The 58740-nt window shown below is 45.3% G+C and overlaps 4 protein-coding genes across 5 annotated transcripts in view; 3 read left to right on the plus strand and 1 right to left on the minus strand.

Moving 5' to 3' along the window:
- Nucleotides 1–21098, plus strand: part of LOC120752099 (uncharacterized) — a 25719-nt gene extending 4621 nt beyond the window's left edge. The window contains exons 2-6 of the mRNA XM_058420367.1: nucleotides 3943–4049; nucleotides 4764–4945; nucleotides 15134–15261; nucleotides 19871–20003; nucleotides 21081–21098. Of these exons, the coding sequence (XP_058276350.1) occupies nucleotides 3943–4049; nucleotides 4764–4945; nucleotides 15134–15261; nucleotides 19871–20003; nucleotides 21081–21086 (556 nt within the window). The 3' untranslated portion in view covers nucleotides 21087–21098. The remainder of the gene's footprint in view (nucleotides 1–3942; nucleotides 4050–4763; nucleotides 4946–15133; nucleotides 15262–19870; nucleotides 20004–21080) is intronic.
- A 1280-nt stretch (nucleotides 21099–22378) lies between these two features.
- LOC120752437 (single-stranded DNA-binding protein, mitochondrial) lies at nucleotides 22379–27043 on the plus strand. The gene is made up of 4 exons (XM_040063468.1): nucleotides 22379–22473; nucleotides 23336–23396; nucleotides 24313–24453; nucleotides 26030–27043. Exons 1-4 carry the CDS (start codon nucleotides 22450–22452, stop codon nucleotides 26053–26055), a joined length of 252 nt encoding a protein of 83 aa, XP_039919402.1. The 5' UTR covers nucleotides 22379–22449; the 3' UTR covers nucleotides 26056–27043.
- A 14969-nt stretch (nucleotides 27044–42012) lies between these two features.
- Nucleotides 42013–53153, plus strand: LDHB (lactate dehydrogenase B). Of its 2 annotated transcripts, none has more exons than XM_040061120.2 (8): nucleotides 42013–42185; nucleotides 44044–44175; nucleotides 47024–47141; nucleotides 47636–47809; nucleotides 49607–49780; nucleotides 51033–51150; nucleotides 51975–52098; nucleotides 52807–53153. In XM_040061120.2, exons 2-8 carry the CDS (start codon nucleotides 44050–44052, stop codon nucleotides 52972–52974), a joined length of 1002 nt encoding a protein of 333 aa, XP_039917054.1. In that variant the 5' UTR covers nucleotides 42013–42185; nucleotides 44044–44049; the 3' UTR covers nucleotides 52975–53153. The 2 variants fall into 2 exon arrangements, with proteins under 2 accessions (XP_039917054.1, XP_039917056.1); XM_040061122.2 differs by lacking the exon at nucleotides 42013–42185 and adding an exon at nucleotides 42496–42683.
- LOC120752100 (proline-rich protein 2-like) lies at nucleotides 42776–43540 on the minus strand. Its single transcript, XM_040062760.1, has one exon. The coding sequence runs from the start codon at nucleotides 43538–43540 to the stop codon at nucleotides 42776–42778; it is 765 nt and encodes a 254-aa protein (XP_039918694.1).
- Nucleotides 53154–58740: the final 5587 nt, after the last annotated feature.

The following is a 58740-nucleotide window of genomic DNA, read 5'->3' on the forward strand; positions in this document are numbered from 1 at the left end:
GATCCACTCACAGGACTGAATTTCCACTTTAGAACTCAGCTACCAGACTGAATATTAAGAAGCAGTCCAGGAAAAAAGATAATTGTGGCGAGGGAAAGGTAGTACATGTAGAACAAATACAGGATTAGCAATAAGTGAGTACAAGTGGACAGAAATGATTGTTAGCATAAATTGTAAGGAATAGAACTCTTGACAATTGCTGGTCAACAGGCCTTAGCAAATAATTTTATGTATTGCTGCTAAATAATGTGCTGCTTTTATTTGTAATGGTGATATAAAGTGCAAATATTATCTATCAGATCCCATGACAGCCTATCTTCTACTCTATCAAGCTCAAGTTAAATCCAGTAAAATTGCTTTGTCTCCTTGCTAAGTCTGGATTCAGGAATGAATGTTCAACTACTGCTAACTGCAGAATGTCACAAACAAAGTTATCTGATTTGTTTTAAATTTGCAGCGTAATTCCCTTTTGTTCAGCTGCTGAGACATGTGAGCTTTGTATGGTAATCAATTTTTGTGCAAGTCAAGAAGTACAGGAGTGATACCAGGGAATAAAATGTGCTTGCAGTGGAAAACTACTTGAAAGGTTTCTCCCTGTGTGGAAGGACTACTGTGATAATGAGGAAGTTGTAGCTCTTTTAAGGCTGTGGTGGAGTACGTTTTTTTGAATTGTTCATGGCAATATTACTTTGGGTGGCTACCAGAAGCTGCTTCTACAATTAGAGTAAGAAATAATATTAAAAAAGGAAATATTTCATGTTAGTTTAAAATGTTTTTGAAAAGTCACTTTCTCTTGGTATAGAGAAGTCTGCTTCCTTAAGGGTGTGTCCTTGTTTGATGGGTACTTTTTAATGAGACCTTAATCTTGTCTATTGTCTGAAGATCACAGAAGCATAATCCAGGTTGGTAGGGACTTCAGGGGGCCTCCAGTTCAACCCCTTGCTCAAAGCAGGATCAGACCCAGTTGCTCAAAGCTCTATCCAGCAGGGTCTTAGAAACCTGAGGATGAAGTCTGCAACTTCCTTGGGGCCTGGTTGCACAGCCTCACTGCCTTACAAGTGCAAAGGAAGGGGTTTGTAGGTTTTTTTTTCCCCTAAAATCAAGCTAGAATCGAGTTTAATTTCTGTTGTATCTTGTTGCTCACCACTTTGAAGACCCTGGCTGTGCCTTCTCAGCAACGGCTTCAAAGACAGCAGTGAGTGGCTGTGAGGTACTGCTGAAGCTGTCTCTTCTTCAGGCTGAGCAATTCCCAGCTCCTTCAGCTTCTCACTGTAGGGAGGGCAGGGGCTCCATGTTCTGCTCCTCTTGGGGAACCTCAGCTGAACTCATTGCAATTTACCAATGCTTGTCTTGTACTGGGGTCCAAAAGTTGTCGCTGTTCTAAATGCTGTCTAATGAGTGCTCTATAATTAATTACTAGGACTTAGTTTATTTATGGAAATGTGGGTGATTATAAATGTGCTTATTAGTATTTAAGATTTTTAGGTATGACTGGATTTCAAAGCAAAATTTTTTTAGCAGTAGAAGTATTCTTCCACTTGCATACTGATGAAATTAACTCACATTAATTTTAGTGAAAGTATTTCATGATTTAAAAAAATACTGTGACAGATAACACCTTATCTTCATTACATATTTATTCAACTTGATTGGCTCTAATTTGCATCATTGAAGTGTTGGAAATGAATCAGAGTAGTTGGTTGTAATTTTAGAGGGAAGTTTTCTATAGAAGTTGAAGTCAGATAATGAATTTATTCTCACTGTGAAGAATGTTTACATAGATGGGTCTGGGGAGAACTGGAGGAATCTTACACAAAGTAAACTTGCACACACAGAAACAAAAACATCTGCTGCAAGACCACACACATCTTGTTTGGTTGAAGTGGCCTGGTGGGGTATCAGCGTGAGGCAAAGGGGAGCTCTGTCCTGCTGTCTTGTCAGGTTCCTCAAAGAGAATTTTTTCTGAGAACCTGACAGGATCTCTGCCTGTTTAATTTTTCCACATCTCAGTGTGAATTATAGTCAGTGTTCTGGATTATTTCAGAATCTTACCACACCTCACGGAATGCTACAGTTCAGCCCAAACCTAGTGAATGTGCTGTAAGGGGAGGAAGTAATACAGAAAGCGAAGGAGCAAACAGAAGGTTTTGGAAACGCTTGGTGCTGTTCCCTGTGTGAGCAGGAGTTCACTGTGATTGCAAGGCATGAGCAGTGTCCAAAGGAGCTTTTGCTTTTCTGAGCTCGGGCAGTGGGCTGGCTCTGAGGTGAGTGTCCAGGGTCCTGGGTGGGCTCTGTGGCCTCTGCTGAGCTCTTCCTGTGGCTGGAGGATCAACAACCAGCTCGGGTGTGCTGGGACCCGCCGCAGTCAGAATTTCCATTGTGCAGCGTGGAGCTGTCCAGGGTTGTCACAGCCTTTAAAAGTCACTTTTCTAGGGCTTGTTTGTTCTCTCTGGTTGGTGCAGCCTTAGTTTAAATTCACGTGAGCTCCAATTACTTAGTCTCTGCTGACATAAAAAAACTGGAGCTGCTGTGCCTTTGTCTCACCTGGCATTTCTCACTTAAAATATATTAAAAAAAGGATACTTCATATGGGAGGTGGTTTTTTTAAGCAGCTTTCTGAGTAAATATGCTTTTTACCTTTATAAAATGAAGAATCTCATCTGAACAAGTATTGGATGTTGACAAGGTGGCATAGCAATATAGCCCAAGTTGAATCTACTTTAAGTTTACAGTATGTAAGATACTGCAAGGAAGAAAAAGCTGTCAAAATATCTTCTCTTAATACTTGATAGAATCCTGCCCAGGGTCCCACCTACCTTAAGTTTATAGGACATAAGATATTGCAAGGAAGGAAAAGCTGTGCAGCTATCTTCTCTTAATACTCTGTGGTCAAAATATTCAACTCCAGTGATGCAACAATATTTCTGCGGAGGGTAGTTTGAAAGGATAATTATTTAATTTTGATAGCTAATAGCTTTTTATTGAAATTGTTGGCTTTGCACTAAAAGTAGTTCAGGGCCCCTATTTCAGTATTTGGAGAAAGCTGAGACAGCTGGAGACCCAGAAGGGAGGTAGTAACCTCTGTGTGCAGGATCACACAGGCTCTGTGGCGTTCAAAAGGTTTTTCCTTCATTTTTTCAACTGAAGGTGTGTTCCTTTTTAATGTTGTGCTCTTTTTTTTTGTGATTTTTTTTTTTTAACTGATAAGCTGTATCACTGCTTAATATTGCACAAATCCCATTATCCTCTGCACACTGCATTTTTTGGGGCAAACAAAAGATGGAATCTTTCTGTTTGCCTTTTGGAAAGATTGTCAGTTACATCTTTGAAACAAATGGGGTAAAAAAAATGTGTTTGTCCAAGAACTGCAGAAAAATTTAAGATGTCTTATAGACAAACTTGATATGTACATGTTTTAAGTAGCTCCTCATATGTCTAAATATGAAATGCTCAATCAGAGCAGTAGACGCAGTAGGATCCATTTCTGGGTCTGAGGGAGGATGACATAAGAAGTGCAAATCAGCGTTGATCAGCACTGAAAATATTTTGTGAACAGCTGTTAAGATTTGTCTCAGCAAAATCTTGGGCTGTGCTACTCATGCATTGCTCAGTTCCTTGTACATAAGTCAAGACACAGCCAGGAGCTGCAGCAGCCCTGATGCTGAAGTTACGATCATTCTTCACAAAGACCTCATAATACTCAAAGAGAAAAATACACTCATTGCTTCTTTCACTGCAGAGCCTGGCAGCTCTGATAACCCCGCATCTGAGGAAAGAGAGAGCACAGAGTACTGTGTTGCTGCACAGCAGTGTAGGTGGCACTCACGGGGAAAAGCTGCACAGTGCTTTAGGCTCTTGTCTGATGTACAGCTGGTGCCTGCGATGGCATGGAAAGGCAAAATTTATTTCTCCCAATTTATGGTGGGTTTTTGCTGTCTGCAGGAAGTGCTCTCTGAGCTTGAGGGAGCTGATGTTCAGTCTGAAGAAAAGGAGGCTCAAGGGGGACCTTATCACTTTTGTACAACTACCTGAAAGGAGGTTGGAGCCAGGTGGGGTTGGTCTTGTCTCCGAAGTAACAAATGATGGGGCAAGAGGAAATGGCCACAAGTTGCACCAGGGGAGGTTTAAACTGGACATCAGGAAAATTTTATTTGTGGAAAGGCTGTGCAGGGAAGTGGTTGAATCACTGTCCCTGGAAGTATTTAAAAGGTGTGGCATTTGAGGGGGTGGTTTAGTGGTGGGCTTGGCACTGCTGGATTAATGGTTGGACTCAATGATCTTAAAGGTCTTTTCCAACCCAAACAATTCTGTGTTTATCTTTGGAAAGTCTCATTGGTGGCTTTGTGCCTTAAAATGTGTATGGGTTTTCTGCTTCCTTTTGTGACCAGGCACATCCTCTGCAGTGGTGGCCGTGAAATGTTTTGAAAGAGCAGCAGCAGGACACTTTACTTATGTGGCCCCTTAATAGCTTAACAGTCTAAACATATGTCTAGTCTTCATCACTAAAATTTCATTTTAGGGAAGATAGTTTAAAGTAAACCTTAATGTTATTGCTAATTTACTTCTTAAAGACAGAATCTAAGAATCTTGAACATAATTTTTAAATTAAAGTATCTTCTTAACTGAACTCCTAAATTTATTTGGCCATACATTTTATCGCTTTTGTCTATTTCCATGTCAAATGACATTCATGCCTTTCTTTTTCTGTTGAAAAGGGTGTCTATGGGACTAAGGTTAATTTCAGCTCTCTTGTTTGTAGGCAGCTGGGGGAGGATATGAAGGTGAAGATACACATCCCAATGCAGAACTTTTCTTCTGGGACCTTCACAATAATCATGTCATGTGGGAATCTTTGAAGAAGCTGAAGGACATTGTTTATCCTAATGTGGAAGAATCACATTGGTTGTCAAGTCTGGAATCAACCCATTGGTTAGAACATATCAAGGTAACTTTTCCTTGATTGTTTGAAAAGTGTTTGTCCAAATCTGTCATATCATACTTGCTTTCTTTGCTGAGCTTTGACGTAGTCCTAGAACACATCAAACTACTTGAACTACAAAAACAACATCCCTGGGTGTTGGCTTTTTTAGCCAACTAATCTTAGAGTATGTTACGAGACTCATAGCTAAGCAACAGCAGGTGACATTGAATGTTTGTTGCCTGCTTCAAGAATCTTTAGTAGAGGAATGCTTTCTTTGATTTGCTTTACGTGAGCGAGAACTGATTTATTTTGGTTTCTTGCAATACAGGCCTGCAGATGACCGTCATTGTGAAATACTAGTAAATACTTCAGCTGTGTGTACGTGACTTATCTTGTGAATGATTGTTTTTTAAATTAATTCCTAATAAATTAATTCTTAAGTTTTGTAATTTTCATCTGGTAGCACAAATAAAATACTTAAGCTAGTAGTTCACCAGTGTTCCTGCTAGCTGGCCTTTGAATCTTTTGCCTCAAGTACAGCTGTGCAAAAGTAATTAGAGTATTATGTAATGACTCCTACTTAATAACATTTTAATCTTAATTTAATATTTGGAAAAATAAGTAGATTAGAAGGGTGTGCAAGCTCTTTTTTCCAACATCTGAGATAATTCAGTCATTTAGTTCAAAGAAAGGAGTCAAATGAAATAACACTAAATTTTTGGAGAGAGTATATCCTATGGTAAATCCTCTCTTTCTTTGAAAAAGAAGCTTATGTTCTTTGGTTTATCAAGGTTACTGTTTTCTGCCCTGTTTTTTAAGAATTTACCGTGAGATGAATTTGATCTTACTAAGGGATTAGGGAACCGATCTGTTTCTCTATTTTTATGCAAGAAATTGCCTTGGTCTCCTAGAAAATTATTCTCCAGCTACTTACACTGCTCTTTTCAGGTATTTTAATGGAAACAGCATTAATTCAGATACAAAGAAAGGAAGCTACGGTTCTGATTTGAGCAGAAATAAGCTGTGTCGTTTGTTTGGTGTGTCTTGCTCCTGGGCAGCTGGTGCTGATGGGAGCCATTCAGGTGCCAGACGAGGTGTCCTCGGGCCGGAGCTCGGCGCCGGTTCACTGCGGCGCCGGCTGGGACCGCACGGCGCAGCTCACCTCCCTGGCCGTGCTCGTGCTGGACAGCTACTACAGAACTGTTGAAGGCTTTGAAGTTCTGGTGCAAAAAGAATGGATAAGCTTAGGACACAAGTTTGCATCGGTAAGAATCAGAAGATAATCGCGAAGACTCTGCGGTATTACCTTTCTGAAAAGCTTGCAGCGTTAAACTGCTTGCTTTGCATAAGGGTTTGATAATTCCTTTCATTGTTTTTGAATTTAGATTTGAAACGTTTCCAGGTAAACTGAGCAGAACATTTGGGTTTGGACCTGTTTGATCAGTATTTTTCTTGCTGTTCTTTCTCTGCGAAATCGTATTTTGTCCTTTGCATCTTTTTAAAAGGATAGAGTTGCTAGGGTCACTGTGGTTATTGAGCAATGAAACTAAGGAAGTAGAAAAATGGTGTCCTCTCAAATTCTTCAGATAAAGCTGGGGCATGAGGTTCTCCTCACTCTTTCTTTGGACTGTTTTGACTGTCACAAGAAGCAGATGAATGAGTCTGGCCGGTGTCTTCTAAGTGAGATTTTGCTTGCTGAATCCCAAATATTTTACACTTGTAATGCTGGCTCTACTTCTGTTCAGTTGTCTTCTGGGCAGGAGATTAGAAGCTCAGAAGGTTAAGTAGCTACTTCCATAGCAAGTCCTTAATATTTCACAGGTGTGTGAATCACTTTCATGGAAAAAAATTCACAGAGTATTCTGAGGCAGGGGCTCTGTTCATCCTGTTTGTGTTGGAAAACTTTTCAGAGCCTTAACGGAAGTTTTTCTAAGTGTGGCAGATAACCATTTAACCAGGAAATCTGTATGAGGAACCTGGAGGAGCAGATCAGGTTTCCTGGGAGACTGTGCTGTTACTTACTATAAACATTACAACAATGTTGCTTGTTGGTGCTGGAATTCACTCTCATTAACAAGTTTCTACAACTTCAGTGTCAGTTACTTGCCTGGGTATTTTTTCCCTAATGGAATATTCTAAAGATATTAATATTGCTAAAATTTGGAAAATAGGCAATCTGGGAAAAATCAAGAATTGGAAGAATATACTTGTGTGTATCTTTCATGCCCATTTTACATTTGCAAATGTGTAAGAGCGTTGCGTTTATTTGGAAATCCATGTACAAGTACTCAGCATAAACCACCTCACCATCTGCATGTGCTTGTAGGCTGTGGCAGTTTTTGATCTGACATTTGAAAGATGCTTTGAGGCTTTTTATTGTCATATTTTATGTTCTACTTAAAAAAAGATTAAGAGTCAGGATGCAGATGAAATTAGATGGTATAACTAGATTTGTAGTCAAACACGTGTTATGGTTTAACACAGAGCTTAAAAAGAGATCTGTGTGTTCTTCATCATTATCAATAAATTCAAATAATCTATGTTTCTTTTTGTTAAACCATTCATTTTAGTTGGGTAATCAAAGGATTTTGTTCTCCCTCAACAGGTGTTTTTTTCCAAATATTGAGGCAGGACTTGGCATGCCTTCCAGATGATTTGCTCAGTCATTGGTTCAGGTCTGACAATGCAGCAGCAAGAAGAATGATTTAAGTAGTTGCTTTTTCTTAAACTGCTGTTTTCCCCACTTGCTCAGTCAAGTAGTAATCTTTGGAAATGGCTGAAGCCACTCTTTAGCCACCTGCTTTAATCTGAGAGCACTGGAAATTTTTACTTGATGGGTTATGTAGCTTATAGTGAAGGTCAGTCTTTCCTGGAGTGTTCTGTAGAAGTGGAGGAGTCACCGTCCCTGGAGAGATTTAAGACATGGGATGTGTTTCTTGGGGACATGGCTTAGTGGTGGACTGGTCAGTGCTGGGTTAACAGTTGGACTCCATGATCGCAAAGGTCTTTTCCAACCTTAACTATTCTATGATAAAAAAAATTATAATGCAAGCAGAAAATCTTTTGATCATTCAAACTGTCTTTTAGCTTGGTAAATATGTGTGTTCTATTTCATCTGTGGAAAGCAGGTTTTTGGGACATGTTTTATCCTTCTCTTACCCTTCCAGGGGAGAGGGAGACTGATGCCTTCTGATAATGGCCCAGCCATTAAAACCAGGTGAGGCAGTGTTTCTTACCTCTTTCACCACTCCTCAGTCCTCTAGGGGGGCATTTTAAGGTTGGCCTGGAGCTGTTGGATCTGCCCTGGACAGCAGGCAAGCATGGACTCTCTGCTTCTGCTGGGCTCTGGATCCCCTCCCCCCCACCTAGAACAGTGGTTCCACCTACCTAGAAGCCTGCAAGGAACGGAGTTCCTATTGAGGCTAGGTTGCCAATGGTGAGGCAGGAGGTAGTTGTTGGTAACGTTTTTTTGTAATCCTCCTATTTTTGGGATGTGTTGTTGTCCATTAAGGTTGTGGATGATGGAGCCTGAGCACAGGAATAGTATGGCTTTGAAGAATGCGTGAGTTGAAATATGGAGGAAGGCTAGTTGTGGGAGGTTGAGTCCGATGGTGACTATTATGAGGCCTAGTTGGCTTGAGGTGGAAAAGGCGATGATTTGTTTGATGTCGTTTTGGGTGAGCGCGCATGTAGCGGCAAATAGTGTGGCAAGAGCTCCTAGGCACAGGCATAGAGTGAGGGCGGTTTGGTTAGTGTTAAATATAGGGTGGGTTTGGATAAGGAGGAAGATTCCGGCCACTACTATCATGCTGGAGTGGAGTAGAGCGGAGATGGGGGTTGGGCCTTCTATGGCGGCTGGGAGCCATGGGTGGAGGCTGAATTGGGCAAATTTGCCTGTTGCTGCCAGAAGGAGTCCCAGGAGGGGGAGCGTGGGCATTTGGGAAGGGGAGGAGAGTTGTTGGATTTCTCAGGGGTTTGAGGTGTAGGCTAGTCATGCTATGCAGAGAATAGGTCTGACATCGCCAACTCGGTTGTAGAGGATGGCTTGGAGGGTGGCGGTATTAGCTTCTGCTCGGCCATGTCATCAGCTGATCAGAAGGAAGGATCTAATGCTCACTCCTTCTCAGCCGATGAGTAGCACGAAGGGGTTGTTGGCAACAATTGGAATTAGTATAGCCATAAGGAATAGGAGGAGGTAGGAGAAGAATTTTGTGATGTATGGATCTGAGGCTATGTATCATGTTGCAAACTGTAGGCTAGACCAGGATACGCATAGGGTGATGGGGAAGAATGTGAGGGAGTAGAAGTCTATCTTTAGGCTGATTGGGCTTTTGAAGGTGATGATGAATTTTCCTTCTCAGAGGGAAATGAGACTTTCCGTCCCTGTGTAGATGTGGCTTGATATCGGGATTAGGCTGATGAGGAAGGAGGTTTTTCCTGTATTTGTGATGGTGGCTGGGCTGTTTTTAAGGTTGGGTGATGGGAGTGGGAGGATCATGGGGGTGGAAAGGGTTATTAGGGTTAGTAGTAGGAGGGTGTTTAGGACTCATGGGAGGTCTGTTACTTTCACCTGGATTTGCACAGGGATGAGTGGCTCCTAAGGCCATTGGAGTACTGTTATCCTTTGAAAGTAAGGGGGCTGAGGATTTAGACTCAGATGCAAGAATTAGCAGTTCTTGTTGGTTAAACCTCCCCTTGGCAGGTAAGAAGGTTTTAACTTCTCTTTTTAGAATCACAGTCTAATGTTTTGGTTCAGCTCTACTTGCATATGGGGGTGCTAGAGATGAGTTCAGGCTTGAAGATGAGGAGAATCATGGGGATTATGTGTAGGGCTCTGAGGAGATGTTCTCGTGTGGAGGAGTTTTGGACTGATGTGATGTGGGATGGAAGAGTGCCTTGTTGTGTCATTGTTAGTATGTCTAAAGCGTATGAGGCGGTGAGGAGGATTGCGGCCCCTGTGAGGAGGATTGTGAGCGAAGATCAGTTGAACGAGGCGATGATGATGGTTAGCTCTGCTCTGAGGTTAGGTGTTGTGGGTAGTGCTATGTTTGTTAGGTTTGGTAGTAGTCATCAGGTGGCCATGAGAGGTAGGAGGGGTGTCATGCCTCGTGTTAGTAGGAGGATTCGGCTGTGGGTGCATTTGTAGTTGGTGCTGGCTAGGCCGAAGGGTATTGAGGAGGTCAGTCCGTGTGAGATGATTAGGATTATTGCCCCTGAGAAGGCTCATTGGGTTTGAATGATGGTTGCGGCAACAACCAGGCCTATGTGGCTGACTGATGAGTAGGCAATTAGGGATTTTAGGTCGATTTGACGTAGGCAAATGGTGCTGGTTATCAGTGCCCCTCATAGAGCGAGGGTAATAAAGGGGTAGTGGAGGTTGTTTGATGTTAGGTTTACGTGGATGGTTATTCATATAATGCCGTATCCTCCTAGCTTTAGTAGCAGGGGCGTGAGGAGCATGGATCCTGCGATAGGGGCTTCTACATGAGCTTTGGGGAGTCCTAGATGTAGTCCCTAGAGGGGAGCTTTAACTATGAAAGCTATTAGGAGGGTGAGGCTTGATGCGATGCCTGTTCAGGAGGAGGTGATTGTTGGGTGTGAAAGTTTGAGAATTGGGAAGTCGAGGGTGCCTGTTTGGTTATGTAGGTGGAGGGTGGCGATGAGCAGGGGCAGTGAGCTGGTGAGTGTGTAGAATAGGAGGCAAATGCCGGCATTTAGTCGTTTGGGCCAGTTCCCTCCTTGGGTGATGAGGATCAAGGTCGGGACGTGGGTGGCCTCAAATGTGATGTAGAAGAGTATTAGTTGTGAGGCTGAGAAGGCCAGGAGGATGAAGGGTTGAACTATTGTAGAATTTCCCCACAAGACTAGATGACTGCCAATGGCAAAAGTGAAAGAGTCTGCTCTCTGGCACCAGGTGGGATTTTAGAGCTTTGATTCTCAAGTCCTGCCTGCTTTGCTGGCGACCTTTCCCAATGACTGGCCAATGCCAGAGAGAGCTGGTGCCTCCCCCATCGGGGCTTTTTCCCCAGGGGGCAGGGCCCAGAGGCAGCACCCAATAAGGGAGAAGCAGCAGGGGAAGAGAGTTAGGTTCCATTTCAGTGTGGGGGAGATGGGCACTGCTGGGCAAGGCCAGATAGAAAAATACATTACAAATCCAATGCAATATAAACCCAATGAATACATGACAACATTTCCCCTTTTCTTATTAAATTAAGAAGGAGGAAGGCTCGGTTGGTGGGAGCTGCTCAGAGTTCGGACCTTGAGTTACCTTTAACGTTGCAAAAGAAAAATGACTTTTAGTGCAAGCTGTTTAGAAAAATGCTGTTAAGGAATAATGATAATTAGAAGGAGAAGGTTGGGTGCTTTCTCCTCCTTTTGGCGGCACTGGCCACTTGTGGGCCCTCTGCAGGTGGTTTTGCAGTTTTGGGGATGAAAGGTTGCACCCACTCAGCTGGCACCCACTTGGGATCTGGAGCAGTGGACACATAGGCGTACCCACGACCCCAGGTGACCTGATCATGAGGACGTTTTGTTTCTCTGGTGGCTGGATCCTTTACTATCATATCCGGTGACTTTTGCTGAAAGGCAGAACTGGTTAAAGCAGGATTATTTCGTTTAACATTTACATTTTCTAGTTTTTTTGAGAAATTCCCTTTGGACCTTTGAGACCTCCTGCCCCCATTGTCCCGAAAGTCCATAAGTTGCTTCTTTAAAGGGCATTGAGATAGCCAATGTCCAGCCTGATTGCACAGGAGACACGTTGTTCCTCTCTTGGGCGGTGGCTGTGGCACAGGTACAGGAAGCACGGTGTCTGCAGCGGCGGCTTGACTCTGGAACTGTGGTTTGGATGAGCTTTTATGAAGGGAATCTTCCTGGCACACACCTGGAGCATGTCACGTAAAGTTGGATCCACTTCTATAGACAGGCTGAGGATAGGTGCCTTGCACTGTTTGTCTGCATTGGCCAGAGCCATCTCCTCCAGGACCTGTTCCTGGGCTCTCTCATTCTTAACCTGTAACTCAATAGCTCGGGTTAACCGCTCCACAAATGTTCCTAAAGGTTCTGATGGGAGCTGCTTTATTTTACTGTAAGGCTGGAAAGACTCATCGGGCTGGGTTGCTAATTGAATTGGCAGATTCTTACTATCAACAGCCATTTCAGGATTTTGCCAGAGCTCTGGAAGCAAATCTTTTTGGAGGTCCAAGGGAACTGTAGTACTTCTTGCTAAATTTGCTTTCAAATGTTTGCAGAAATATTCTCTTTCATCTTTAATTTGGCCTGAGCTTTGCATAAGCCCTGAATTGCTTGATGAGGGAAGGGGTCCCAGTTACTGTGGACAGCACTCGCTCTTTTTGATTGTTGATATGTGAAAGGGGTGGCAGAAAAGCTGGGATTGCTTCTGGGTTCCCGACTCCCTGTGCTCCCTCCGGGGCGTGGGAACCGGGACTGTGGGCTGGGAACCCGTGGGAAGCAGGGGCAGGGAGGGGCTGGAGGCTTGAGTCACATGTGGCAGAGTCGGAGGGCAGAGGTTTGAGGGTAGGGGGCAGAGTCAGAGGAGAGGGCAGTGCCAGGGGCGGCACTGAAGGGAAGGAGGTGTCTGGGGAGAAGAAGGAATTGCAGGAAGGGGGGACAGACAAAGGGAGAGACTCCTCATAGCTTGGGAGCACATGGCTTCGGCCATTTGGGACAAAGGAATCCCCTCCATCTTGTGACCTCCCCCCCCACCTGGGGACCACTAAGATGGAAGGTTTGAGCACTCAGACTGCCTGCAAAGGTACAAGCTGGGGAAAAGTCACAAAGAACTGGCTTTTTTTTTTTCCTTTTTATTTTGCTTTTGCAATGCAAACTTAATTTTTAAGCTATAAAAAGCAAAATTTGCATCTTCTCTGTTATTAGAGGAGCCAGAGTAAATTTTTTTTTTTTGTTACAGCCTCCCAAAATTCTGGGGAGCTTATTTGCTCGAATGATAAATGTGGAAACTGAGAAAACAACCGCAGAGTTAATTTTTTCAGCTGTTTCTTTGAATAATGGGTCTCGCCATCATCCAAGGCATATGAAATATGGTAATAGACTCTTTTGTGAGACACAGACAGCCTAGCACCCATTTTTGGCTCAGATTTTGAGTTTCTGTGGCCTCTTTATTGTGACTGAGAAAGTGAAAGGAAAAAAAAGCTCGCTGGAGAGAAAAAAAAAAAGCCAAAACGGGAAACAGTTTCCTTTTCCACCGCCCCAGGCTGCCGAAAGAAGCGTGCTCTTAAAGCACTTGGAAGGTTCACTCTGAAAGCAAAACCCTTTTTCCCTGAGGAACACTGCCTCTGGAAAAGATTTTCCCTTAGAAAACCAAAAGTGGTACTCGCCAAAATTCCCACGCTCCTTTCCTTTCTTTCCCAATCACTCCTTTTGCCTGAGACTGACCCTTTTTGGTGCAAAAAGAGCTTCCAGTCTTGGTTCCCAGGGTCATATTTCCATGAACATGTGGTCACCTTCTCTGGGAGCAGCTTGCCATTCGGGGGGCTTCTTTGCAGCACTCCGATGGGTTTTTTGAGTGCAAAGGAGAAAACTGTAGCCCTGGCCTGTCGAATCCTGTGTTTCGGAGACTCCGCAGCGAACGCCAAGCCTGATGGGTCTGTCTCTGCGTGGGTGGGCTACGTTTCGTGACTCACGTAGCCGCGTGAGATTCCTGGGCCACATGCTCCCCAAGTGGTTCTTCCAGCTTTTTGGGAACCTTTTGTGGCTTGGAGCCGCACGTTGCGTGCCAGTTGTAGAATTTCCCCACGAGACTAGACGACTGCCAATGGCAAAATGAAAGAGTCTGCTCTCTGGCACCAGGTGGGATTTTACAGCTTTGATTCTCAAGTCCTGCCTGCTTTGCTGGCGACCTTTCCCAATGGCTGGCCAATACCAGAGAGAGCTGGCGCCTCCCCCGTCGGGGCTTTTTCCCCAGGGGCAGGGCCCAGAGGCAGCACCCAATAAGGGAGAAGCAGCAGGGGAAGAGAGTTAGGTGACATTTCAGTGTGGGGGAGATGGGCACTGCTGGGCAAGGCCAGATAGAAAAAAACATTATAAATCCGATGCAATAGAAACCCAATGAATGCATGACAACAAACTATGATTACTGTTGTGATACAAATTTGTTTGTGGATTGGGGGGTTCTTGTTCCAGGTGATTTTGGCTTGCTATGAGTATTAGAGGAAGGAGTCAGCACGATAGGACTAGTGGGGGGGGGGGGGAGGGGGTGGAGATTTGGTCAATGGAGGTTCAAGGGGTTAGGTTGGGTTCCACCTACCTAGAGTGACCTAGAACCGCGGTTCTAGGTACTATCTAGAACCGCGGTTCTAGGTACTATCTAGAACCGCGGTTCTAGGTACTATCTAGAACCGCGGTTCTAGGTACTGCCTGGAACTGGACCCTTGGGCTGTGGGACACCCCCCACACACCCCACCCCCATCCCCCCCCCTCCCCCCCACAGTTGGAGGGAAAACCCAGACTGGCTTTCTCCTGGAAACTGGAATGGAGTCAGCAAAGGGGAAAAGAAAACCAAGACTGGATTGCTCACGGAGTCTGGATTGATGTCACCTGCATGGAGGGAAAATCTGGACTGTACTCTGGGCAGTGAGTCCAGTCTGTGTAGAATGCAAGTGCATAATTCAGGACTGATCCAATCCCACTGAAGATTTTCCATCAAATTTGGTGAGAATGGGCCTCAAGTTGTGATTTGCATCCACAGCTCCCCAGTGTGGACTTTTCCTGTCTAACGCTGGCATCAGGGGCAGAGAAATGCTCTTGGAAATGAAATTCAAAGGCAGCATCTGAGACAATGGCCTTTCAATCTGGGATTCCAATTTCTATGAAATAGCTTCAGTGTAGCTATTACAGAATAACTGAAATCAAATGGAGACAAGCAGATCAACATGGTATTGATTTCTTCTGGGGAGGATGTTCTACACTAATGATCCCTTTTCCTCATTTACTGAAGCTAGCTCTGTGTTATCCCTACCTCTTGCTGAACCTGCACCCAAACTTTGCATTATGTGCCAAGGGTGGATTAATTGAAGATAATTTTAGGGAATAAAGAATTCTTCTGAAGCACATCTCCACCTTTGATTTCCTCTGAAAACAGACAATGAACAGAAACATACTGAATCTGCATGTGGTCTGTGTCTTATTTCTAAATCATTGGTTATCAAGTGATGCTTTCTGTTTTGTTTCCAGATTGAGAATGGAGTTGCTGAGATAAGCTCTAACAGTAAGAAAGCAGCAAGTTCTCTAGGGTTTGACAGTCTGGAAGCACTGGACGGGTCCTATTTAATATATTGTGGCATCAGTGTTGGAGTCTATGGGTAAGTTGCTCTTGAATTGAAATTTTTCTTGATGCTTCTGCAAATGTGAAAAGAAAACTATGACTGCACTGAAATGCAGCACAACATTGAGTTCAGCTGACAGTGTGAAGTGTTTTTATATCCACAAAGCTTTATGGCACTTAAGTTTGCGCTCCTGAGCTGTGAGTTTAGTTTCAAAGGTCTGCTATTGCTGAAGAACAGACCCAATTCACGTTCTGCTATTTTTCCTGTCCTAAACCAGCATTTTAGTTGCTCTGCGCCAGTTCCATAAGGAAATATGCTAATGTAATGTTAAAATGAAATAATGATGTGATGCTGCATCTTGTTTATCTGACATTAAAATCTAGGACTGCAGCTATAACTCCTGATTGCCTTTTTGGATGAGTGATTTAGTGCTCAAACTGAGTTCTGCAATCAGAATTAAAAAACAAACAAAGAAAAACAGACAAGAAAAGAGGAAAAAAAGAGAGGCTGCATTAGGAGAACATTTCCTCTCTGGAAAAACGAAAGATCTTTACTTAGGGCTGTTCCTTTTGCCAGCATCCCAAATGCTCCTACATTCCTAAAAAAAGTAAATTCCAGTATCATCTACCTTGAGACATGGAAGACCAGGAAATGACACGTCTTAAAGATCCACAGGGAACGGAATAGTTTTCCTGGGACACAGAGTGCTGTCTCCAGCTCTGGGGCCTCCAACATGAGAAGGACGTGAACCTGCTGAAATGACTCCAGAGGAGAAATAAGGGCTAAAGAACCTCTCCTAGAAAGGCAAGCTGGGAGGGCTGGGGTTTTTCAGCCTGGAAAAAAGGCTTTGGCAACACTTAGAGCATCCTTCCTGTGCTGAAAGGGGGTTATAAGAAGGCTGGAAAAAAAAATATACAAGACCTTGGAATGATAGGACACAGGGGAATGGCCTTAAATGGCAAGAGGGCATGTTTCTATTACAGAACAGGTACAAATGCTGTACTGTGAGGGTGGCAAGGCAGTGAGAGGGGTTTTTCAGAGAAGTTGTGGATGCCCTATCCCTGGCAGTGTTCAGTGTCAGGTTAGATGAGGCTTTGAGCAACCTGGTCTAGTGGCAGGTGCCGTGACCACAAAAGGGAGGGGCTTGATGACCCACCCTCAAGGTGCATGAGTGGAGTGCATTCAATGGCATGTTCTCTAGCCCAGGTGTTGATAAGGCTGTTCTTGAAGTGGGTCCCATTGTCTGACTCGATTCTCTCCGGGGTCCCCATGTTTCCACAGGATTTGCTTTTCAAGGCCCACCATGGTGTTCCGGGCAGTAGCGTGAGGCACAGGGTAGGTCTCTAACCATCCAGTGGTGGCTTCCACCATGGTCAGCACATAGCGCTGGCCTTGGCGGGTTTGGGGAAGGGTGATGTAGTCAATCTGCCAGGCTTCCCCGTACTTATACTTGGACCTTTGCCCGCCATACCATAGCGGCTTCACCCGCTTGGCCTGCTTGATGGCAGCACACGTCTCACAGTCATGGATAACCTGAGAAATACTGTGCATGGTTAGATCCAGCTCTTAGTCTCATGCCCACTTATTGGTGGCATCCCTGCCCTGATGACCTGAGGCATCATGGGCCCATGGAGCTAGGAACAACTCTCCCTTGTGTTGCCAATCTAAGTCTATCTTTGACACCTCTATCTTTGCAGCCTGACCTACCTGTTTGTTGTTCTGGTGCTCCTCGTTAGCCCAACTCTTGGGGACATGGGCATCTACATGGTGGGCTTTGACAGGTAGCTTCTCTACCCGACTGGCAGTGCCCTACCATTCATTGGCAGCCCAGATTGGTTTCCCCCTAAACTGCCAGTTGGCCTTTTTCCACCTTTCCAGCAAAGCCCACAGAGAACTGGCGAATGCCAATCAGGGTATCCGTGACTCGGCGTAGAGGTAGAGCTTTGGTCCCTTCTCTCTTTCAGCAATGTCCAGGGCTAATTGAACAGCTTTGGGTTCAGTTAGTTGACTCGATCCACCCTCTCTTTCAGTGGCTTGTGCAACTTGCAGTGTGGGGCTTTATACGGCTGCTTTTTACTTCTGGTTTCTCCTTAGGATGCAGTAGGAACTATTAGTGAAAAGAGCATAGCGTGTTTCTTTGGCTGGCAGTTGGTTATATGGTGGAGTTGCTTTAGCACGTGTCACTTGTTCCTGCTCCTCTCCATCCGTGAGATTAAAGTTTTGACTTTCTGGCCAGTTGGTAATTACTTCTAAAATCTCAGGGTGATCTGGGTTTCCAATACAGGTGCGCTGAGTGATGAGGGCAATCCATTTGCTCCATGTGGTGTAGGTGGTGTGATGGGTAGAGGGAACCTTTCCTTTAAACATCCACCCCAGCACTGGTAATTGGGGTGCCAGGAGGAGTTGTGCTTGTGTGCCAATCACCTCTGAGGTGGCTTGAACTCTTTCCTAGGCGGCCAGGATTTCCTTCTCTGTTGGAGTGTAGTTGGCTTTGGACCCTCTGTGACTTCGGCTCTAGAATCCCCTGGCACCTTCTGCCAAAGGCTCTAGGACAGGCCATTGTTCCCAGCTGTAGAGTAGAGCACATTCTTTGCCTCTGGTCTTATCCTGACTGGGTCAAAGGCTACCACAGGAGCGATCTCCTGCTTGATCTGGGCAAAGGCTTGTTGCTGTTCAGGGCCCCAGTGGAAATCGTTCTTCTTGCGGGTGACCAGGTAGAGAGGGCTCACAATCTGGCTGTACTCAGGGATGTGCATTCTCCAAAAACCTATGGCGCCTAGGAAAGCTTGTGTTTCCTTCTTGCTGGTCTGTGGAGATGTTGCAGTGGTCTTATTGATGACCTTGGTGGGTAGCTGACGCCGTCCGTCTTGCCACTTTACTTTCAGGAACTGGATCTCTTGGGCAGATCCCTTGACTTTGCTCTTCTTGATGGCAAAACCGGCTTCCAGGAGAATGTGGATGATCTCCTCTCCTTTCTCAAACACTTCCGTTGCTGTGTTCCCCGACACAATGATGTCATTGATGTACTGTAGATGTTCCGGAGCCTCACCCTTTCCCAGTGCAGCTTGGATCAGTCTAGGGCAGATGGTGGGGCTGTGTTTCCACCTCTGGGGCAATCGGTTTTAGGTGTACTGCACACCCCTCCATCCTCCAGGGGGAGCGTTTTCTGATTATGGGCCAATGTGGCCCACCAGTGACATGACACATTCCATCATCCCATTGTGAGATGCTCCAGCCAGTGGGGGAGGAGCCAACTGTTCCTAGCTAGATCAAAACTGGGCCTGAAGAACAGAAGGTATCCAGTTTTTCCACTGGATTCCCAGAGGAAGCCCGGACCTGTCTCGTCACCACTGGACTTTCTACAGGACCATCTCTACTCCCCAGAACCACATCTGTTACTCTGGGAGGAGTTATTTGGATTGCTTCCAACACCCAGACCATCAGGGTGCCGGGTCATATCCCTGACTCTGTCAGGGTTTTCTTGGATTTTTCGTTGCTACTTTGCTTGGCTTTTTTATACAACTATATTTGTCTTTTTTTTTTTTTTAATTAAAAAAACCCCTTTCCTAGTAAAGAACTGTTACTCCTATTCCCAAATCTTTGCCTGAAAGCCTCTAATTGCAAAATCATAATAATTTAGAGGGAAGGGGGCTTACATTCTCTTACATTCCAAGGGAGGCTCTAGCTCCCTTAGCAGACAAGTGTCTTTCAGAACCAAGACACTGAATAACTCTGTCCTTTGTGGGGGAGTTATGACCACCTCTTAAAAAAACAAACAAAAACCCCCTGAAGCTGATGTTTCTATTTTCACTTTATTCTTCTTTGGGGGGGAAAAAGGGCCTGATGTTGTTCTCATCCCTGGTTTCATGACAGATGTGGATATCTGCTCTGGGGGCCAGGACAGCTGCATGTCAGGGATGTGATGGGTAACGGGCACCACTGGTTGATGCTGTGCTCTTGCCTACCTCGAGTGGTCAATGCTGCTGCTGCTGGGGTTTGAATATTGCCACGGAGCTTCTGTGGACATGGAACAGTCCTTGCCCTTGCAGCTGGATCTGTGCCTCCCTTGGAGGCTCTGATTTGCCCTGGATTGGCGGAGAGAGAAGATGCCAGGGAAGCCACAAAGCCTCCACTTGCTCCTTTTTTTGCCAAGTACCCTGCAGTGAGTGCAGTAACCCTGAGGATGGAGAAGGCCTTGGGATGAGGCCAAGAGACCTGGGGAAACCATTTTGCAGAATGACACTTGTGTGGAGAGGTTTGTCTAATACTTGGTGGTTTTGTTCATATTGTGTGTGTTTTCTCTTTTGAATGAATATTTGAGTTCTGGGGCACTGCATTCAAAGGCAAGCAGATCTTTTCTAGTGCACAATATCCTTCTTCTAATTATTTTCTATTTGATTTTGTGGGGCAAAATTGGGTTTTGGTTTCATCCTCTGTACATAAGGGCACAGGAACTGCACTGACTCTTCCACACCAAGAGTTCCACGTGCACACTGGTTAATTGGAGTAGGTGATTGAGGCTCTGCCCAAAGGAGATTCCCAATGGAGTTTTAAAGAGAGGCACTGTTGGATTCCCCAGAGCCATCTGAGTTAATTTTTGTGTTGTGTACTAAACAGTTGAACGTTGTTTTTTTTTTTCCTCCAGAATGCTGCTGTGCAACCCACCTGGGTGCTTGGCACATCCTAGGTTTTTTCCATCTCTTGTCACATCAGAACACCCTGGCATCCTCAGGTCCAGAGGGACTTTGAGAAAAAGGATTCCCAGTGAGACAAGCAAGGTAATGTTTTTGTTATGGATTTGCTTGGCAAATTCTGCAAGAAAATAATTTCCACCTGTGTTTGGGTTTTTTGTTGGGTTTATTTTTGTTTTGTTTGGTTCGGTGGTGGGTTTTTTTGTTGTTGTTGTTGGTTTTTTTTGTTGTTGTGGTGGTGTTTTTTTTTATTTTAGTTTTGGTTTTGTGTGAGTTTTGTTTTGTTTTTCACAAAACCAAGCTGAAGCAAGCCACCTCTGGGAAACCCAACAGCAGCTGTCACTGAAACTCCAGTGGGAGTCTCTTCCAGGCTGAGCTGAAATGCCCTGTGTCCCTGAGAAAAAGTGTCACTTAGCATGGGGTACGACTGACTTGAGGCCTTAGTTCCACAGCAGCGCTGCTCCTCTAGGGATGTGCACTATGGCTGAGGAGGGACGGGTATGGAAGAAGGAGGAAAACAGCCCAGCCTTTCACGAGCTTTTCACAGTCTGCACTGGGGCTGGAGGCGCTTCCCTCCTCTGCTTTGCATGGATTTTATCTGCTCCCCTCCTCTCCCCCAGGTCAAAGTTCCCAGCACATGGGGGCTGTTTGGCTCCCTCTGGCCTCAGCCCTGTGGCACGGGAGCAGTCTCCCTCTGTGGGCGTAAGAACACATCCTGTGCTTTCTGCAGTGTCCTTCTCTTGCCCCCTTGGAGCTGTTAGACCACGCTGCCGTGCAGAGCACAGGGAGAGTTTGGCGTGGTCGTGGCCATGCCCGGTCCTGGCTGTGGTCTTGAGGAACTGTCCCTGTCACAAAGTCAGGGTGCTTCTGACGGTGTCCCCACCCTGGCTGTGGCCGCCTGAGCCTGCAGGTATTGTCGTGGGAGGTCTCTGCCAGGGGGCCTGAGCCTGGGCTGGGTGGGGGCTCATTGGATCCAGGAACCCACCACAGCCCTGCACTGTCCCCATCCCTGCCACACACAAGGCAGCCAGTAAAGCCCTGCACGCCTTTCACCCTGACTATTGCTCTCTGACCTTTTGCTTTGCCTTTAATGTCTCACCCTGAACACTGACTTTCAAAGCTGGTATTGGCAGTAACAGGCAGCCAGTTCAGTTCTGTGTTTAGGTGTAGTACAGAAACAGGATCTTTCTCTTGTGCTGACGGGGCAGTGATTGGAGGATGTGGTAAAGAGACTGGAATGCAAAGAGAATTAAAAATACGAAGATGGGCTTAGTTTTGTGGCCAGAGCTCTACTCTGCAGTACTACATTTCCTGAACTTGGCAGTCCCATGCACCTGCCACGAGTACACACCAAGCGTGAACCACAGCCCCTGTGTAGGCCGAGCACCTGGACAGGTTGCACACGCTGAGAGCACACCCTGAGCGCATGCTGCACCCTGCCTTTAAACCTGTCCCTTTAGCTGCCCTTTTCCTGTGATTTGTGATTTCTTGTGACCAGTGGGTTTTCCCACAATGTCGACCGGATTGCGGGATCCCGTCCATGTTTTCCTGATGGTAGGCTACGTTCCCTCCACACTACGTTTTCCCACATGCCAGACTGCGTGTGCAATCATCTGTGTTTTCCCAATTCCTGAGTCCACATGATCCCATCCACATTTTCCTAATTCTGTACGATGCATCATCCAGTCGTGTTTTCCCACGATCTAGACTGCCTGAGTGCTCCTGTCCATTTCCCGGATTCTGGACTCTGTGTGCAATCTGGGCCATGTTTTCCCACATTCTGCACTCTGCACACGATTCAGTCCATGGTTAGTCCCTGAAGCCCAATTTGTTTTCTGTCAGTCGGGGAGGACTCCTCATGTGGGGGACACAACTGCAATGTGTTGCTAGCTGGGTCTGTCTGTACCCAATTCCCCTCCAGTATCTCACACGTGATGCAGCTGCCTGCCTGTGAACTGCAGCCTTTCAGCAAAGATGAATGCAATCAGAAAGGGTTTTTTAGCTTTTTGGAGTTGCCCATGTTAATGGTGATATGTATTTCGAATCTGAGATCCCATAAACGCTTCCCCCTCTCCCTGCTAAATGTAACTTTGGGAGTCCTTGTCGCTTGTTTGTGTTGGTTGGGCAGAGCGCTGCACTGTTAGGAGGGAGAGACTGGTAACTCGGTTATTTCCAGGTTTTACTGGTTTGTTTTATGATGTTGCACATGCCGGCTTTTAAAAACTGTTACACCCTATGGTTTCGTGCGAATGAAGGTTTTATCATTTCTTTTAACCGATGACGGAGTGATGGAATTTTGTTGGCTTTTTCTCCCTCCGCGGGCTCCGGTGGCGGTGCCGCCGCTCCCGGGCCCGGGGCGCGTTTCCGCCCGGAACCTCCCGCCCGTCCCTTTCCTCTTCCGGCCGTCCGCGGGCGCAGCGCGGCGGCGGGAGCGCTGCGGAGGGCGCGGGGTCGGGCGGCGGGGCCGGGCCGGGTCGGGGCTCCCTGGGCGCTGCTTCAGCCCTGCTTTTCCCTCCGCAGGCTCGGCGGCAGCATGTGGCGGCGGCCGGCGTGGCAGGTAGGGCGGCGCGGGGGAAGGGGCGCTGGCGGCGGGGGAGCGGCGGCTGCAGCCCCTCTGCCCCGCCGGGACGCGGACGGCGCTCGGCCGCCCGGGACGGGGAGGGGCGCCCGGAGCGCCCGGAGCCCTCGCCCGGCCGCGCCCGCTGCTCGGGGCCTCTGCGCCGGGTCCGCCCTCGGGGAGAAAGAGCGTGAGCTCTCTCGCGGGCCCGGACCTGAGTGTTACGGGAATTCACTCCAATTCCTGCACGCGGACCTCTAGCAGAAGTGTTTCTAGGCTTTTTTTCCCCGCCCCCCTCTTCTTTCTTTTAGGAGGGACTGTGTGCTGGAATAATGGCAGTTCCTGTACTGCTTTCGCACTTGCAGTACTAAGTTTTGTGGCCTAGATTTGCTTTCGGAATGAGGGTGTCAGTGCTTCCACTGCTCGTTCTGATCGATGTACTTTTTAGGCACACCTGGTTAATCTCTGAAGTGGAGCAGAACTATCAGACCTGTTTGAGTTTTTAGTCTCTGGAAACAAACAGTCAATCAATCCCCACTCTCCTAAAAACCTCCTCCCCTCCTATTTACGTTTTACAGAAAACCAGTAGTTACTGCATGTCCCAGAAATAATTGCTGGAGGTATACCTTTGGACCACACTTCTTTCTAGGCAACTCTTTAACCTTGATTTAACTAGATGTTGTTTAAATAATCTTACTAGCTTCATTTGGCTGAACAGATTTCTTTCCTCAGTTCTCCCATTAGTTACCTGGAAAAGAACATACTTGCAGAACCTCTGCAGGTGTTCAGAAAATGAGGTGTAAAGGCTTATGAATGCTGTTCATAGTTTGTGTCTTGGAGACTCACATTTCTGTTCCTTCAGGTGTTACGCCAGTTTGTAAGACATGACTCTGATACGGTTACCTCATTGGCACTTGAAAGATGTAAGTAACTCCTGAGATGCAATTTAGTCATTACTCATTGTTTATTTCAGTTTTAGAATGTCTAAAGTAGGACAGGAGAGAAGCAGGGAGGAATGGTAGCTCCTCAGTGTAGCAACTAAGAATGTGTTGTTTCAAGCATACAGACTCTTGAGTGGCTCCCTGTCTGGTCTCTGACAGGTGAAGCAGCACTTTAGGGGGGAAAAGAAGAAAGCCCTGACAAGGACTACCACCTCTGTAGGGCTGGTAGTTGTCCTTTACCTGTGGCAGGGGTTTGGTCTGCTGTTGGCATGGTTTCTAACATCTGCCTTCAGGTGTCTTGTGTGCTTGTTTCTCAGACTCCTGGGGCACTTGTATGTGGGCTGCTCCCCCAGCAGGATTTGCTCCAGGTGTACTTCAGCCTTCACTATTCACTTCACATGCTCATTGTGCACAAGGGATACTTCCCTGACCTCTTCCAGTTGTCCTTGAACATGGAGAAGGGATAGACTGTTTGCCTAGGCCTGGTACCGGTGTAAAAACTGACTCTCATTCAGAGGATGGAGTGTAGTAATGCAACTTTGTTTCAAAGGTACTTGTGTGCATTGTTTTGTCATTATGAAACAAATAAAAGTCAAGGTAAGTAAATGTAAATTAGTCTCAAGTGAGACATGAATGTGTCTGTGAAAGAGATGGAACAGAAAGAATAAAGAACCTTTGGCTTTTTAGATCAGTTATTTCACAGTAATAATGACAGTACAAGCACACTCAGCCATCTGCTGGGACCCACAAAAGCCAAATGTCACAAGAGCTTAAAAAGTGCTTAGGAGGTACAGAAAGTTGTGATCCTGGCCCTTGAGAAAAGCTGCTGACTGATGGCTTGCCATGCTTAGGTGCATCATAATTCACCTGTATGTGTGTTTGGTTTCTCTTGTTTCAGCCATGAATCGTGTTCAGCTGCTTGGTCGTGTTGGACAGGACCCTATCATGAGGCAAGTGGAAGGAAAAAATCCTGTTACCATATTTTCCCTTGCAACCAATGAGATGTGGCGGACAGGAGATAGTGAAGTGGGCCAGGGAGGTGAGTCTGCACGAACAACGTGTCCCAGGTCACGGCTGCATGGCCGGCAGCACCACACTTGCAAATCTCAGGGGTGCAGGAAAGCTCCTTTGAGGTCAGCAGAGATGCTGGTGCATATGTGTGTCTCCTTACTGACCCCTAGCAGCATAAACTGTTCTGCTGTTGACCTTCCTCAGGAGGAGATACTGGTTTCTGAAGGGCAAAGCAATTACCACAAGCAGATAGAAGACGCTTTGATAAACAGTCCATTCCCCTTTCCACTAATCTTTTCGGGACGACATGCAGAAGCGTGCTAGGACTGTGTTTTGGGCATTGCTAGGAAAACGGGCTGGTTTTGCCAAGGCTTCATTCCCTGATGTGCTCCCTATTGCTTTGCTAATTCCCTTTTTGATTCCAAAGTCAGGAAAGGGAACTCCCCCATCAGTGTTTCACAAAAGAGCTGGGGTTACAGGCATTAATGCAAGCCATGACCAACACTGAACTGCTTTGTTTGTGTGGCATCAGACAGCTTTGATGAGATAGAATTCTTTCTTTAAAACCCACATTGTTTCACATGTGCATAAGACATAATTTAAATTCCAGTTGATACAGTAATGTACAAAACCCCTCCTAAACTAGAAACAAAACATAAAACCTTGTTCAAGAGAGTAAAGGATTCCTGGGGTTCTTTATCCACACAGTTCTTCTAGATCAGGATGTTCCATGGATTTTCTCCCAACTCAGGGGTTCTTTTACTTCCACCCAACAAGTGTCAAGTATTAAAATCACCAGAGCAATTACTTACTCCACATTTCACTGCCTGCACTGGAACAAAAGTTTTTATGTAGTCTGTGGCCAAAGCAACCTGCAACCTCTGTAAAACAATTACAGTCACAAGTAGAATTTTCAGGAGGATTTTCCAAGATGTATCAAAAACTATTTATTTGTGATAGCACAATTAGAAAGCTGCAGCAGTAGGAATTTAAATAAAACCCTAGGAAGATAAATGATCTCTAAGAAACTTCAGCAAGAGGCAGTCCAGTCATATTTGTGCTGTAGGCAAGGACTGCCTTAACCGTTTACTTCCTTTTTGTACATCTGTGATTCCATCCTCTTCCATGCATGAATAACAATTGAAGTAGTAAACTAATTCCACACAGAGAAAAAAAGGAAGCATGCTAGCTGAAACAAGGCTCCTCTCCTATTTAACATATCTATCCCAATTATTTGCAATATGGGACTTTCACACTGTTAATTACATGTGCAATAACAATTCAGGTTATTGACAGGGAAGAGTTTCCTGTACAACATAATAATTGTACAGGAAACTCAAATGGCTGCTTTCCAACCTTCTCTCTGAAAAGTTACAAATTTCTAAATATCATAGATACCAATTGTGAAAATATCTTGATTGTGAAAATTATACACTTCCATCACAAAAACATGACTGGGGTTTTTATCCACTTTACTTACCTGATGTGTGTCTTGGTATGGAAATGTTATATTTCTTGCTGAAGTTTGCAAAACACAAGCACTGCTTTTGCCTCTCAAACAGCCTGTTTTACTCCTAAATAACAACACCCCTCTTTTTTTTTAGCTCAGGTACTTGATACCAACACGTGAGAAAAGAAATCCTGCCAAAGACTCTTCTGTTCTTGGGCTCTGCACAGCATGAGACCACAAATACACGTGGTGGAATGAGCACCCACGGCTGCTTCAGTGGAATATTTTTTAAAAGCCAGGAGTATAACTCGCGGAGCTGCTGTCATCCCAGCTTCTGCCGTGCCATTGCACACCCCTACAAAGCAGAACTAAAATCTGAGGCTCATTTCCTCAAGTTAGCTCTGTAATTATAACAGCCATGCCTCACACAGCAACAAAGCTGAAGGGGAAGCTGCTGGAGTTTAATCTTTCCTCTGGTATTTCTATCCCAGCTTTGCTTGGCCAGGAGCTGCTCAGGGCTGAATTGAGCAGGACAATGAGACTATTAAGCACTTTGGCTTTGTTTTGCATGCTATGGAAACCCTAATTCCCTCCTGGGAGAGGATCTCTGTAAGAGGAGCATCTGCAAGAGAAAGCAGCTGCCTCTCCAGGGATAAGGAGCCTTGCATCCCATGTTTCACACTGCTCAGCTCAGACAGCTCCTCACCAGTTATGCTAGAGAAGATGGAGTCTTCAAAGTTGGTTGAGTTAAAATGAGGGAATATTACTTCATCTGTGTGCACAGAAAATATTTTACCTAGAATCAGTCGTACTTTCCATGTGCTCTTTTCCCTCCCATTCTGTCTTGTATGAAAACTAACAAAAATTGCTATGAAATTTATTTTAGGTGAAATGTGATTCAAAAAGGCTACAACATGAAATCTTTCATTGCCTGATGTGAAATCAGGCATTACTTGCAGTGTGTCTATCAAATGTTTTGAAAATAGTCAGGCTTAGTGGCCAAATGCAAACAAGGTCCAAGCAATACGCCCAGCATTCAAACCCCATGCTGTTCCCAGCCCAGCTGTGACTTCAGGCTGAGCACCAGCTCACTGCCTGCCAGAGACTAGCAAAAAATATTCCTCTCCAAAATGTCTGGCCTCAATAATACTGGGTGGTTTCTCTCCTGGTTTTGGTTTGTTTTTTTTTTTTTTTCACTTTGAAGCATCAAACATTTTCTGCTAAGGGATGCTGGACAACAGCCTGGCTGGAACAACACAGTTTAAAGGGTCATATCCTTCTGCAGAAGAGAAGGAGGATTTCTGCACTTTTGCATGAGCATGTTGAGTCCACAGGGAAAGAAGGAGAGCCCTGACAGACAAAGGCATATTCAAGCCACCGCAACAGGTCACCAATCATCACCCCCTGATTAGGGAACTTTTCATCCATCCCCACGTACAGTTGCACCTCTGGGACTTGTCTGGCATTATCTTGTTTAGGATCCCCTTCTTTGGATAAACGCTGGCTCCCAACCTGATACTCCTTCTCCTGTGTTCAAGGTTGGTATCACACAGTCGATGCCAGGATTTTTCCTCCTGGGAAGTTTTCTGGCCCTGGCTCATGAGCTGCTCTGCATGTGGGTCAGAGTAGAGGCGTGGCTGTGCCAGGGCAGCTCAGGAGGTTTGCAGAGCCAAGGGGTTTGCTGAGTTCATCTCCATGATGCCCAGGCTCTGTCAGGTGCACGATGCCTTACACTGTGCCTGCTCCCACAAGAGCCCAGTTATCACTGCAGAGCCAACCAGCTTCAGAGGCTGTGCAGAGGGAACTGAGGGAGGACATCAGCACCATCCACACCGCACGTGTGTCCTCAGTCCACAGACCAAGGTAAATGTGCTTCTGGCTGGCCATACCAGAATCCTACATGAGGAATCCCAGCTCCTCACTCCCACATCTGATCCTGCAGCTTTGCCACTCATCTCAGCCCACATCTGCCTCTGAAACAGGCTCTCCCTCATTCCCCTGGCATGGGTGCTGCTTCCAGGTCACTGTTTAAAATCACCTCCCCTCGTGGCAGGATTCCTAATGGTGTCAAATGGAATGCACACCTATGGATGCTGTGATGCAAACGGGTTGCTATGGAGCTGATCCTCCCAATTATTTCTGTACACTTGGCAGGCCTCACGATCCACCTGGAACTGGCACAGCAACATCAAATTCTAATGGAGTAAAGATAAAGCCTCTAGAGGGCAACTATAAATTACTAACAAGCTTTTCGCACTGCCAGCGTGTGCCAGCCAGACATATTAATGAAAAAGCTCAGGTTGCTTCTATTCCTTCCTCCCCTGTGCCACTTTGGGATTTCCTCCACCACAGGCAATCGTGGATATGATTTCACCTCACTAAACCTCAGCATGCCCAAGTGCAGCTATTATTTTCCAATTTACTTCTGGAAGCCAACCCACCTTAGAGCTGCACGAGGGATAGCACATTTGCTTATCCATTGCACACAGACAGGTGGCACAGCAGAGTGAAAACTTGAGTCAAGGATGCTGGGCAGAATTCACCTTGCTGAATAAATACATGTTCATGCTGGAGGCCCTCACATTCAGGCTCAGGTCCCTCAGGCACTCCAACTGTTCTGGCATCCTGACCTCCTAAACAGGATTGGAGGTTTTAAACATTAAGGAGTGCTCCAGGCACTTCCTTGTCCATGCAGAAGCTGCAGGGTTCTGCAAGCTCGGGTTCCCCATACCTGTCCCGGGCACAGCCTGGGGTAACAGCCCTCTGGGATCCCCTCTGCATCTACACCTGCACGTACACGGCCTGCAGGAGAAAAGCAGCTGCCACAGGAGCTGCAGGCTGGGGGAAAGGCTGACATCACTGCTCTCACTGTGCTTGTGCTGCAAGGCACTTGGTCCTGGCTCCCTCAGACAGCTCCCGATGTGCACCCCAGCACATCCCAGGCTCAGCCCTCTCTCACACCCTGATAGAGAAGGTGCCTCAGAGGGCTCAGTGAAATGCAAATGTAGCTGGTTCAAAAAGAAACTGAAATTCTGAAGGTTTGCACAGGAAGCAGCCCGGGGGCGGAGAAGAGAGGCCTAATACCTTTCATTGACATGCAAAGAGAACATTTTCTATCTCAGGAAGCGACAAATCCCCCTCGAGATGATAATTTTGCTAAGGTAGCAGAAGAGTAACTGGTAGCAAAACCTATTCTAGACTGGTCCTGAGAATCCACGTTAAACGTGTTAAAACGATTTAGCGGAGTTAAATCATCCGCGGGGGGTTCCACTGCACACTTTCTACTTGTTTTCGTCACTGCTGTCTTGAATTACATGGGAGGAGAAAAATTTAAATATACAGGGGAAGGAAAAGTCTATCAAGCCCAAATGAGAGAAGAAATGATGCAAACAAAATCCTTCCAACGTGATCCCAACGTGTCGCAATTACGTACATTGAGTAAATGACCATCTGTCCATGTTCCCTCTTAGCTGGAGTCATTCATCTCTTCAGCTGCCTGTGCTGTGCTCCCTCTTGGTGGCTGAAACTCTTGCACACAAAACCATCAGACTGCAGAGCTGCTTGAGAGGAGTGACAAGATTTGTCTTCACAAACAAGCCCTGAGTCTGCTAGTAGATAAAACTAGCACTGAGAGATAAGAGAAACAATGGAGAGGATTCTACTTATTAATGAATGGAAAAGAAGATACTTGCCTTTACAAACAAACCATAAGTTTGTTTGTAAATGAAATTGAATATTGAAAGATGAAAGCAACAATGAGGAAAACCCATAAATCCCATAAAAATTAGCGGGGGGTTATACATTAAAAAAAGAATCTTAGGTCTTAGGCATTTCGGGAAGTCTGTACCTCTCAAGTACCTCAGCCAATGGGGAAAGAGAGAGGGGAATGGGGCCGGGAAATTAGGATAAAAAGGAGGCTGCGTCCTCCAAAAAACTGAGAGACCCCAGGGGAAATGCCCCATGGCCTCTCCCTTTATTCAAATAAAGTAAAAGGACTCCTCTGTCTCCTTTTTGGACATAAGCCTCTGGTGTTCGTGGATTAATTTCCCTGACATGCTTGACAACCATTTTGCCATCCTTTGAAGCAATTTTAGCTTTGCCAGGCTGTGCTTGAGCAGATTCATCATAGCCAGTACATGAGGGGAAAAAACGGGAATGGGTTTGGTAGGCAGAAAGGAAAGATTTGGCTTGGTCTGAGAAAGAGAGGCGCTTGTTCAACCCATGGGGAGTGTTTGCTGACAGAGGGAGCAGCAGATTGTGCCTTGGAGGGGGTCTTGAATTCATCAGGAACCGATGCCAGGGAGCAGTGGGCTGTCCTGGCACACGGGGTGTCCTGGCACACGTCCCCGGCTCTTTCGGCATCCCTTGGCACAGGGCACTCGCACTCCTCTTGCAGGCTCGCTTGGTCTCCGCACTGCCGCTGATGCGCTAATCGGCGATACATCCTCACACCTCAGCCACACCTGCTGCTCTCACGATCTAGGTTTCGTTTTACCCCTCCCCGACCGCCTGACATTACACATCCTCCGGTCTCTGTGTCACCAGAGCCCTGCCCGGGCTGAGGAACAAAGGGACAAGCTGTGTCTGCAATGGTTTTTTTACTAATCAACAGACTAGTCAACTTCTTTCCTGTTGGGGAGGATGAACTCAGAAAGCCCTATAAATATGATTGCTTAGATTCTGAGGATGTGAAACCTGTGAGATAGAATTGAAAGCAAGTTTTGGTGTTTGAGATGTCCTAGCTACTGGATGTCTGGGAAAACAGTTATATGGCCAGCCAAAGGTCAAATGGAATGTTCTGTCTCGCCCCCCAATGTATGGTTCATCCCACAGCTGTAACCCTCCCCTGAAGTATCAGGTATCTGTAACCCCACTGGCACAAGTCCTGTTCCAGCCCACCTTGAAGCCCCCTGATAAGGAGGCTGTGAGGGTGGGTTGGTCTCTTTGCTCTCTTCTTTCCCCTCTTTCCCCTCTCTCTCTTTGCCTGGCACCCTTCCCCAAGGACTTTCCTCTCTTGGAATTTCCTCTCCCTACATCTCCCTTCCCCCACTCCATACCTCTCTCTTCCCCACCTCCCTAGGCCTTGCCACGAGTTGTGCCTGGCAACTCAAAGCAAGGCCTCCCTCCCATCCTTTACAATAAACCTCATCTTCTAAAACCCAACTTCAGAGATCTCTCATCTACATTCATCCACACCGTCCTGGAGTCTGCAGCGAAGCAGTATCTACATTTCCCCTATGGTTTTTTCCTCCTTTGTACCTCCCAGACGCCCAATTTACACCATATGCTTCTGCCTGTGCATGTGTGTGCCAGCCCAAACCTTCCCTGGCCCATCCCTGCAGTGTCTCCATTGCTGTCCTGTGATGGCAGGAGTGACAAACTCTGCCTATTCTTTCATTCCAGCTTGTTCTGGGGACCATGCACGCTGAAAAAATGCTGCAGAAGGAATGGAATCTGTTTTACGAAATGTCTCTATCCTGTGGACTCTTTGATGGCTACAAAGAAAACAAACTCCTAAGTTTCAACACAGCAAGACAGCAGGAAAAATCCCCATCTGTCCTGGTGCTTTTTCACAGAGTGTGTAAACAGACAGTGGTTTTGAGAACCCAACTCTTCCCTCATCTGCTGCTGAGCTGCCCAGGAGTTACTGGTAGCTCTCCAGAGATGAGAGAGTGACAGTCACCCACAGGCAGGACCTGTAAAATGATCATGTGTGGAGCTGTGATATCTTTTAGGAGGCAGGATGGAAAATGAAACAAGCAGCCATGGAGAGGGGGATGAAAGTACTGGAGCTTTTTTCTCCCCAGCTCTAGTGCAGAGGGCTGAAGGAGGAGGTGGGTACCCTGCTCTGTTTGCTGGAGGAGACAGGGCTTGGGGCAAACCACCTCAGCAGCAGCTTTTCTGTTGACTCCAACAAGCAGGGCAATTACAGCCATCCTCTGAAGTGCAGGAGATAAAGGTTATCTCCAGTGAAAAGAACGCTGATATTTCTGAGTAGCCCTTGTTCACAGAGAGGAATAGCTAAGCAAATTCCCCGTGGACTTAAATTGTGAAAACAAGCAGATATTTGTCTAAGCAACACTATAACTGTTTTAAGGAAGTAAATACAAGAGTGACTAGATATGAAATGCTTTTCATCTGCTAAAGGAATTTCTTGTATTCATTTCAGGGAAAGACTACAATAAGCATTCCTACTGAGGTAAGTGACCTAAATAAAGGTAAGTGCTACCCAAGGTAAAGAAGTTTGCAAACCCCTGAGACAACAAGGTTGCAGCAATGGGATCTTTGTCCTTGTGAAGGGTCATGTGAGCCAAGGAACATGGATTTACCTTCCAGAAGAGCTGGAAGCTACACAGGCATTGGAATTGTTTGTGTCAGAGAACAGTTCCAAATGTCTGTGGTGATCATATCCCTTCAGTTACTGTACTACAGCAGGACTTTTGGGTTTGCCTAATGGTTACTTCCAAAAGTGTGTTAGTGGAGATGCCTTGTTAAGAAAGTTTAAAACAAATTGTTTTATACACCTCTCTTTACCTGTAACGTCAAATTACTACAAAGATGTGGCCATGAGATGAGATTTTTCCTTTTAAGGAATAAGCTTGAATTGAATGTTCTGGGCACTTTCCATGCTGGGACGCCAGAACTGAAATGATCCAAATATGGTTTAGATCTGGAGCTCATTCTCAAACAACTGTGGCCAGGTCTCCTCAAGGTTTAACCACTCTCCCATCCTACAGCTGGTGCTGCTTTGGGGACTCTTTGTCAGAGAATCTTTAGGAATTCAGGCCTGTGAATGCCAGCAAATGACAGATTTAGCAGCAAACTCCATCCCTAAGCTGCTGACTGCTGGAGGCTTCTCTGTGCTCTGATTCTATGATTGCCACCCTTCCCTTAGTTATCTCTCTTGCTCGACCATAAAACAGAGTGGAAATAAATAGTAACAGAGGTTGGCACACACAATGCTAATTATGCATTAAATGCTTCAGAAATCCTGAGGGTTTTTTTTTCCTTCATGATAACAATCTTGCTTTCTTCCTGATTTGGCAGCAAATCCAATCACACATAAATTATAAAGCCCTGGGCCTTGACACAACCTTTACAGCCCCTTTTATATGGCTCCTTGGTCCTGCTGTCTCGCAGATGACAAAGCCTATCTGGAGCCATGTATTTGCTGTTGGTTTATATGACTGCTGTAAAAAGCTCTATTCCTTTGGTAAGAAACCTCAAGCTCCAACTCTAAGTTTGTGCTTTTGGACCACAGAGTCTATAAAATATCCTGGGTTTATGTTCTTCTGAACCTAGTGTATAAACACAATTAAAGGAAAAAAAAATACACTTTCAGATTAGAAAAATAGTTTGAGCATGAAGGAAAAGAAAGAGCAGTCAGTGCTTAGGTGAGGTTTCCTAAAGTTTTTTAAGGAAGAGCAGTGATGAGCTTGAGGAGAGAACCAAAGGGAACTTATATCTAGAGAGTCTGTAGGAATCATTAAAGATGCCAAGGCCTTTCGTATACATTACTGACACTGTGAGTGAAACAAAAATCTACTTCATGGTCAAAAGAGGAACTGGATGACAGAAAAGAAATCACAAGCTGAGTTGTGATCATTACAAATACTTTGGAGCTGAGTATACACAGCACACAAATATTACCCTGACACAGAATTTAGGACAGGGTAGATTTCTCTGAGAACAGGACAAAGCATAACTTAGGAGGAGGATAAGATAGGCAGGGTGGAAATGGATGTAACAAGTGAAACACCATGATGTAAGATTTCTTGTGCCATGATTGTGCCTGGAAACCTGAGACAGATCCTGGGATCCCACAGCATAAAATACTCAATTTCTAAGAGGCATTTCCCCTAAAAAACTTTAAACCTTCATCAAGAGCAGTGACACTTCCAGTTTGAGCTTCCACTGGCTTTTAGGCTGAAGCTACAAGTAGAGCAAGGAGTAAAAAACACCAGCTGAGAGAATAAACATTACCCTGGCACACTCTGAACTGGTCAGCTAAAGGATTTACCCTAGCAGAGAATAAATATGAGGCTGAAAGTTCTCCATAAAAACAGATTCCAAGAAAGCCATCCAACTCTATGGCTCTGATCTTCATTTTCTACCTGAAGGAAGCCATAGATAAATGCAAGCTGGGCCATCTCCACGCAGTTTTCAATCTTCAGACCATTTGGAAAGGGATAAGAATATTCAGGAGGCTCTGAGTGCTCTGAGGTGGAGTAGCAGCAAAGAAGGGATTATATGAAACTCAGTAGGAAAGCACCCTGTATTTCCTGACCCAGATACCTGGGATAGGTGTGGGTTATCCCACAGCAAGGGCAGCACAATGTAAACATCAGAGACACAGACATAGTTAGTTACATAACTGAACAGCCTCCGTGGCTCAGGTACTTCACAATTCCTTTTATAAGGGATGTTGCTGTTACCTGCTGCTTGAGATAGAAATATCAGTAATCTTTTGCAGCACTAAATCCCACCTAATAAGACATTTCCCCAGTGAAGAAGCACCCTGGTCTAAAGAAAACTTTCATAGCCACTGTCTGAGGCCCTGAACAGCCAGAAGAACCTAGAATTTCCCTTTTCCTATTTCTGTGGTAGCACTAGTGTCATTTTTGCATCCCGAAATGCCATCAGTTCCTTGAGGACTGGCCAGCCCCAGCGTTAGAGAGCAGTCTTTGCAAGGACCCACTGAGTCCCATTCATACGGTAACCTGACTCGATCCAATTTTTCACAGCTGCTGAGGAGATCACGACAGAGTTCATCATAGCTGCAGGCAGGGCGAGGGAACCTGAGCTGGAGGTGGCACTCCTAGACCTGCTCCCTTTCCTTTGTTAGCCTGGGCACTCAGTGCTGCTATAAATACACAGCAGCCACTTGACCTTGGCAGATGCTTTGGCTGCAATAATTCTCCTTTGCAGCTGGCAGGGGTTCAAGAGGAGCACATGCCCTGCTGCCGTGCTGCTCAGCTGGAAGGAGTGACCTTCCTCTTGCTCTGAAGGTGCAGCTTTGTGGCTGCCTTATGCTCAGCTAAGAGGGACCGACCCCAAAACAGTGACCCCCACCTCCTTTTTCCCCGTGCTACACGTTCGTATTCACTTTTCAGACTGAATCAGACTGAAAATCAATTGGATTTTTTTTTCCCTCCAAAAATCCAGCCCACTTTCAGAGTGAAGGGAAAGAAAATGCACTTTTATGAATCGACACATTTTTCCCCCCTTGGCAGACGTGGATTAGAACAGATGAGTCAAAATAACTTGTCTTTTTCCTCTCACTTAGGATGACTAGACAACTATAAATATATGGTTTATCTAAAGGTAGATGAGAAGAACCCTGTCATCAAAGTGTATATCCATCTTTTCATAATTCCCCACTGAAAAGTTTTCTAAGCCAGCTGACCAGAACCCTCTAAAATCCTACTGGGAGGTGAGCAGCCCTGCAGGCACTTCCCTCTCTCAGCGTGTATTTTAGGATTAGTCACGTATGATCACATGTCAGGTGCTGATATTCTGCCACTAATGTCTGTGAGGTGCTGTGTTTTCTCCAGTGAAATTCCTAGATCAACAGTTCACTGCTGAGCAAGCCCAGGACAGCTTCTGTCACATCAGGTTGCAGAATCACAGCCTCATGCCAGGCAGATCTTTCAAAGAAGTGTTTTCCTTTGCCAAGGAACCATCCATGAGAGCAAAGGCTGCCCAAGGCCAGTGCCCACAGACATTTCTCATGGTAAAAACAAGCAGAAGAGAGCAGAGCTCTTTCTGCATAATTTTTCTGCAATCTTTTAATAGCCAACATCTTATAACGGGCATTTAGATAATATTACAGCTCACAAATGCCACATCAAAAGGCAACTGAGATGTTGCCCAGAAGTCACAACTCTGTTTTTTTTATCATTTACAAAAAAATGAAGGAAAGCCCTGGCTGATTCTTAGAAGTGCTGCTGCTTCAGCTAAATCAATTTGAATGTTGTCAGAATACCAGGCTGTATTAGCACCAGTAGCAGTAACTATATGGAGCAATGTAATGATGCCACAGTGGAACAGCTCCCTGTGGCAGGTGTCCAAGGTGGCAGGGCTGATTCAGGTTTTCTATGCAGAGGTGACATAAACTGCCCCAGAACCAGGAGCTTGCTCTGCAAGATGAGCCTCCCTGGCTGAAACTCTTTCCAAAGTTGCACTGCAGTGCCAAATCCTTCCCAGCACTGATGGGGTTTTAGCATGGGCAGAGTTAGAGGAGGAGAGAGAGTGCAAAGAGAAAAGGAATGATGAGAAAAGGAATTTATGCTTGATGAGCATAAATAGTCCGTGCTCGTGCAGTTCATTCAGTTTCTCTCTGGAAGCCAGGAGAACGAAAACTTATTTATTTTATTAAAGGCTGTTAAAATTACCTTGTATAAACAGGGACAGATGTCAAGTTCCTTCATTCCATGAAGGATGTGGGGCTGTAGATGCCCTCTATGTGTACTTCCTATCAAAGGACATGACAATTTAATTATTTTTTGTACAACGATGGAACAACTGGAGAGAGTGGAATGTAATAGCATTTGTGGGTTTGCTTGATTTGAAAGGCGAGTACCACGTCCCCAAGCAGTTCCAGCAGCTGCAATGGTACTGAACATCACTTGTGACATAATGTAGGCAGGCACAATATAATTTGAAATGTATTAAGCAGCATCAGACTTTCAATAATTTCATTGAGGAACAGGTTTGCAGAAGTGAGTGACTACAGGGTGCATTAGGAAAAATAAACAATAAGTTTAGGAAATCACATAATTTTAAAGGGCTTTTAATCTACTCACTGATGAAGAAATACATGAGTGTGATGAGCACTGAAGGCAGCAGTGAGAAGAGCACCAATGTGTAACTAGAGGGATGACTTGGGAAAAAATATGGGGATTGACACCTATCCCATAGTGTTAATTAATTGTTTGCCTTCAGTTCTATGAACTTTTCAAAATAGCTCAGATAAGGGCCTCTATTTCTCAGGCATTGATCCAGCCCAGCCAGGCACAGCAGTCACAGTGAAGTTATAAAAGAATAAGACAATTCATGATTGCACAAAATGCAGTTTTTATCTGCTTACAGGATAATTTTCATGCAAAACGCTACACTAGTTTTTAAAACTTTGAAAACAAACCACTTCTAGTTGCACTTTTGGAAGCTGAAAGCGCCTGCCAGCTAGCATGCACCCTTTTAAGTGTATTTATCTTAATTGCTAGTCCAAGGACCGATCAATAAAACTAAAATCCAGCAGGACAAATTGCTACCTGCTTTACTTAACGTGCCAAAAAGCAAATCAGCAAACTGCAGGAAGCCCGTGACTTTCTGAATGTGGCTCAACATTAGCCTGCAAGTTTACAGTGACAGGGAGATTTTGGGAGTACAAGCTAAATACACACAGTAAATCTCTGGCACATATCAAGGGGAAAAAAAAGAAATGTGGTGCTTATCTAGCCAGTGTGGCTCATATCAGTGCGGGGGCTGATTCAAGACAATTTACAACAGGTTACATGCAGGGGTTACTATTAATAAGTGTTGGAATTACAACATCGGGCACAGGAAGAGGCATTCACCGACACTAAATTGAGCTGAGTGAAGGCAATTCACACCCCAGCTCCTTCTGTAGTCTGTGGAAATGGAAGCTTCTCTAGAAGGCAGCTCAGAGTACGAGCTCCATTTAGACTCAGGTTACAGGAGAGGCAGAGAGCTGATTTAGTGTTTCCCAGCCATGACACAGGGAAGGGACTCTCCCTGTGCTTCTTCCTCCTGGGCCTTCCTGACCTGTGTCTGGTATTCTCTGGGCACCTCATCGAGCCTAGTCAGCTGTCTGATGAACAAAAAACTGCTTCAAGGAAATAAAAGTGATCGTTTTCTGCTGATTTAATGAGCTGAAATGGCTCAGGAAGAGAGCAGAGAAGATTTTGCGTGCGAGGGATAAGCAGGAGTGGAGGACAGCCCTTTGAGGCTTGTCTGATCCTACTTCAGCAATGATTTCCCCCTGCAAGCCCCTCTAACCAGAGGAACAGATTTGCAGGGTCAGGTGAAACAAGCTGTGACTGTGGATACTCCAGGAGCCTCCCCAGTATTTGGATGGAGATTGACACTGCGTTTGCCAACAGTTCTCTTCCCCCTCCCCAGGAATCCAACACCATCAAGGGTAGGATGTGCCCCCACTCCACCTGATTAAAGGAATTCTGCCAAATTCCATCAAGAAATCCCTGCCACTATGAGTCTTCTCTGTGTACCATCAAAGCTTGTCCCTAGACACAGGATTCAGATGCAGCAACAGAGGCAAACCTCCCCAGTACCAGGAAATGTTAAATAATGCTTTCTGGAAGCTCAGCTGTGTCCACAGCTTTTTCCACAGAGCTTGTGCTCTGTGAATGGCAATGCTAAGGGTCCAGAGTGCAATATGGCAAAGGTTCTTCAGATATCACTGGATGCTTCCCAAACAGGAGGGCAGTCAGTCAGCCTTGACCCTTAACATCAGCAATCTGCTTCAAAGGCAGCGGCTGCAAGCCTGTGACTGCTCTGGAGAGGCTTATGTAAACCACAGACAGAGGTTTCTGTATAACAGGCAAAAATGTATTCAGTCTGTCTCCAAAATTACTTTTAACAAGGTAATTATTGTAGGATCATGTAAGTGAAAGTCTAGGTGGGAATGGGAGTGGTGAATCTGTTCTCCAGCAAAATTCACTCTAAGCAATATCCAGACATGGGAGTTCAAACAACATAACTTGGAGTTCCTTCTCCCAGTACAACACACATACAAGAAAACCTGGATTCAGCTCCTAAAGAGGCAGTATGTCCTACAGCTGTGGAACTACTTCAGAAGTTATTAAAGGCAGAAGATGTGTTTCTATGTGAAGCAGTACTGAAAAACCTACTGTAACTCGATGTATTGTTGCATTACAGGAGGCAATTCATACCTACTACCTCACTGCTATCACAACAGGACTGTACAGGACTACTACAAAAATCCTTGTACAAAGATCAGTTGAGGTGCTACATACCAGATATGCTACACCCTGTGTGTGATTACAGGGGGTGATTGCACTGATGTAAAAAAACAAACAAACAAACTCTCCAGCATGAATAGGTGAAAGGTGTTAGCCTGACAAGGCTTCATTAGTTCAGACATACAAATAAAACCACAAAATCCATGCATAAAAATCTTAGGACTACTAAGTTGTCTGAACAGTTAACCAGTTCAGAGGGAAAAAAAAAAAAATCCTTCTTGTAAGGAAATTAATCTATTGATTAAAAAAATCATTGTCTGCCTGTAATTTCAATTTAATATATTTTTGCTTGCATATGCACTGTTTGCCCCATTTCTGTCTTGTCACTTTGTTTAGCAGCTGTAGTTTCCCCCGAACTTTTTAATGAGCCAGAGCTTATTAAATCAATGCAGTTTAGTTCTTCCAAAGTGGTTGCTATTACTTACCTAACTATAAAACTTATCACCATTTGTTTCCTCTGGCATCAAAGATAATCATTAAGTGAGATCATCACATTTCACCCCTTTGCACTATAGCCCCCAAGCTCAGGATATGTTTGTTTGGTTTTTTTTATTAACTCCATCATAAAGCACTTAACTATTATGAGTGTGTTATCTGTTTACACTGTCTAATCTTTAAACAAAAATTAAACAGAAAGCCGGCTCACTGCCAAAAATAAGGAACCGTTTCTTCAAACAAAACAAGGGAAAAAGAAGCTTGCAAAGCTGCCACTCCATTTTTCTTTATTGTGTGATATATTTTCCCTTCAAATGGTAAATCCAGGAGAAGAAGCACAGAATTAACATAAGTGGACCAGAATTTTAATTCAGCATCTGCCAGCATTGAGTGTGACAGCAGTTAACGATTTCCAGCAGATTAATTCAGTTCTCTGTATTTTGCAAAGCTGAACATTTAATTCTTTTCCCTCCATTACATCCACGTGCAGTAATGCTTAGAACACATCCATCCTCTAGGGCAAAGACCTGATCCACCAGCTCTAACACAGTGAGAGAGAGCCTTTACATTGCCATCAGCCCTCCATCCCATCCTGGGATGTAACGGGTTCCTTCCCTTACTGGGTAAAATTCTTCATAACTTAGGGCTACAGCTGTCATCAGACCATGGCCATCAGCATCTTGCTGTGAGAAACAGCCCCATGAATAGAGTTTTTCAGCTGAGATCTCTCTTTTTTAGATCAGGTTTAAGGGTAGTTTTGGGAAAAAGAAACAGCAGGGAAATCCTATCTACTTTCATTTTGAGATGATGATGGGACAGATGGAAGTAGTGAAGTATCTCAGACCTATCTAATGACACATTTTGTGTACAACCCAAAAGCTGAATGTGACTAAAATGTATACACAAGATATATATTGTAATTGTATGAAGGTTACCAGGCAAATTAATTTACACTGTGTCCCTTAGAATTTGGGTTTGTTTTTCTGGAGAGCTGCACTGCATCAAAAATGCCAATGTTGTCAAACTGGAGCTGAACTTTGAAACTGTGACCTGTCACCAGGAGACTTTCTATGTGACCTTGGGGAGATCTTTTCACCTCTCTGTGCCTCAGTCCTCCATCATCTGGAACAGTAAGTAAGTAAATAATTAAGAGCAGGAAGAGGGAATAAGCTTCTTTCTTGCACCCACTGTCTTGCTCCTGCCTTGTCTACTTACATTGAAAGGACTTCAGGGAGGGAATTAAATACCCCGTGCTTTTAGCATTGCATGGAAAATGAAGCTTGATCTAAATGAGGGCCCAGAAGAGCTGTTGTAACCTGTGGCAAACGGTCCAGTCTGCCATTTAAAGCTTTAATATATTGCAAATAGGAATGTGGCATTTCCTTCTCTAATTCCAAATGCCACTGTGATAATTGATTATTGAAAGCTCATAAGGAGAGAGAATTATCCTGTCCAAAGAAGACACAATGCAGTGGTGAGTGTTCCTCACAACAGGCACTGTCAGGACAAGGATCCTTGGTTATAACTCAGGAACTAAAAAAGTTTCCTCTGGTCCTTCCCTAATCTCTCCAGAATCTTTTTATCTCCCTTCCTCCCTATTTCCTTAAATTTCAGCTGTGCTTGTTCTTGTTGTGATTATAGAAGACAGATTTTCTGACCCTTACATTTCATTGTGTAATTATTATTTACCTCCAGCTCTCATAATTTCAAAGTCTTGAATTGATTTTCTTACAGTAAGCTGCTACCTGAAGTATCATGTGGATGGCTTAGCTCCTTTCTTTCCCTGCAGGGGACCCTTTGCAATGTCAAACAATGTGAAGAAGCAAAGTAGGCCATGGTTAGACAGTGATTTAAAGCCAGGGTGGATCTGTACTGATCTCCTGCCCAGAAAAGCAGGTTTCATCCTTAGCTCACCACCGCTCTCATGTGCAAACCATTGTTTGTTTGGCTGCTTGGTGGGCCACAGGGCATTAATCCAGCTATTACTAAACCTGGCAAAATATCTGGCAAAAAAAAAAGAGAAAAAAAAAATCAGTAAAACTTTAACCTAGCCACAAGAACAGAATAATAAAAAAAAAGGTAGCTGAAGTTGTAGGCTCTCTGCCTAGTCCCATTTAACCCAGTGACTTACTTGGGAGGACTCTGGAATCTACTGTTGTGTTTTCCCTCTTGTGAGAGAGACTAAATCATGTGTGATGAGGAACCTCAAGCTTTCTGGTTTCTTCCCTGCTGAACTAATTGCATACCATTCAGTGTTTTGTTTCTACTTTCTTCCTTTACAGCTAGAAAGATGTAATGTTACAGCAGTAGATGAAAACACCGTTCGCTATGATTCTGTATTTTGTTTGCTTTGGTCCTGGAGGAAATTTCAAGAAATCCCTTCCTTCTCTTCTCCGCAGCAGTGGCCGATCATACACCCAGATTTTCAGTTTGTGTGTTCCGTGGGTCCGAGGAAAATATCTTTTGATTCTTATTGCTACTTACAGTGCCGGATGTGCTTATTACTTTAACACGGCGTAAAAAATACATTCACACTCACTACCATTTTTAAGGGATGCCCTATTGGGGTATCGCGAAATAGAGTGAGCGTGATGTGGGTCGGGCCGAAGCCGAGGGAGAGGAGGAGGTGCGGTGGTGGCGCCCCTGCTCAGGTTACATTCCTTGTTGGCCTGACTCAGGTTACATCCCCTGTTCCTGCCGAGGCTTCGCTCTGTGCCTGCAGGAGCGATTCGTCCAACCACCAAAAATCCAACCGGAGTCAGCCCCAGGGCAGAAATCAGCGAGCGCAAATCAGGTACCCCTGACTGTGGAGATATCCCCAGCTTGAGCAACTTCTCCCCGAAAGATCAGGTAAAATGCTTTAACTTTGCCGTATTTTAACCTCGCTTGCAGCGATTCTGGCCAAGCTTGTGTCTCTGAGACGCCAGGGACCAACAGCCCCGTTGTTCCCCGTGAAAGTGACGCTGCCGAGGCCACCAATGCCCGGTGTCTCACGGCCACCCCCGGCCCCGGCAGCACCGCCGCACCCGGCGGGGACACACTCCCGGGACGGGCCAGCAGCGCTGCGGGGCCGGGGCGGAGCAGCGACATCCTTGAAGCTCCGTCCTTGCCGGGGATTGAACGCGCCGCCGCCACCTCCCCCAGCCCCGCGGCCGGGCCCGCCCCTTCCGTTGCGGAGCGCTCGCTGCCCGAGCCCCGAGCCCCGCTCTCCCCTCCCCGCTCCCGCGCCCCTTCCGTTGCGGAGCTCTCGTTCCCCGAGCCCCGCGCCCGTTCCGTTGCAGAGCGCTCAGTGCCCGAGCGCCGCACACCGCGCTCCGCTCGCCGCTCCTGCGCTGCTCCCGCTGCCCGGTGCGTACGGGGAGACCCCGCTCCGGGATGGGGGGTGCTGGATGGCCGCCCAGGCGGCCCTTCGCCTCTCCCTCAGGCGGCTCGAGCCGCTGCTACGGGCTGAGCATCACTGCGTGGTCAGCGGGTGATGCCTGGAGTGGCCGGAGCCGAGCTGCGGTTCCCGGAGGTTTGGGTTGGGGTTTGGGGTGGCCGGAGCTGCGCTGCGGCTCCCGGGGGTTTGGGGTGGCCGGAGCCGGGCTGTGGCTCCCGGGGGTTTGGGGTGGCCGGAGCTGCGCTGCGGCTCCCGGGGGTTTGGGGTGGCCGGAGCTGCGCTGCGGCTCCCGGGGGTTTGGGGTGGCCGGAGCTGCGCTGCGGCTCCCGGGGGTTTGGGGTGGCCGGAGCCGGGCTGCGGCTCCCGGGGGTTTGGGGTGGCCGGAGCCGGGCTGCGGCTCCCGGGGGTTTGGGGTGGCCGGAGCTGCGCTGTGGCTCCCGGGGGTTTGGGGTGGCCGGAGCTGCGCTGTGGCTCCCGGGGGTTTGGGGTGGCCGGAGCTGCGCTGTGGCTCCCGGGGGTTTGGGGTGGCCGGAGCTGCGCTGTGGCTCCCGGGGGTTTGGGGTGGCCGGAGCCGGGCTGCGGCTCCCGGGGGTTTGGGGTGGCCGGAGCCGGGCTGCGGCTCCCGGGGGTTTGGGGTGGCCGGAGCCGGGCTGTGGCTCCCGGGGATTTGGGGTGGCCGGAGCCGGGCTGTGGCTCCCGGGGGTTTGGGGTGGCCGGAGCCGGGCTGTGGCTCCCTGGGGTTTGGGGTGGCCGGAGCCGGGCTGTGGCTCCCGGGGATTTGGGGTGGCCGGAGCTGCGCTGTGGCTCCGGGCTGGTCCCCGTCCATGCTCAGGGCGGCCCGGTGCTGCCGCGGCCCCTGGCTGCCCTGCGGCCTGGCGCGGCCGTGGGCCTCGGGGAGCCTCGGGGGCCCGTGGAAAGGAGCCGGGGAGATCCCAGCCCGCTCCCTGCAGCCCGGCTGGCGCGTGGAATCCCGTCCCAGAGCCCCGGTGCGCCGAGAGGTGAATGCCCAGGGCCCCGCAGCGCTGATGGAATTTCACCCTCCGGCGGGCGGCTCTGGGAGCGCCGTTAGCGGGGCGCGCTGCCGGAATCGGCTCCGTTCGGCCCCTGGTGGGCACGGGGAGGGCAGGGACCCGGAGCCTCGTGGCCGCGGATGGTTGTGTGGGTGGTGTGTGGTGACTCGCGGCTGGGAAGGAGTCCTGTGAGCAAGGGCAGCGTGCCTGGAAATGCCTTACGTAAACCCGGCTGTGGCAGGTGACTCCTCCATTCAGAACATGCCTTTCGGCTCCCTCGGGCCCGCTCTGATGCACATCTTTCCGTCTCTACTCGCAGAACACCATGGCCACTGTCAAGGACAAGCTGATCAGCCCCATCGCAGAGGCACCCAAACTCCCCAACAACAAGATCACAGTTGTGGGGGTTGGCCAGGTTGGCATGGCCTCTGCTATCAGCATCCTTGGAAGGGTAAGGCTCAAGGACAGCGTGCTCTCCGAGCCTCTGCACTGCCTGTGTTAGCAAAGGGTGGTACATTTGGGAGGTTGGCACGGGGATGAATCATTAGCAGCTCGGGTAAGCAAGTGACCTACAAGCCTGACCTCCGCATTCAGCCTCTCCTTGTTGTCTCACCTTTCTGTCCTCTTAGCAGTAAATGTCTCTTTAGGGAGAATGATTTTCCAGGCTGCTGGGAAAATGTAGGTAGGAATGACTCCATAGCCTCTGCCAAACTTCTCATTCTCTTCTTAATTTTTTTATTCTTCCACAACAAAGCTGGCGTTTGCTTGGTGACAAGAGCTCTGCTGGGCAGAATATGGGGACAGAACAAAAATCTAGGTGAAATATAGGATAGGAATCAAGAGTGTTTGCTTTTTATTATTTTAAAGAATTAGTTCCCTAGTAGCTGAAAATACTGCTATCCCTTCCAGCGGCTTCTTGATTTCTCTTAAGCATTTTTTGCTTGTTTATGTGACTTTATTTTTTCCAGAAAGATGTTAGCTAGTTTTTAAATAACTAAAAACAGAGGGCTGGACTTGGAGGTTATTATGACTTTTCTTGTTACTGGTTTGTGGGATGTTGTTGTCAAATCTCATGGTGCAGTCTTTGAGCAAAGCAAAGGCTTATTAATCAACGAGGATGTCTTGTACTTTGCACTTTGTTTTTAGAGAACATTGTGAATTCATTAAATTTGAAAAGACAGAAACTGCTGATTTTTTTTTTGTTTTTAAAAGAAGGCGTCAGCAGATATGCCCTGCCCCCTTGCAGGGGCAGATCTTAAATCAGGTAGATCACAGTCAGATGAAAAATCTTGCTTGTACAAATAAACCTGCTGTATTTTGTTTGTAGATGACTCTCCAATGTATTACCCTGAGGATGCATGTTTTAATGCATGTTTAATTGTTTAAAAAAAAAAAAAAAAAGGCCTTTTACCTGCTGATATTCATGAGCCCTTGTGAGCAAAGAAGAATGGACAGGTAGAACAGCCACAGTGGAACTAAATGTGAAACTGATGCAAAAGTGGCAAATAGTTTTTAAAACAAGTGAAGAAGAAATTTAATGGGAAAACAATGATAGGTCATTGTGGGTATTTATATTTATATTTTTAAGCACATGGTTGCCTCTCATGGTCTGAAATCCGTTGTTTTGGAAGTGCTGTAACCTGTTAGGGAGCCAGGTGATGTTACCACAAACTGAACCATAATTCAGCATTCATTTAATGCACTTTGCCAAGCAGGATCAGACTGTGTTGTCAGATATTTAAGCACAAAGTTTTACTGTTAATGAACAGTATGCACCAAACCCAGAATAAGAACTGGTCTTAAATTCTTCAAGGATGGATGATGGCATGGAATTTATTTCAGTCAGGCTTCTGCTTTTACTCTCTCACAACTATAAGCTTTCGTATAAAATGTTTTTATAATAAAACCATCTGGTTCCTGTAACTGAATTATAATAATGTAATAGTATCATTTGGGCTGGAAAAGATCTCTTAAGATCATTGAGGCCAACCATTAACCCAGCACTGCCACGTCCAGCATCCAAAGTGTCCAGCATCCCCAAGTGCCACATCTAAATGTTTTATAAACACATCAAGAGATTGTTAAGAGATTATAGACACACCAACAGCTTCCCTGGGCAACCTGTTTCAATGCCTGACCACCCTTCTGGTGATGAGTTTTTTCCTTCTACCCAATCTAAACCTCCCCTGGCACAGCATATATCTTGTCCCTTGCTCCCTGGGAGCAGAGCCCGACCCCCCCCGGCTGTCCCCTCCTGTCAGGGAGTTGTGCAGAGCCAGAAGTTTCCCCTTGAGCCTCCTTTTCTCCAGGCTGAGCCCCCACAGCTCCCTCAGCCCCTCCTGGTGCTCCAAACCCTTCCTCAGCTCCGTTCCCTTCCTTGGACACGCTCCAGCCCCTCAATATTTTTGTAGTGAGGGAACACAGCATTTGAGGTGTGGCCTCACCAGTGCCAAGCCCATGGGGACAGTCACTGTCCTGGTCCTGCTGGCCACACTACTCCTGATAGAGCCAGAATGCCTTTGGCCTTTTTGGCCAGCTGGGCTGGCTCGTGTTCAGCCACTACTGACCAATATGATGTGGGCTTGACTTGTGCAAGATGCTTGGCTGTAATACTGATTTCAGTTTGTTGGTGTGGTATTAAATACGTAAATTTGCATGCCTCTAAAACTTCCACGTTGGTTATTTAGTTCCTGCTCAGTTAGAGACAAGTCATTGATGTTACCATACTGATTTAGAAATGGGAGCTAAATCTGTTCTGCAACATAAATATCACACTGTAGATCCTGTAGAGAAAAACAGCTAAAGAATCCTTTTTCTCTCAGTTTTAGTGTCGAGGAAGTCTGTTCCCATTGCATATTTTTGTGAAATGAATTGACTGATGGCATGTTGAAAGAGAATACTTATTTGATAATTATCTGGTGTGTTCTTTCAGATATTTAGATATTTAAAGCAGGCCTGTTTGCTGGATAGATTTAGAGTCTTTGCCATGACTCTGAAAGATTTTTTCCAAAGGTAAATTAAAGAAGTGCTTTCCTAGCAGAGGGTTAGCTGTGCACTCAAACTCCCCACAAATTATACCTTTTTTGGAAAGGCTGAGTGTTTTCATGACCCGGTGCTGTAGTAGCCTCTGACTTTGTGAGATGCATCAGATCACCAAAGATAGTACTGGTTTACTTAGAGAAGAGATGCTTTCAGATAGGTGAAACATTGTTACTTTAAAATGTGATTTAGCTCAGCTCTGGGTTAACTTTGAAATGCATGTGAGCTGCTTCATTGACTCCAAATTTTGTTGCTTTCAGGGTCTTTGTGATGAGCTTGCTCTAGTTGATGTTATGGAAGACAAACTCAAAGGAGAAATGATGGACCTGCAGCACGGGAGCGTGTTCCTTCACACTCACAAGATCGTGGCAGACAAAGGTGCACCTCAGTTTCTTTGATTCAACACTGATATTCTGTGACTTGGCTTAATAGTGGAGAATTAGTTGTGCAGTCCTAAAGAACTCTTAGGATTTGGCACTGCAAAAGGTGAAAAGCGTATGTTGGGGTGAGTTCAGATGAACACCATAGTGGAAGTGGCTCTTAAGCTGGGCTCTCTCTTACATCTCTTTACAGTTTGGGGCTTGTTTAGTAAAATGGATCTTAGTGAAACTGTATGCAGAAGAAATAGTATTGTATTCATAGTGAAAACATGAGTCAGAATGGTTACATGTACTCTCAACACCCACATATTGATACATCAGGTCAGCGTTATGAGATGGTGCTGCCTTTCAAACTGATGTCTCGTGGTCTTGGGTTTGAATGCAATGCACAGTGCAGAAGCTCCCTGTAACTCCTGTATTAACACAACGCTACTGGAATTAGTGGAATTATTTTAAACACACTCTGTATCTTCTCCCCCGTGCTCTGGTTAGACTATAGCGTCACTGCCAACTCCAAGATCGTGGTGGTGACTGCGGGAGTCCGTCAGCAGGAGGGGGAGAGCCGGCTCAACCTGGTGCAGAGGAATGTGAATGTCTTCAAATTCATCATTCCTCAGATCGTCAAGTACAGCCCCAACTGCATCATCCTGGTGGTTTCCAATCCTGGTAAAGCAGTCTTCTCCTAAATACTTATAAATTTAGTTTGACAAGATAAAAACATTAGTTAGTTCTCAGAAAATATCTTCAAATACAAATTGTTGAAAGTTAATAGCTTTTCGTGGACATCTGAGAGTACAGACAAGTACTCTGTACTTTCTGATGCTCTCTTTATTCAGAACTTGTAATGGTGTCTGTATTTTAAAAGAATGCTTTGTGATAAATGCTTAAGATCTTTGCAAACTTTGGCTTAAGCAGTAGGAAGTTTAAATTTTTCATCTCCAATGGATAGCTTTTGTGAATGGATAGGATAGGGCTGTTTTGCAGCATGAAGAACTTGCCCTGTAGTCGTGGCTATATTTTCAGGAAAAAGAATTTGCATGCTGAAGCCTATGGTGAAACAAGAGCTGACTGTACTCCACAGTTCAGTTAAAACAGAAAAAGAATTAATTATGTATATTTGTGTGTTCACTTGTAAGTATCTCACTGCACTGAGACAGCTTGGATATTTGGATGTCTAAAGGTGACTGTAAATGTTCTGATGTGCTTTGTAGGGTGTCCCTGTAGGACTGTCTCTTGTTTAATTAAAGGTCTGAAGCCAGTACTGAAGAACCGTGGTGGTGAAGTGACTCCTTTTAAAGACAGCCAGGCGGAGTGGAACCAGTGCAGGCTCTGTTGGGGGTTGAGTAATTAGGTGGTGTACAATTAGCCAGTGTTCTGAGCAAACACAGTGACTTGCAGCAGTTTTAAGCACTTACCTGAAAACCAAACTGAGACAAAGATCAGGCTGTTCTTGTGCTAGCAAGGCTGAATTCAACCTGTGGCCTCTCTCCAGCAGAGCGGCTGCAGGAGGAGAATTGCATGTTGCTTTTTCAGAACTGTTTTTATAATTCTTTGTTTTCTCAATGTGTGGAGTTTTGTCCACTAGTCTTATATAGTGAAGGTCTTTGTGAGCCCATGAGAAGGGACTTTGGGGGTGTCACCCTGATGCCCTTCCCTTCCCCAGCCAAAGCTATAGGGAACAAGCCACTTGTGAGGTGTGAACTGTGCTTTGGTGCCTGAGCAGAGCGAGTGATGCATTTTAGATCTGTGTACACAAATGTGTTCCCTCCTGAGAACTGCCTGGCTCCTCAGAGTTAAGAGTCAATTCCTGCAGCCTGGTTATTGTGGTTGCTTTGAGCTGTGGATTAGAGGTTTTTCCCTCTGTTCACATCCTTCTGTCTGCCCTACCTAGCTTTGGGTTTTTTCCTAAAACTGTATTTTTAGAAACACACGCAACTGAAGCACATTGCTCATTTGGCTTTTCATGCTGCAGAGATGGTAGATGCAGAAAGTGCTTAGTGCACAAATCAAGAAATTAAACTGAAGGAATTACCGACTACAAAGAGCATGTAAATCCCAGACTTTTGATTGTTAATTGTTTAACCTGTTGTGATGGTGAACTGGAAGGGAGCATCATTATCCAGGAAATTGCTGGAATGTTTTAGCCATAGGAGATCAGTCCCAGTTCTGAATGCCCTGGGGCTTTAACTGTGACCAAAAAAAGTGTGTCCAACTTTAGCTGGTAGGAATTGAATCTCTGAAGACCTTCCTCGAATTTTCTTGGGACCCATCAAGCTACTGTTCAAAATTTCAAGCACTGCATCCATTTTAATTTCCCAAACAGTCAGATCCAAAATTCCTTGACTAGTGAGCACAACCATGTTTTGAGTCCTCCTGACTGCCCTGCTACCCTCAGTAAGGTAATTGTTGGGGCATTCTTGGTGTGAGTGGAGTTTCATTTGCCATGCATGCTTTTCCTTTCAGTGGATATATTAACCTATGTCACATGGAAGCTGAGTGGGCTGCCAAAAAACCGTGTGATTGGAAGTGGCTGCAATCTGGACACGGCCAGATTCCGTTATCTGATGTCTGAGAGACTTGGGATCCATCCAAGCAGCTGCCATGGTTGGATCTTGGGAGAGCACGGTGATTCCAGTGGTAAGGAGCAGTTCTGACCTCCCTGGGAATGAGCAATACCATATCAGAGGTTGAGGCCTGAGGTTTGTTACAGGATTCTGAAGGAACAGCTGCAGTTGAGCCTGAGTAACTGCTACTTTGCTGTATTTTTATGTAGATTAGAGTCGAGAGAAGTACAGGAAATCTACCTACACATATTTAATAAATTGATTGTGGCTGTACAATTAAAGCCTGAACTAAAAAGGCCAGTTTTGTGAGGTTGTGTTGTGAGGGTTACAGCTCGCTCCTTCTCTTTATCCTCGGTTTTTGGAGTACCTTTCCATAGCCTGTAGCACAGTTCTCCTCTGAAAGCAGTATCAGCACTTGCTAGGTCAATAGCAGAGCTTGTTATTCTGGCAGTCCAGATTCAGGCTGACAAAATTATCCTTTACGTTATTTTGTGACCTTTCTCCTTGCTGTTTAAAGCAAAGATAGTCTTAAAATATGAAATCGAAGAAGTTTATCTGTCCTAATTCAGTTTGTGTATTCCAAGTCTGAAATGCTGCAGCAGAATGTTTATGTAGATTGCTACTGCTTTATATTTTCATGCTGTGTATTTCTAAGGGAGCCACCTCTTCATTGTGCCATTGCATTTGATCAAAGTACAGTGTCTGATCAACAGCAGCAGCTATTGCAGCCAGCCCTACAGCAATGAAAGCAGAATTTGGCTGAGCGCATACAGAGCTTAACCTGTGTCACTGTCACAGCTGCTTTTGCTTTAGAGTAACTTGAAATTCCTGCTTGCTTCCCAGAAGCAGAGACAGCCTGCCTCTGAGCTCCCAGGATGCAGGGAGAAGTGCAAATTCCTGTCTCGATATTCTAAGTTTGCCTATTGCTACCCTCTTATTTGTGTAAATAAGTAGACTTCTTGAAGGCTAATCCTAACTGATTAGTGGAACTGAAAATGCTGCAGTTTTCAGTAAAATCAGTTCTAAAAGGCTGGGTAACTAAAATATGCCTTTTTACTAGAATTTGATGTTTCTGACTTCAGAAACTTCCAGGATCTGAAAGTTCTGCTGTCACATGTTACAAGTGACTTTGTTAAAGTGCCAGTACTAAAACATGTTTGACTCAGGGAGTTCTCAGATTTAACTGTAGCTAAATAAAAACTTAAAACCTGCCTCAACCGTTGTGGTTTTGGCTGCTCCTACTTTGTTTCCAATTATTTTAGCTAGGAAAGGTGGAGGGAGAGTTGCCAAGTGCTGTTGGCACTGATGTCCCACCTCTGTTGCAGTGGCTGTTTGGAGCGGAATCAATGTGGCAGGGGTTTGCCTCCAGGAGCTGAATCCTGCCATGGGAACTGACAAAGATCCTGAGAACTGGAAGGAGATCCACAAGCAGGTGGTTGCAAGGTATGATGACCTGAGGGATAATGTGGATGGATGCCATGCTGACAACAGTTTGTCTGCACTCTGCCTCTGTTTCTGGTGCAGCTTTCATGCCCTCTTAGGTAGAAGGTTGCTTGAGTGAGTGGGATTGGCTTTTTAAACACAGAAATGCAGGATTTCTCCTGGTAGGATTTGTTATCCTTCAGGGAGACAAGTTATTGCATAACAAACCCACTGAAGTGCTGGAGCACCTGGAGCTGTGGGTGCTCCATTTTCCCACATGGAGCTTCTTCAATGGGCAGCTTTGTTCAAAGGGCGCAAGCCGAGGAAAAGGTAGTGTGTTTCTGTGAGCAGTGTTGAAATTGGGGAAAATTCTGTTAATGGATGCCGGAGAGTTTGTGTACAGCTGACTACATATTGCTCTGTCTTTTGTGAAATGAGTGAACACTCGCTGGGATAAAGTGTGTGCAGATATTGGCTAAAAACCTCAGGATGTAGTGGTGCTTTGACTCCAGGTGTTTGCCTATTCCATTGTGCCCTTGACTTGTCAGATATAGGTGTGGTTTTCTACTTAACACATCTCTTCCTAGATGGGAGCTAATTTTGTTTCCAGCTAATCCTGTGAGAACAGCAGGATTCTTTATAATGCATAGGGGATAATGTAGGTTTTATGTTTTATCCTCTAATGTTGAAACGTGTAACTTGGACATTTTAATTCCAAAATTTACAGTGTGTTTCAGGAGTTTGAAAATTGTTAAATGGCTGACATTCACTGGTTTTAAGACTTGTAATTTGCAGTGACTCGCTTGAAGACATCTTAATGAAGTTGTATTTCAATGTTTCCTCAGTGCCTACGAGGTGATCAAACTAAAGGGATACACGAACTGGGCTATTGGCCTTAGTGTGGCTGACCTCTGTGAGACCATGCTGAAGAACCTGTTCCGGGTTCATTCCGTGGCTACTCTGGTAAAGGTAAGAACTGGGGGCTGATTGGACACTCTGGCTCATTTTATTGTCCTGGACAAGCTAAATAGCCTCAATTAGCAAGGTGCTGAGTGAAGGAAGCTTTGTAAAATACTACTTTGACTTTCAAATGGCAGCTTACTGCTGCTGTTTGTTCCAGGCTGACCTCTCAGCCTACTCCTGTCACAAGCACGGAGCTGAAAATACAGCTCTCTGTGCAGAACTACCCTTGTGCGAAGCTTGGCCATGCGTGGCATACGCAGATTCCTTGAAAGAAAGTTTCAGTGTAAAAGTGGAAGACTTCTTGGAGCCCAGCTGTGATTCTGGGAGCCACTGTCCTTTTGTATCTGGTGTAACTGGCTGCGTGTGGTCTGTACCAGCTCCACAGCCTCTGCTGCAGCAAGGGCTCTGAGCAGGGGGAGCTGCTCCCTCTGTTGGCCTGTCCTAATCCTGTGTCTGAATCTTTTCAGCTCTTAGCTGCTGTATAGAACTAAAAATGAGAGAGAGGTTTGAAGGTGGGGTTTCTGTCATCTGCTGTTTGGTATTGCCAAAACAGCTCTATACTATTTATTTTCTTGCATACATTGTGGCTGAATTTTTTCTGCAGGTTGTAAAATGATGGTTTTTGAGCTCTGCTCTGAGGAGGTTCCCTGCAGCATAAACCAGCCACAGATCTGTGGTGACAGGCCTGTGTCTGATCTCTCTTGTTTGTGACAGGGCATGTATGGCATTCAGAATGATGTCTTCCTGAGCCTTCCTTCTGTCCTAAGTGCCTCTGGCCTGACAAGTGTCATCAACCAAAAGCTGAAGGACGATGAGGTGACCCAGCTGAGGAAGAGTGCGGAAACACTGTGGAACGTCCAGAAGGATATCCAGGACCTGTAACTCGTGAATGTTAGGTTCCAGCAATAGAAAAACAGCATGTTGTTTGCAGATGTGGGCTCTACTCACTGTATATCTCAATGGTTAACATGCAGTGTTCTTCCAGACTTTGTCCATGGTAGCTAAACTTACGCTTGCTGCAACGCACAAACCTAACGAACAAATAAAGCAATTTTCAGGCATCCTTGGTTGTCTTTTTTCAGTATGGAAATTATCTGCCTTACTCTGGCATTCTCCTTTAGTGTTTGCCACAGACTGCATGGAAGCATAAACTCGATGTGTCCTTCTAAAAGGTTGGAAACAAAGTAGTAAGAGTGAATGGGTGGGATTTCACTACCACCACCTTGCAGTGAGGCTTTTCTCATCACAGGTGCTGCATAAGTGTGGTTCATTCCCAGACTGGTTTCTGATAGACAACTTCATATTTTTACTGATGGGTAGAGGAAATTGAATGAGCATTTGGCTCTGTGTCCACCAACCAAAAATATGCCAACTACAAGGTTCTGTATGCCACTGGCATAGAAAGAATCCCATAGATCCTTCTCTTTCTGGATTAAACTCTTTGCTTGTTAATGGTGTCTAGCTCTTAAAATCCGAAAAACAGTATTATTTTCTATTTGCTTATCCAAATTTCAAGGGGTTTTTTTCTGGACTTAGACTGGAATGTTGTGGTTTTGGTCTTGTTTATTAAACAAGCCAAGTTGGGTCTTAAACTTCTGAATTTCAGTGTGATTGTAAAAGTCTTTATATACTTGGAGGGGGAGCAGATGAAAAAAAAAAATCCTAAACTTTATTTCTTAATCACTTGCCGTTATGGAGTAAATTTTAACCATAGAATAGAACTGCTCAACCTAAATGTCCAGGGAACAGACAGCATCAGTTCCATCTGTCTTATGGGGGCCTTTAAGTTTTGTTTCATAACGAATTGTCTTGAGACTATGCTGGAGCAATTTAAATCTCTTTTCTATCTGCATTAAAATGCTTTGGATATTGGACTAATTGGATAATTGGACTTTCACAAACACGTAGCTTAATTTTTGTAGTTCCTTTTAGAAGGGTAGATCATGCAAGTGTTGTTATATTGCAGATTAACTTCTGTGATTCAGTAAGGATCATGTAGTTACTGAAATATGCATGGGATGCTGCTGGCAGCGTTGTTTACGAAGGGTATCCCAGGGAGACCTCAGGAGATGTTTTATTCTTAGTTACAGGCTGAATTCCAGACTTCCTTGCCAATAGGAGGGAGAAAATTTTATTCTCTGCTTTCCTAACTTGGTGTGGAGATGTTACTGGAAGGCTTTCCACACCTAGGTGGATGAAAGTTCCTGCTAAGAACTGTTCATAATTAGCTGGATTTGGAAGGTAAATGGCACAAGATGCTGCTCTTTTCAGGTCAAAGTCATTAGGAAAATTCACCTGAGCACATTTAGTACAGGAACCTTGCACAGTTCCTTCCTGGCTTTGTTCTTACACTCTTCTCAGTCTATGAAGTAATTCAAAGTTGTGTTGTGAGACCTTATCTTGCAGGATTCTCGAGTGATGTGCATGAAGGGGCATCAGCTGTCTCAGGGAACAGGGAGTGGGCCCTTTCCCCTTCTGGTGGTGTTACATACTGATTTTTGGAGGTCACCAGGCTACAGTGAGAGGGATTTCTCACTGATTGCATCCTCACCCATTAAAATGTAGGATCAGACTCTTCTGTGGTTGGCAAACAGACCCAAAGGTACATTTTGAACATACATCAGGGTTCTGTCACCTGCTGTCTGTCAGCTGCTTCAATCCCCTCCAGGTCCACAGGGGAGGGGTTTTTTTGTTAGTGATCACAGACTTAACAAGATCTTTAGTGCCTAGACATTAAGCAAGCAGAGAACTCATAACAAAATCTGTTCTGTTAAAAGACTTAAGTGGATACAGGTGAAGGAGGGAACTGAAGGAATGAAGAAAAAATTGGTTTGCATGGTGAGAACTTTTCTTGCCCATTAGCAACCTCACTGTACTATCTGTCTTTCTACTTTCCTTTTTTTTCAACTTCTACTTTTAGGGATATGACAGCATGAAGGAAAATTCTAAAAAATTTAGACAGCAGTGAATAGGCATCCTGGGTGTTATGGAGGATTAGTTCAAAATCGTTAAATAGGAATGAGTATCCCAGGTTATCCCAGGAATTTTAAGTTTTTATAAATAGGCTCTTCAGCTATTACTTGATGTTTGTAAGCCCTATGCAAGTACATGAATGATACTGTGCTTATTTTCTCTTAGGAATCCTACAGACCCAGTCTTCTATCTTCATTGCAGCTGCTTGGCTGTAGAATAGCTTCCCTGTGTGTGCTTATACAACACCAGCCTATCACCTCATGCTACTTGGAGTCTAGCCACAATTTAGTCTTGTGTCAACCATATAAATTCCTATATAATAACAATATTGCTATAGAATATCTGGGGGGTTTTATCCAAATATAATAGGCTTATGTTTATCTTCTGTATGCTCTGTTTGTCCAGGCCATTGATATGTGAACTTTATTCTTGTTTTATCCCAAGAAAGGCAATACAGGTTTTTAGCCACATTCCTATGTGTCAGGAGGAACCTTGGTCACTCCTTGGTCCAATAGAGAACAGTGTGGTGCTGTTGGACAGGGTAGTGCAGCCAGAAAGAAGAAACACTTCAAAACACTTCAGAAAACTGAGGACAACCTCCTCTGCTAGCTCACACAGGGTAAGATCAGTAATGTTATTTTAATTGCCATAAGGCTCTGGACCCCCTTGCATTTGCAGGTGCACAAATACTGGCCACAGAGCAGAAAGTCAGCCTGATTCCCTGCAAATGTGCATGTTGACAGACAACAGACACGAGGGGTTTTACTGACTTTTAGTATTAAATCATGTACTTTTTTTATTGGTCAAAGGATAAAATTTGGGCAGGGAATTGAAGGCATGTTGGAGCAGTGAGACAGTGTTGAAAAGAACACATAGCTGCAGAGGGAAAAAAATGTTCTATAAGTGTATTTTGAAAACTTGTAGTGCTTATGTGACTTTCATACCAGCTAACTTAGAACTGTGGTTTATGGCAAGTAGGTGGCTTCAGTTGCTGAGTTCCTGTTACCTTGTATTTACACACTTCATGTTAGCCCTGTGCTGCAAAGAAATGCTATTTCCCCTGATTTACAGGTATAACTCAGAACAGTTAAGCCACAAACCCTTAGTGGAATGTGGATGCTGAACTCCTTGATGTCAGTGTGACAGTAGCTCAGAAACATTTAGGAGTCAGATCCTTACATTGTGCTCCTGTGGCCTCCCAGGGCAACGTCTAATTTTGGGCTTTCTCCTAGAAACAATTCTCCCCTAATGCATGTGTGTGAATCCAGCCTTATGCAAAGCAAAACTTCCAAAGCTTTTCAGACTACAGTAGCCAGGGCCTTCCTAAAATCCAGTCCCTGTGGTGTGCTACATTTTTATAAACTGCTCCTGAGATACCATTGCTGTGTGAGTTGTTATTCTGTGCCAGCAAGGGAGTTGTGCAAATCATTAACTTAGAATGGTCTGCTGGAGAGGTCAGGCTCAGGAGGGCTGGATTTGCTCCATGTCAGAAATGAATAATTTACCTGCAAACATAAGCAACAAGCATCAGGCAGTGGCTATGCAAAGTAAGATTTCTGAGTAAATGCTTTTTGCTTTATGATCTTCTCTTGAATAGCTCATCAGCATTGTTCAGGTGTGTTCACACATTCAATACCTGAGGAAAAAAATCCAGAAAATCTGTCAAAATAGCATGTACCAACACTGATTTCTGGAAGGGAATATTGATAATTCTTGCTCTGTGAGGTATGCTGAATTAATATACAAAGGGAAGCAAAAAAAAAAAAAAAAAAGTTTTGCTCGAGAAACGGCTTTCTCTGGGATGCTAATTCTGTATTTTAGGCAGTAAGATGGAAATGAAATTATTTCCAAAGTCTCTGTTCACTCAGCAGTCTCCACCAGTAGTAGATACTGGAATATTCTCCCAGTATCACTGGGAATCAGTGCTAAGGACCACATCAAACTTGATTTTCCTTCCCACAGTAGCAGGGTCCCTGATACCCCGACACTCTGACTGAAGATCAGACTAGAAGAGTATTTGTTGAACTTCTGTTCATTTTTCTGAGTTTGTTTTCCCCATAGCAAATCGCTGTGCAGAAGGAAATAATTTTAACATTACTTCTGTACTGGCTGGATTCTGCACACTGCAGAGTTTTGTTTGGTTGGTTGGGTTTGTTGAAGATAAAAGACAGAAGAATAAGCAGAAATGTCTTATTTTTATATATTTCAAGGGCATTCAAGTCAGTAGACCGGCTCTCAAGGAGGCAGAAAAGAAGACCACACTGACCTTAGCTCAAGTGCCTCTATTTCACAGAGTAGGATTTATGCTTAAGTGGTTTGTTGAATGGGGCTAAATTTTAGTATGTTAAATTTTAATCTGATGGGATATCATGGCATAACCTGTTTATTTTATAAAGTCCTCACTCTACTTCCACAGCTGAATGAATGGAGATGCCTCTTTCAGCACTTCACCTCTGTTTGCAGCATAATCTTTCAAAGCGTAGAAACCTTGGTTTGCAGCCAGAGAGGTAAAAGGATGCAGTGGCCACTTGCTGCGAGCCCTGACATCAATTCCTCCAAGGTCACTCATGATATTAGATGTAATAAGAATTCATACTTAGTCTGAGCCTTTTAACAGGGAAAAAAAAAAAAAAAGCCAACCCAACCAAAAAGATAACCCCAAAAATCTCAACAAAAAACAAATCTGGAAAGAGTTGACTTTGATGTAACAGAAAGGAAAAAGAACTATTGTAAGCAAAGGAGTCAGGACAAAACCAGAAACTTCCAGAGCAGATATTTACAAGAGCAGAGAGTGACAGGCAAGGGGAAATGGCTTCACACCAAGAGAAAGGAGTTTAGATTGGATATTGGGAATTGTTCCCTGTGAGGGTGGTGAGCCCCTGGCACAGGGTGCCCAGAGCAGCTGTGGCTGCCCCATCCCTGGAAGTGTCCAAGGCCAGGCTGGATGGGCTCTGAGCACCTGGGATAATGGAAAATGTCCCTGCCCATGGCAGGGGTGGAACCGGGTGATTGTTAAGGTCCCTTCCAACCCAAACCATCCCATGATTTTATGATATCAAGCAGGTGAGGCTTCCATCTCTCCGTGACTACAGCTTTTAATTAAGGATAAAATACTACAAGTTACACTGACATACTGACAAATCCCCATGCTAAATATGATACCAACACTGTGCTGACCTCAGGAAATGAATCATTATCTAAGCAAATACTCGTGTATATCTACAAAAGTGTTTGTCTTTGTGCATGAATCTGAATTACAGGTGTCAGACCAGCTGATAGGAATGTCTTTGGTTTGGTGTGTCCTGAAGTCCATGCGCTCCTAAATTCCTAATTTGGGGCAAAACATACCTGGTGTCACTGAGAAAAATCTGTTGTGTCCCTTCTCCTCCTGGCCATTTCACAGGATTACCCTACATGCCTGTCCTCTAACTGGAAGGGAAATTCTCCACTTGTGGGAAATTTGGAGCAATTTTTGGCCTTGAATGGACAGGGCAGGAGCAAAGGCCATCACTTCTCAGCTAGGAGGTGAACTTGCTGCCAGGCAGGCAATGAGGGCTGTCCCTAGAGCACTTCTGGGCCCCTCCCTGATCTTCCCTAAACTCTGCCCTGACAAAACCACAGGGACACTGGAGAGCTCATGTGAATGCTGTCAGTGCCACCTACTGCTCTGTATCA

Source organism: Hirundo rustica, chromosome 4 (genome assembly GCF_015227805.2).
Source record: "Hirundo rustica isolate bHirRus1 chromosome 4, bHirRus1.pri.v3, whole genome shotgun sequence".
Classification (NCBI taxonomy): Eukaryota; Metazoa; Chordata; class Aves; order Passeriformes; family Hirundinidae; genus Hirundo; species Hirundo rustica.

Bases quoted from the DNA above. Each gene is read 5' to 3' on its own strand.
- LOC120752437 (XM_040063468.1), top strand. From the start codon at position 22,450: ATGTGGCGGCGGCCGGCGTGGCAG. The intron at 22,474-23,335 runs GTAGGGCGGCGC...CTGTTCCTTCAG, and splicing joins GGCGGCGGCCGGCGTGGCAG to GTGTTACGCCAGTTTGTAAG. The intron at 23,397-24,312 runs GTAAGTAACTCC...CTCTTGTTTCAG, and splicing joins CTCATTGGCACTTGAAAGAT to CCATGAATCGTGTTCAGCTG.
- LOC120752100 (XM_040062760.1), bottom strand. From the start codon at position 43,540: ATGGACGGGGACCAGCCCGGAGCCACAGCGCAGCTCCGGCCACCCCAA.
- LDHB (XM_040061120.2), top strand. From the start codon at position 44,050: ATGGCCACTGTCAAGGACAAGCTGATCAGCCCCATCGCAGAGGCACCC. The intron at 47,142-47,635 runs GTGCACCTCAGT...TGCTCTGGTTAG, and splicing joins CAAGATCGTGGCAGACAAAG to ACTATAGCGTCACTGCCAAC. The intron at 52,099-52,806 runs GTAAGAACTGGG...TGTTTGTGACAG, and splicing joins CCGTGGCTACTCTGGTAAAG to GGCATGTATGGCATTCAGAA.